Source organism: Zea mays, chromosome 3 (assembly GCF_902167145.1).
Source record: "Zea mays cultivar B73 chromosome 3, Zm-B73-REFERENCE-NAM-5.0, whole genome shotgun sequence".
NCBI lineage: Eukaryota > Viridiplantae > Streptophyta > Magnoliopsida > Poales > Poaceae > Zea > Zea mays.
The window spans coordinates 230944822-231016910 of NC_050098.1; the positions used below are offsets into that span (position 1 = coordinate 230944822).

A 72089-nucleotide genomic window follows, 5' to 3' on the forward strand; every position below is an offset into this window, starting at 1 on the left:
AGATTGTACCAAATGTGGAGAGACGGCGGAATACCGGCAAAGAGTGGATAATGCCAATGGAGTTGAGTGGAAGCGATGTCTTTGCCGAATACTCCATTTCCCTTTCAATCTAAGACTTAATACATGAGATGCTCATGAAAACATATTAGTATTAGCCTTGGCACAAATAGAGATAAGAAATATGCAGATGTACCAAGGGAAACAGACATGATTAAAAGGATATGTCAATTAAGCTTAAACAATTCTATATAATATAGATTTCTCCCCCTAAATATGTGCTTTTGAGAGGAATACAAAACTTTTTTTTGGTCTTAAATGCCAAGTGCACATAATTAGGTTAATGAGATCATGTCTATATTATAGAGAATGTGAAGTGCATTGTGTCATAGTATAAGTGTGATCCTCATGACAGTTTAAGCACTTATGAAAGCATGTTATAAATATCTCAAGCATTCACCCTTAAGGATTTCAAGGAGGCTTAAGGACCATCCACCTTTTGAACAAAGGCAGCTTATCCTCGTTACAAGGTTAAGCTTTAAGCTCCTTGACAATAGAATTACTTCACCCAGTTTAAACAAAGATGTAAAAATGAATGTTTGAGAAGTTAAACTAGGTATGAAGCAGGGTTAATGCATGAACATGCTTTCTCTTCCTTTTAAACATGATATGCAATTAATGTAGGAAGATTTTAGGTACATGTATGAATGGGATGGAGTAGTTTTACCCTTTTGTACCTTCACATAGAGATGCTCTCTTCATTGTGCTTGTCCTTAGTCTTATTGAATTTGCCTAAGACCTGTACTCAAGACAATGTATGGAAATATTTTGCACAAGAGAGAGTTCTACAACTAGTGATCCTTTTCTAAGTCATTGTTTTGCATGTATCAAAATGGATCACAAATTGCATAAATGTAACATGAATTCTCTTTTTAACTTAGTGCATATCAAGAGAGATGTCAATTGAAATTAATTGAATTAAATTTAAATTACATGAGGCACTAAGAAGTATAAGTGATAACTGAAGTTATTCAATGATCAAACAACAGATGTGATCAAAAGAACAACATAGGCATTGGATTTTCAATCACGCTCAAAAATGGGAGAATCCAATAAACATGCTACTTTAACAGTGAAAGCTACAATCTTTGATAAAGGAGACATTATTTTACCAAGTTGAATTGAAGTGTAGTAGCATGCCTTATGAGAAACTTGTTCCCATATACGAGACTATATGAGATTACTAAGATAACTTGCTAGTCTCAATATAATCAAGATATAGAAATAGGCTCCCCCTAGATATGCATCAAGAATGAAAGAAATGGGTGAATGCACCCACTAATAAAGGCAAATAGGGAGAAGCACTATTTATCTTGATCAAGGCTTAAAAGATTCGCAATACACAATTTATGCCTGGTATTCTCACAATGAAAAAGATTTAGAATACTCACAACCACACCATTGATGTTTTGAAAATCTCATTGTCCAAGTAGGTGTTGTTGCACTTGATGTCTTTCTCTTTCATGTTAGTGTCCTCCTTTTGTAGTTGTTTCTTTTTCCTTCCACACTTATTGAAAATACTTAAGAGAGATGTTAATAGCACAAGGGAGTATATGATGAATGATGATTTCTTTTAGATAGGAAATAAAAACAATTCAACATCCATGAGTCATGTGGACATGAAGTAAACTTCTTAACATTAGTGCACATCAAAAGAAATATGCACTCTTTAATCATTTTGATTAATCACAGGAAATTTACTTCTTCATATTGAATTTATTAATCATTACTCGGAAGCAAATCAATATGAGAACAAATATAGCAAAGGCATGAAATAGATTCTAATGGACAAGCGCATTTTATTAGAATGAGATTGAATGCACATCTATCCGAGTTTGGTCCAATAAAGAATCTATTCTTTACATAGGTAGAATATGATATATTAGAGTAAACAACCATTGATGGGAACTATATTTGATTGAGAGGATGAGTTCCCATACCTTTGCTTTTACCTTTCTTCGTTTGGGTGAAGAGCAACCCTTTGAGGCTTGTGGCTTTAAACTTGCACTTACTCTCTTATAGATTTTCATAAGTGAGCTCAAGAGAAATGTTAATAGCAACACAAGCACTAGTTTCCCTTTTGTAATCAATTTTGATGAGGAATGAAAAGCGGATTACCAAAGCATGGAAACTTTATAATATGAACTAGATTATTCCTTAAAGTATGCTTTAGTTTTAAACTTATGGAACAAGCATAGTTAGTTCTTTAAGATTACGGGAATAAATCTAATTCATAACATGGAGAGCGATAAAAGTAGAAGAATCACATCCAATATAAGAAAGAAGCAAAACAACATAAATTATTGGATTGACTTTTCTTTTTATGTTAGATTACGCATCTCCATAGAGAAACATATTAGTGAGACTACATGGGTTACTTAGATACAAGCATTAGTCTCACTATTCTAGTTATAGAGAGAATGTTCCTTTTGTAGATGTCGTAGGGATTTGAATTCCTTACATGACATCTTATTCTTTTTAGGAACATGGAACATCTCTCTATATCTAGAGTCATGGCAATAACAAGATAATAAGCGGAAAATCATGCCATGAGTTGCTCAATAATTTAAAACATGTAGATTGCCATAGTATAGGAATGATGAATATACAATCTACCATATGAGAGGAATTCCTTCAAAGAATGGTGACATAATTTAAGATATTTGTACTTAAAAGCATAAATGTTACCATCCTTTGACTTTCCTCCATGTTGTAGGTCTTGACTTTTCGGCATAGGATTAATTCTTTATTTCCTACAACATCAAGATCTTCCCGAGATGATATGAGTTTTTAGACATAATAATTTGAAATAACCTTGGGTCAATTTTGGATATGTAGATCATTGTAGATTGATAGCTTGAGTTAATAAGAATTGAATTGACTCTTTCAAGCACCCCAAGGCTTCATATCATCTCTTTTTCCTGCAAAGCTTGTCAAGCATATTTTGGTACCCATCTCTTGATGGGTCCATCAAGGTTAGTTAACAAAGATCTAGGAACCCAAGAGTCCTTTGTGTTAGCACTAGGTAAACTCATTACCTTTCTAGCACAAGTTGCAATTTTGGGTTGCCTAGTTACATGAGAATTAATTGACAAGCTAGGAGTGGGATTGTTACCAATAGAACAATCCTTGCATTGATGTCCCTTCTTTCGGCATATGTAGCAAAGGCGATCTTCAAGTCTTGAAGATTTCTTCCTTCCTTGTTTCTTGCTTGCTACATGGTTAGTAAACATTTTCTTTTCTAGCCCTATGCCTTTTTGTTTCAAATGAGGACAAGATTTAATAAAGTGTCCCTTCTTTGAACATTTAAAACAAAGTTTATCATCCTTGTTAATAATCAAGCCATTTTTAATATAGGGACATGATCTAATCAAATGCCCCTTTTCAAAGCATTCACTACACTTCTTATTTCTATTTGCATGAAGTGTGACTTGATTATTACCTTGGATGTTACCTTTTATGGAGGCATGGTTGAGGCTTTTGGAGGCGGTATTGATTTTCTTCTTTTGCTTTCTCCTCTTGGCAATCCTCAAGTCCTTGACATTTTCTTCAATGGATTTAGTGCATGCCACGGTTGTTCCCGTCTCAAGCTTCTTCACCATGTGATCACAGTTATCTTGAGAAGGTTGAACAATGCATTTCCCTTTTAGTTGTGTCAAGCTCCTTATTAGCCTCTCATTTTCTTCTTTGAGCTTTTGATATGTATCATCTTTTGTTCCTGCAAATTCTAGCTCAAAGGAAGATTTGCTTGTCGACGGACAACAAGCATTAGCACATGGTAATGTAGTTTCAATTTGAATACATGTGCATGAGTGAGGTTGTTGAGATTTTAAGTTTTCTATCACAACCTCATGAGCTACATTTAATATGATATGATCATCCATAAGATTTTCATGAGAGCTTATAAGCATATCATATTTATCTTGAAAAGCTAGATTTTCAACTTTTAGCTTTTCTACTTGGTCCTTAAGCAAGGTATTCCTATTTACTAATTGAGCGATACAATGTAAAGCGTTATCTTGCTCAATTGAAACAGTTTCATACCTTTGGACCAAATCAACATGAGAGCATTTTAGCTCCTCATGTTCTTTAGTCAACTCGTCAAAGTATCACATTTTGATGGAGAGAATATCTTCTAGCATTTGACGAGCTTTGCTTTCCTCTTTCGCTCTTTCTAGAAGTTTGAGCATGACCGCCTTATCTTCTTGGCTTAGGCGAGCGTAGAGTTGCACGGAGCTTCCTTCTTCCTCCTCACCCTCATTTGTGCTTCCGCTATCATTTTCATTAGCCACACAACACATGTGGGAATTGAAATGGGAAGGCAAACCTTTTGGAGAGGTGGATTCATCGTTTGGTCTCCATCAGTCATTTTCTTCTTCCTTGCAAGGGTTAGTATCACAAATACTAAAGGAAGTAGAAGTACAAAATGAACTATCATATTTGGACTCATCAAATTTATTTTTAATTCTAGTCCAAATATCATGCGCATTAGGAATGTGTTCATCATAATTTGTAATGAAGGCATGATAATCTTCTTTGCTAAGAGAATTACCTAAGATGTCAATAGCTAGATGATTTAAGCGTATACATATTTGATCTTCCTCGGAAGCATCATAATCAGAGGGAATGATGCTCTTGTCTATAATTTGTTCTAATCGAGGATCTAGAGTTCTAAAAGCATTTAGTACACTAGATGACCATGAATCATAGTTAGAACAATCGGAAAATAATATCTCAAGAGTTACCTCCTTCCGAGTTGTGTTCTTGTTCTTTTGGGATCTTCGTTGAGCCATCACTTCAAGTTGTTAGACTCAATATGAAGTGCCTAGCTCCGATACCAATTGAAAGTCGCCTAGAGGGGGGTGAATAGGCGGAACCTAAAAATTAAAACTTTATCCCCCAACTAGATCCCTTGATTAGTGGTTAGAACAAGATATATAATAATCAGAGTATAAAAACTAAGTCCTTGCTTGTAAAGAGTATTGCTTTCAAATAATGCAAAATTGATAAATCAATACTAATAATAAGTCTATGAGAATAAAGCAAGAAGGCTTAGATGAGAAGAGAAATGCCACAAGTTCTTTCTTGCAATGTGTTGCTTCACTAAATGAGAATTTAACTTAAAGCAACACCAAATGAGGTTAGCAAAGAACAGTGCAAGAAAAACTTAGAGTGAGGGAAAACAAACAAATCTCAAGCAATAAACACAATGGACACAGGTGATTTGTTTTACCGAGGTTCAACCCTCGAAGGCCTAGTCCCCGTTGAGGAGTCCACTAAGGACGGGTCTTTTTCAACCCTTTCCTTCTCTCCACCGATCACTCAAGATCGGCGAGCTCTTCTTCTTCTCAAGGATCACTCTCGGTCCCACAAGGACCACCACACTCTTTGGTGTCTCTTGCTAGCTTTTACAAGCCTCCAACACTTTGGAAGAAGTTCAATGGGAGTCAAAACTCCACACACAAATGAACACAAAGATGTAGTACACACTATCTCTCAATGAATCTCACAAGGCACTAGTGCTAAACTCAAATGAGTAGCTCTCTTTTGCTTACTCTCTCTTTTGTGGCACTTGCGTTGGTTGTAGTGGTCTAAATCTTGTGTATAGGATGGATCAATGAATATATGTGGTTGGGAGGGCTTGAGTATGTCAACTAGATGACTTGGAATGTTGCTTGGGCTCCCACACTTTGAAGTGGCCGGTTGGGGTGGTATTTATAGCCACCAACCAAAATCTAGCCGTTGGTGAAGTGTGCTGGCGAAGGGCGCACCGGACAGTTCGGTGCGCCACCGGACAGTGTCCGGTGCGCCGCCACGTCATCCTGCCGTTAGGTCTTGAAGCTGGTCGACCGTTGGAGGCTCTGTCCTCATGTGGCACCGGACAGTCCGGTGTCGCACCGGACAGTCCGGTGCCCCTCTGACCGTTGCTCTGACTTCTGCCGCATTACTGTTTACTTTGCAGAGTCGACCGTTACGCGCAGATAGCCGTTGCTCCGCTGGTGCACCGGACAGTCCGGTGGCACACCGGACAGTTCGGTGAATTATAGCGGAGATGCGCCTGGAAAACCCGAAGGTGAAGAGTTTGAGCTGAAGCACCCTGGTGCACCGGACACTGTCCGGTGCGCCAGACCAGGGCAGCCTTTGGTTCCCCTTTTTGCTCCTTCCTCTTGAGACCTAACTTGTTCTTTTGATTGGTTTGTGTTGAACCTTTGGCACCTGTAGAATATATAATCTTGAACAAATTAGTTAGTCCAATTATTTGTGTTGGTCAATTCAACCACCAAAATCAATTAGGAAAATGTTTGACCCTATTTTCCTTTCAGGTACCCCTAATTATGGTCCCCGACAATCTTTAAGTCGGTTCGATCCTTCATCTTCGGGTACGCTATAACACCGAAGCTTCATGAGTGGTAGCTTCGGCATCACGTATAAGCAGCTTTTGCCGAAGCTGTTTCTCCTTGCAGAACCTTCGGCGATGAAGCATGGTCCCAACACTTCCCCTCCTGCTCTACGAAACATTGGAAGTGGAGGAGTCGAGGGATGAGGGTATCTGATTTGCTGCCTATGGTACCCGTGCGTTTATAAAAAATATTATGCGAAGGCAGGAGACAATCAATAAAAAATATTAAGAATGTTTTTGCTGGATAATTTACGTGGGTATTACTGTGATCCGTCGCAACATACAGATAACCGACTAGTAATTTTTATTGTGCAACTCATGAGTCCAGTCGAGCCGGCTCACAAGCCGGTATAAGCGGGTATCGAGCGGAACCAAGGCTCCTTGAGGCCTTGTTCGTTTGTGTCGAATTGCCCCCGGAATTATTCCAGCTAATCAAAGTTTATATAAATTAGAGAAACAATACAGTTAGAAATCATTCTAACCCACCAATTCGGAATAAACGAACAAAGCTTGAGTAGGCGAGCGGAGTTTGGTCATTTAGCGAGCCGTCGGCTCGGCTCGTTTCGTCTCTTCTGGTGCGACGACCTGATTCACTACTCCGCTACGCCGCATTCGGATCCGGCCCTGAGCCTTTCCCGATCCCGCCCGCTTCCCTGCACCGCTCGGCACGATCCGCCCCCGCTCCCCGCTCCCGGCTCCACGACCGGTCCGCCGTCGAGCTCCCGGCGCTTCTGCGGCCGGCGCCATGGCGACCGGCGGCGGCAACGAGCAGCCGCCAGCGGAGGCCGAGCCGCTGGAGCTCGTGCTGTTCCAGGTCGCCGAGTGCTACGTCTACCTGGTTCGCCCCCCTTGCCTTGCATCCGACACTTCGTGTTCTTTTCTTTCTGTTTCACAAATAGTTGTAGTTGTAGTGTAGTAGTATCCTGTGCTCTGCCCATGCCAGCACTCTGCAGGTTTGGGCGACAAAGTTCTCTGAAGCGTGCTAATTAGGTTGTGGGTTTATGCGCAGATACCACCGAGGAAAACGTCTGCCTCCTACAGGTGCACTTCTTGTCTCACAAAGGATGTGGTAGTCGATTCCCTAGGATATGTAATGCAATTTTTTATGCCTAGATCGGTAGATCCTGGGTGGATAAAGCTGACACAGTTAGGAGTGGCTGTCAGTGCTATGAGCTAATCGATCTTTTCACATATGCTTAGTTGCTTCCCCACATTTGCTCAGAGACCATTGGAGTGGTTCATTTCATGATTGCACTCATTCCCTCCTGATTCAGTACAAGTTGGGATTAATTTGTTCCTTGAAAATAAGTCAGTAACCGATTAAACTCGTGGTAAAATCCAGGGCGGATGAGTGGAACGTCAACAAATGGGCATGGGAAGGGGCGCTTAAGGTTGTCAGCAAGGGAGAGGAATGCATCATTAAACTGGAAGATAAAAAAACAGGTATTATAGCCATTTTAGTGCTTTTGGTCAATTTCCTTTTTATTCATCACAATATTGAATTATTGATTCAGTGGATGTGTTTTAGGGGAGCTTTATGCTAGGGCATTTCTCAGAGAGGGTGAACCACATCCGGTGGAACCTGTAATTGACAGTAGCAGGTCTGTATCTAGGGCTGCCATAAAATATAATCTGGTCCTACAATTATATATGTGCCTTTGTATTTTTCACTATCCATTAGAAAACTACTCGAAGATTATAAGAGCCTGACATGATTCTTGCTGTTTGAATATTTTTCTTGCAGATATTTTGTACTACGTGTTGAAGAGAATATAGGTGATGACTGTCTTTCTATCGTTTTCTCGAACGCAGAGAGAGCTGTGCCATTTCATTAATATAGAAGAAAAAAGTTTGTTAGTTCACAGGCCCTAAGCCCATTAATATTAACAATACATCATATGCACCACAGGCATAGCATAAACGACCCACTTAGGTACTACCCAAAGAAAACTATGTACAATTGATAGGATCTAGGATCCTACCATGACTGCGTAGGTTGTACGGGTAGAATTTTGATGGTTGGGTTTGTACCCCTGGTGGAGCATAGGAGCCATGGTCGTGCACAGGAAGTAGGCGAGCAAGAGAGATATGGGAGATGGTCTTTGAGGCCAGACAAGATAATTGCGTTGCTTGATTAGATTGATAAATCTCCTATCTTTATATTGAGAGGCTTATTTAATCGCGAAGCCAACAATGCTTATATTTTTATAAAAATCTCCTAACAAGAATCAATCATGATCCTATTTTTATATTTATGGTAACAATACAAAATATCTAAAGAAAGAAAATTCTAGGCATTTTGCCCCTAACTCCCCGTGTGGCCTAGCCACTAGCACAACCCCGACCCCTATAGGTGATGTTGGTCATAACATCTTTCCCTGCCTCTTTAAACATCTCGTACTCGAGTTGGATGTCGAGGTAAAGGTCCTTGAATTGTTGAAGCGACTCCCAAATGGTGCCGTTGCAGGGCAGGTCACACCACTAAACGCAGACGTTCAAGCGCCAAGGCGTAGTTGGGCGTGCAACACACGCTTTGGCGCATACAATAGTCGATCGTTTTGTACGGGCGACATGTGCGGTGGATTCATCTGAGGTTCCCTGCGGAATGGCTTGAGCAGCCCACATGTAACGTGTTGTGGAGACAAGCACCCTCTAGAAGCTAAAGGTGATAGGTTACCCACTCAACACGCTCCAGCACCTGGAAGGGGCTGACATAGCGTGGCACGAGCTTGCCCTTGCCCTTCATGAAGTGTTTCCACTTCTTGCTATTCTTCTAGACCATCATCACATGATTAGAGTTCTTTCTATTGCTCTTCTCAGCTGTCTTAAACATCCTATGCAACTCGTGAAGGTCTTCACCATGCTATTCACGTGAAAGTTCAAAATGAATGCCTTATATAGCGTGAAGGGAGAGACCGAAGGATCACATCCGTAGCTAGCTCATCAATAAGAGCGAAATCAAGCTGTCAAGGAACGTAACCCATCATCCCGATTACATGAGGGCTGACTGGACTTCCTTTCAGTTAGCTTGCATGTAAATAAAAAAAACTCAACCTATTGGAGGTAAGACAACCATCGGACATTCTATTAAGAAGAAGACTTCACACAGGTCGAGAAAAACCCTGAACCCCTGCCTCACCCATACACAACGACATCGTAGCCCATGTGAGAACGACCACGATCGGGACCAGGCTTTAGACCTGTGCTTTGGCGTGGGACAGACGAGGGGATTTTTTTAACCACATCCTGAAATTTGCTCCCACAGGGAGTAGAACCTAGGATCTGAGGGGTGCTACTCAGACCGCCTAACCAACTCAGCTAGAGGCCCTTTCGCCTTGCATGAAAATAGGGACATGGATATCTCATATCTTTCCACCCTTGCTTGGTTCATGAACATACCATGTGACCACGTGGGCATTCGCATACTCATATTGCTTGTGAAGCTCAGAGGACATGGTTGTAAGCATGAGACAACTAACATCCAGGGAGTCATTCGTGTGCTACTCATAAGCACTTCAGCCATCATAACTTTTATTCTCCTTTGACTCATTAGGATAGGGAGTCTCAAGAATATATTTCTTTTTCCCTTATTTGAAAACAACTCTCAAGTTACGGTACCAATCAATAAAATTTGTTCTAGTGATTTTTTTGTCAACGATCGATCACAAATTTAAACCGGTAAAGCATTAGGTGCCATCACTATAATAAATAAAAAGCAAAGTTTAGCACTATGTTTACTTCAACCTCTTATTAAACAATTTAATAAAATATTCCTCCCACTATATGTTTTGCAATTGTCTTTCCTTTGACGACATATAGTGGACAAGATCTGTGTTCACTAAGTTCTAGTGAGCTTTGACATCATGACTAGAAACATAATGACATAGGTAAGCAACATTTGCTAATCACATCCTATGTGACTTTTGTTTGTTGGGTGGCATCCAATACCCTGGGTCCCAACATTATGTCAAAGGCTCAAATCTGATTTGATAGCCTCGTTAAGCAAACCAACACTATATATACAGATACCCGACATCCACCCTACTAGATCAAAACAATTGATGGCACTCTGATTTGGCAGACCTACCAAACATTGATTAGAATTTAGAATCTTTATAGGCGCACCGATTGGAAGGGCATCAAAGTGAACTCTTAATTTTTTCTGAGAGAAGCTATTCTATCACATTTAATACATGGACAAATAGTACGACATGAAAATAAAACATTACATATAGTCATTAAATACGAGATAATGTGGCCCTTTGTCATGGTGTTCTTCATCACCAAGTCCCATTCGTGGTTGTTATATTTTGGTCGCAACACCTACAATGTAGGGCGCCCGCGCAGATGAGAAAGGTGCCCCCTCTGAAAACTTTGGCAACGAGGATGGTGAGGGAGGGAAGCTGATTTGGTGGATGGGAAGAGGGCGGATGGGGCAACAGTGGTTTTTGTGGTGTGCAGGAGAGTGACAGGCAGCACGACATGCAGGGTGGAGGGTGGCATAGCAGTGGTGGTGAAGGACAGGAACGTCGTCGCCCCGTACTTTGGCATCCCATAGGGGAAACCCTTGTGCAAACGCCTGCTGGTGCTCTTGGGATGACATGCGGGTGGTGAAATTGGCTAGCTACGTGGCGATGTCCTCCAAGACTTTCATCGTGGCGTCGACGACCGACGATGGTGGGGTCGGTGGCTACTTCTTGGAGCCATCGTCACCCGACATTTCTAATACCAGATTGATAGGATCTAGGATTATACCGTGACTGTAGGTTGTACGGGTAGGAGATTGATGGTCGGGACGTGTTCATGTGTACCCCTAGCAGTGGATAGGAGCTGTGGTCGCGCACAGGGAGCAAGCGAGCGGGGGAGATAGACGTGGGAGATTACCCTTTAGGTCAGGCAAGATAATTGTTTTGATTAGATTGATACACCTTCTCTCCTTATAGAGAGAGGCTTACTTGATCCCTAAGCAAGCAATCTTTAATTTAATGGAAACCTCCTAACAAGAATCAATCATGATTCTATTTTTTATGAAAACAATGCAAAATATCTAAGGAAAATCTTGAGTATTTCGCCCCTAACTGCACGCGTGGCCTAGCCATTGACGCGGCTCCAGTGCCTATAGGTGACGCCGGTCATAACAACAATACTCAAGAGATTCATTGCTTCAGCTGCACACCATATGGATCCTTCATTCCCTGCAGCTTGTAAAACCTTGTTTAGTTTAGGAAACACTCCATTGATAAAACTAGACCAATCCTAAAAGGAATAGGTGGCTTTATTATATCAGTATTAAGAAGAAAATAAGCACTCAAATTCACCTCTAGGACTTGAACCTAAGTGTTGTGGGCGTTCACACCCTCAACCAGCTAGGCTCAGCTTCCTTGTCTCTTTCGTGGGCTCTATGATATTACTTATTCCATAATATTGTGCTCAGTGGTTAGCGTTGAGTCATGGCACTTGGCACTTAATTTGAATTGGTGTGGCCACTTCAGTCTCATGCTGGGTAATATATTAGCATAACAAATCTTACCATGAACTTCAGATGGGCGTCAGCGCCATGCTTTCATAGGTTTAGGCTTCCGGGAAAGACCTGAAGCATATGACTTCCAAGCTGCCCTACATGATCATATGAAGTATCCTTCTGTTCATCAAACATGTTATGAATCTCATAATTTGCAAAATTACGTGTTTTTCCGTGTGTGATTCCTCAATGACTAGTTCTATATGTGGAATTCTATTTGATATGGCCATTTGCTATTGATTTTCGATTAGCAATGGTGGTAGTACATAGTAGAATGTAGATTGTTGTCTGGGACCTTTCAACATCTGATTATTTGATCCTCTACCCATGCCAGATCTTAGTTTATTTGGCAAGTGTGTTTTAACGTGAGTTCTATGAAATATTTCTAAGTTTTTCGATAAGGAATCCAATTCATTTCCTGCGATCATCATTTTTGTGATTATCCTTCCAATATCTTCTTTACATGATGCACTGGTTTTCCTCTATGATTGTTTTTCTCTTACATTAGCAAAGATATTTAAACAAGAAGAAGGCGGCTGAAGAGATGATTCAGCATTATGAGAAGCAATCTTCAGTGGATTACAGCCTCAAAGAAGGGGAGACATTGGTTCTTCAGCTTAAAAATGTAAGTTTTCATCTAAATATTTTCTGGAAGGGAATGAAATCAGAGAGCCTGTTGATGAGAGATTGTCTTCTAAGATCTGCAGAACAAGAATAATGCATTTTGCTCCATAGTACCCTGGGTTGCTCAAGCAATGGCATGTGGTGCCCCATTAGGTGGATATGCTCATTGCATAGATAAACGGTTGGGTCATTGGATTCTTACCAATCTTTAAGTTTCTAGAAAAACATGGTCAATCTGTTCTGTGTTTATCTTGAATATTTTCATGTAAATGCACAGCTACTCCTAAACTGAACCTCATTTCCGTTTACACGTAGTTCCCATCTAGATTTCTCTTATGACATTTGAGCACCACATCCTTGCATCTCCATAGATATATTTGATTGCATAGGAACCTGAAAAAAATTGAGCGCTCCTGTACTGCACTGAAGGATATTTGCAGTGATGTGCCAGATTTTGCATAAATAAAGCGTTTGTTCATATTTGTTTTTGTGTAACATGTGCAGGCATCCCTCTCATTCAATTTTTATAGCTACATTTGTCTTTATGTAATGTTTCCTGAGTGTTTGACTTTGCTTTTATTCTGCGCAGAAGGAAACAGGCACCAAGACAAAATCGACATTTTTTGAGCAAGGCCTAAACAAGCTCTCCGTTAACGAAAAGACAAGCGCCAAGGAGGCCCCCGTCTCCCTTAAACTCCCACCACCACCACCTTCGCCTGTCTCACCGACGGATTCTGGAGTCGCTGCCTCGCCTTTCAAAGCAGAATTTCCTTCCCAAGAGCAACCACCTGCTGAACCCGTCAGCAGAACCAGCGCTCTCCCCTCCAAAGGCGAACCTGCTCCAGAGCTACCGGCTGCTGCAGAGAAGATGAAGGAGCAAGAATCCGTGGATGAAGACTTCGGGGACTTCCAGGCTGCCGGGTGATATCATGTATCTTGTACATACATCATGTTACCGAGACTTTTTTTCTTTCTTTCTTTCTATTTTTGGTTTTCAATCAGCTGTGGCTTCTGCCGGCACTCTGTTCCTGTATAGAGAGCTTCCATCTCATAACCTACATACAAATACATGGACAAACGTTGTACCCTTTTCTTCGAGTTTCCATCTCATAAGTCAACCTACGAGGGAGGAGGAAGAATGAAAGCAAGAGGAGCTACCTCCTCCATCCTTTGGGGGTGTTTGGTCCCTGATTAAAGTTAAGTTCATATCACATCAAATATATATTTAACTTCACGTGTAGCTAGTTTTATAACTAGACTATATTTAATGTCATATCATATTTAATATATATAATTATCATTCAAATATTTGATATGATATAAACAAGGTGAACGCTATAGATTCAGTTATCGACACAACTATCAGAAACAAACGTCGGACCAAAAAAATAAGCAATAATTAGATCTCCGTGTATTGTTATGGTTTCTATATATATCATATAGGTAGATCTTTTTAATGAAATAATTGTTCAAACACGTTTTAAACCTTTACAATGAGTAAATCTCTACTACTTATTAAGAGTGTTTGTAAGCAAAGTATTTTTTAAGTTTTAAGGTAAAACCATGGTATTGTAGAATACCATAGTATTTTTGATAAAATGTGTTTGGCTACATGATACAAAACTCTGTTTTGAATACTATGGTTTTGTAGATACTACGGTATTTTTAGAGTATCTAAAATTCCACTTCAACCCAAAGTTTTTGTCTATGACTAGCCTTGCACATGTACACTCGTTACCATAATTTGAGATACTTTGTCTCTAAACACGTAGTGCTAAAAGTGATGTAAAAATACTATGATTGTGTCATGACAAATTAAAACCGTAGTATTCCAAACCATGGTTTTGAAACACTTTACTTCCAAACACAAAACTTTTCCAGTTTTTTTTTTGTCAACGGCACTGAGGAGGTACATGCTTTGTTTCATGTTCCCTGCTGTTAGTATGTACCATTTCCCCTTAATCCATTGTATTGTTGCTACGTGATGTGCCTATTGCCCTGGTTCTTAGCTTCCACTGATGTTGTATAGTGTTGCCTTCTACCTTCCTTATGTTCCAACTCGGCGATTACATGTTAACTGCTTGTTTGAACTAATGTAACAAACAGGTAAAAGCACATTGCTAAGAAAGCATCCATTCTTCTGAACGCTAGTGCTTAATCATTTATTGAAACTAATTTGGAGTTGAAAATATTCAATCAATTTTTATAAACTTGATCGAGGCTTGAGAAAAGTTTGGCTTAGGAATATTGAAACTAATTTGGAGTTGAAAATACTCAATCAATTTTTATAAACTTGATCAAGGCTAGAGAAGTTTGGCTTAGGACCAAACTAGAATGACTTACGTATTGAAACAGAGATAGTATTTTCAGTGAGCAACAAAATGGAACCAACTTCAAAGGTCTGTGTGGTGGAGCAACATGCCTTCCTTTTTCTTTATCTTTTATTACATATTGTAGTAGTTTATTTTCAGAAGTTTCTGGGGTTCCACACAACGAACCTATCTATGTCACATGTTAATTCCGTCCTGGAGTTTTATCTTTTTTTATCCTGTATGTATTGATACCTACCTAATAATCGAATTGATTTAACAATTGCTTGCAGGTTGTGAGGTCCTCGATTGGTTGAGCGATTACAAGAACTGTTGCTGCAATGATCGCCAATATGTTGCCACCACCGTGATCTCGGCGTTGGTGCTCCTTCTCAACCACCCACCGCTCCTCACCCCGTCCCCGTTGGCAACCAACCCGCTCGGGATGCGCCCGCCGCGGATCAGTCGCAGCAACTAGCCCGCCTCGCGAGAATGGATCACGCACCCTGCTTTCTTCCTCGCCCCGCGCGAGTGTAAATGGCACCACCCATTGCCGAGTTAAAAATAAATTTAATATCAAAGTGAACATATAATTATATATCAAATATTAAATCGATAAGAACAAATATAACACTTTATCTTAACCAAAAGGCTGAGAAAGATATGGGTTGAAAATGCGTTCGGCTCTCTTCTTTATAGCTTGCTCGATCGCTCGTCCTTATTTAGCTAGCAAGCCAGATGTTACTATGTGGGAACGGTGTGCTACGTGTAGCTTCATATTATTTTAGGCTTGGGTGGTTTCACATAGCCCATTTATAAGGCTCATTTGTCCACGACTCCGCGCGACGACTGCGTGACCTTAACAACCCTGCCGCCCCGCTCGACTGTGCAGATCCTCAACAACTCTGCCGCTCACTTTTCATTTGCCCTATATTGCTTTATTAGAGCGGAGCGTCGGCCATGGCATGGTGAGCAGCGACCTCGCCTTCCCCCTCCTCCAGACAGCCATAGCAGGATTGAGCATTGGAGACCAGAGTCCTCTACTGTGGCTCTGGGCATGACCACGTTGTGTACCAGGAACACGTCCTCTATTGTGGCTCCACCCTCCTCGTAGACGAAGAATGATATCTATGTTTCAAACTACTTTTTTACTCCCGTGGCAACGTACGGGCACAGACCTAGTGAAAGCTATAAACCGCTTGCGACGATCGTGGCGACGTCATGCTCGTGTTCTCACGACTTTAGGCCTCACAAGCGTAGCGTGTGGCGGCGCCACGATGGGTGCCTACACCGTCGTCCCCCTTCTCAATCAAACAACTACAATCTCGAATAGAACCTAACTAATTCTAAATTTACCAAATCGAAAACCCATGCATCCTAATCGATGACTTGATAGCTCTGCTGCACTGGCACCTAGTAGCACTATTTACACAAGTTATCATCATGATTGCAACGCTGATCGCCTGCGTGGGCGTATCATTGGTGTATGGGTATACATACTAAATGGGTCAGGTATGTTGGGCGGCTTGTGGGCCTGCATGGTTTATCCAGTTGTCCATTGGGCCGGTGTTGCCCTGGTCCGATTACCGTGCTATCTCCGGGCTTTAGGTGCAGCACGTCGGGTTAGGTCTAGTATACATTTTTTTTCTTCATAAAACTATCTATATTATGCTTGGTTTAAACCCCAATTTTTGCATAATTTTATGAGCTTTTGTTGGATGTCAGAAATGTTTAGGACTAGTTTGGTACGACTTGTGTGTTACAAGTATATAAAGGTGGCAGTGTGGCTGGATGTCAGAAATGTTTAGGGCTACTCTGGCAGTCGTGATTATTTTAGTAGAGATTTGGCTAGACTTGTGGTAGCAGTGTAACTGTATGTTAGAAATGTTTAGAGCTAGCTTAGCAGCCGTGATTATTTTAGTAGAGATTTGGCTAGACTTGTGCGTTACAAGTACTAGAAAAAAGGCGCCCTATCGGGCGCTCTACCATGCAAATGTATATCAGACAAACGTATATCAGACGTTGCAAAATCACGTGTGAGTTTATATCAAAAAACACTTACCTCAATTTCTTTCCTTCACATTAAGATAATGTTTGTACAAAGGACTTCAGCCACCTCAATTTTTGAGAACCAAGCAGCTATAACCTGTAGTGCATCTAGTTGTGTGATAAAATGTTTTAACTACAATTACATATAGTCAGAACGACCTGAAGCTCTATTTACGGAAAATCCTTTCAGCTACACAAGTGCTCCTTGTGCTACTAAACATAATTTTCTACTGTCGACTTGAAGGACTTGAAGGCATGGTCTTTCAACCTGGAAAAGATTACGCATAATATATGGGCTTTGGTAGCTTTACAAAAAACAACGACATGTCCTTTCTTTTTCAAAAGATAACAATACATGATTGAAGAATGGTAGCAACAAATCTTTAGATATCATTATCCATGAATGGGACAATAACAATGTCACCAAAAAACTCAGCCTCTTTTTTCAGCTCCACATTAACCTCATTTCTGCCATGCTGCAGAAAAGAAAAATAATCAGCACAAGTCCAACAAAAATAAAAGTACTCAAGTTTGGTCTTGAAGATGTACCAGGGCAACAAAAAACGGGCCACAACATTCGACGACCTCTGAGCAGCAGACATCCATGTCTTTCTCGCAGCCATACGCTCAGCAAAATGGTTGCCTGCTGACAGGATACCGATGAAAATCTCAACTGGTTCGTCTGGAAGGGGATGGGCCTGCCAACTGGGTAACAACTCTAGATGTTTCTGTGGAGAAAAGCTAGGATGTGTAGTTGGCAGAGTCCCCGCGAACACTGATTGCACATCCAGGACCAGGTCCCCATTCAATGATAAGCCAGTAGCATCCTCAAGAACAAATCCCTAACAACATCACAAGATACAAAAGTTAACATAAGTGCCAAACACAGACGCCAGTGCACCAATATTAATATTGCATTGCATTCCCCATCCATTCATGTACAAGCGAGAGCCACTTACAGTGCGGTATGGAAATGATGTCACATGCTGTCCATCAACATTCACATGGTAACCTTCCAATCCAGCAGTGAGAGTTAGAACAAACAGGTAATCAACATTCACATGGTAACCTTTCGACGAAGGAAATACTGAATTAATAGTGCACTATTTCTTTAAACTACGAATAAATTAACGAAACTAAAACCTCTTTCTGCTCTTTTTGGCGTCCCGCCTTCACCTTCTTCTCAGTTTCCCATTCGGCTATGGTCTCCATCATCTTCTCATACCTAAATTTGAAGTCCATAACTCCATATTAGCATAGCTTCAATCGAGTGACCTTCAGAATAATAAAAAAAACAGATCGTACTCACTCCTCTGTAACTCTTCCAAGCTTTGCCTTCTCCCATTCATCAGCCTTAGATTTCGTGCCGCCAGTAGCAGCCAGTCCTGCTGCGCCTTCTCCATTCCGTCCAGAGTGGTATGACGTGGCTGGCCTCACGACCGAGGGCGCTTTCTGAACAGGCTGTTCTTGCTCGAACTCCTTGCTCCCTTTCCTGTCTGCCGACCTGCTGGAAGATCCTGAACCTTTCCTCACAGCCAGAGAAGTCTCAAGCATCCTGGGTGCCACCTTGTGATGATCTGCAAGCACGTCCTCATGCTTTCGAGGTGCTGGTTTCAGTGGCCTCCTTACGGATATGTTAACTGCCAATGTCTATAAGTGAAATGCCACAAATAGTACAGTCTTTAACTCTTTATAAACCAAGAAAAGTATATCCCATGAAAACATAACAAGCAGGATACATGATCCGCTAACCTTTCACCCTCACAATGTTTCTGCAAGAACCTGTGCAGACCCTTGCTAGGCCTGCTATCAATAATAAGGGTTGCCGCAGATTGAGCATCAGATGTGTTCTCAAACCTATCGAAAGCCTTCAACTGAACAACCTACAAGAAGGTATATAAGCAGATCAGGAAATATACTGCGAAATATTAGGCATATATGCACAAATAGATCATAAAATAAAATGTATACAGTAAGAAAAAGAAACGACAAAATTCAGACTTACGAATCGATCAATGACATGTTGATTGCTCGATGGCGAGGATCTAGACAGTACGAAATATAGTACATGTTATGGTGATCAAAGACATAGTATGTAATACATCATATATAAACACAGTGTAGGAACACAAACGCGTTGTAGGAACACAAACATATTGTAGGATACAATACGACAATACAATACATACAGTGCAGACGTAGGTTCCACAACTGTCTCTAAAAGACAGTGTACATGCAGTTGCGAAACGGTGATCAGTACAACAATACATAACCCTAACAGTTGCAGCTACATAGACTATACATGTACGATGCAACAAGCAGACGATCATTGTACACAAAAGCACGCTGTAAGCGCTGGTTAGTTGCGCAGTTCTTAAAAAGTCATTGGCACAAGCACATCAAGCTGCTTAGGCTTAAACATGAAGGGAGCGAAGCACGTTCACGTCAACAAGCATAGAAATCCAGCGTGGCCGGTTCACAGCATTGATGGCGAACCATGATCTAGTAGTAACCTGAAACACAGTTGTGATAAACATTCAGAACACTTAATTTTTTTTTTGGAGTAAGCCATCAATACAAAAAAACGTAGCAATAGAACAGTGACAAGGCAAGACGAATTGAGAATAGAAGTGTACAACAACGTTAGTAGAAATGTCTAACAGTTATTACATGTAACAAAATGTGCAGACACAGTTGATTCATCATGTAAAGTCTAAGTTGTGGAACTACGATTGTGTGGCGCATAAAATGTGCAGATCTAGACGAAGTATGTAGCATAAGATCAAACCAACATACCTTGTTAAGTCTGCTCTAGACCAATCTGTATCGAGCTTGTGGACATGAACATGTATCATATATCCTTCTGAAAGCAGCTGTACACAACAGCTTGGATACAAAAGCAGTAGACAACGATCATCCAAAAGAGCAAACAGCTGCAACTGTGAGACCAAAAGACCCGTGTCCCTCTGTGACTAAGCATCTTTGGTAGGGCTGAAAAGGGGACAGAGTTACAATTAGATAGTCTAGGACATATTAGTCTAGGACAGGAATCGAAACCAAAATATTTTGTTGCCTAGGCGTTCATGGACAACCTAGAGGTTCAAGGGAAAAGGTACCTAGGGGCAGCAGCGCTATCCGCGGCATCCTCGGAGCCAGTGTTTCCTCCATCTACGTCGGTGAACAACCTCTTTGTAACTGTCTTTGCAGGCGAAGACCTCGTCCTAGAACGAAAAGCTTGGTTAGCAACAATTTCAAAAGCTAATGTTCAATTTTGTCTTCTATCCAAAGTACTAATATGACAGATGAGGCTTTGTTTTAGAAACAACAGCAACAGAATCGACGGCGGCATTGATAGACACCTTGCATATGCACGAAGTACGAACAAGCATTAAAGGTGCAGGAAACAGATTCGTGGATAGAAAACAAACTTGTTTAAAAAGTCATAAGTTTTACATCTAGTGGGGGGGGGGGGGTAACTACTAAAATCATTGGTCGTGTATCATCCAACCTTCTATGCCATCCATTTCGAATTGTAGCTAAGTTTGCCTTTGTGAATTTGTCCTGAGTCAAACTTTATCCTTTGGCAAGTATGCATAAATTCCAAGAACATATATCTTTCTAAAACTTGCACATGTTTCAGGTAAGAGCAAATTTTGACCAAAAAGAAATTGATAGCATACGACACTACCTGCATAGTGTATTGAAGTATTCAAACTATAAATGGTAGCACCATGTCCAAATGAAATCAGGACATGGTTGGATGCATATGGCTAGTTGGTAGTTTGGCAAAAAATATTCTCAAATTAGGCATGGCTAGCTAACAACCGGTTGGGGACTTGGCTAAAAAAATTAGGCCACCTATTAGACGTAGCTAAAATTAGGTAGCTAATAATGAACCCAACATGGCCTCGGATTATGTCCAGGTAGCTAATAACGAACCCAACATGGCCTCAGATCTATGTGAAGCACACATTTCAGGTACGAGCAAACTTTGACCAAAAAATTGGTAGAATTACGACACTACTTGCATAGTGTATTGAAGTATGCAAACTATAAATTGGCAGAACTCAGATGTGTTTACCTATCTATGAACATGTCTGTTTGAACCTTGGTAAACTGTGTGATAGACTCAGATCTAAATGAAATGTATGTGAATCTTTGTGTGCCTGAGAACCTCGAAAACTGTGTAAATCTGATGGACTGCCAAAACTATGAAAACTGTGTAAACAGTGAACACAACGTAAATCTGATGGAGACTAAACCTAACTGAAGGTAACAGATACCTCTATCCCATGAGAGGCATGATCTTGAGGAATGTGTGGGTGATGCAACAAAATGGTTTCTATTTGCATTTTTTTATTTAAAATTGAGCATATGCACACTAATCATTATCAGTTACATTTTTTGTTTGTACGAAGCATGAAGGCCTGTAATAAAGCTGTCTTGGAGTGCGATGAAGCGGAATTTACCTCTTCCTAGGCGTGGTTGTCGGTTCCTTTGTTATAGCGGGAGTAGCACCTGGAACCACAGTGCCGCTGCCAATACCAATAGTCTGCATATAAGGGGTCAGTCACACAGCGCGGACTGTTTGTTACATAAATATGAAAGTCTATGGGATGCACACCTTATCTTGCACACTGGTTGCGGAACTTTGTGGTTTGAGTAAGGTTGAAGACATGACCAAGTTAGAGCCTTTGGTAGGAGTGTCTTCAATGCCACTGGGTGCGCCTTGCAATAGCACAGTTTCTGACTGTTTTGTCCCCGATGAAGATGCTTGTATGGAGTCCTTTGCAGTATTTATCTCTGCCACGACTGCGTTGACCTGGAAACAAATATTTCCAGTATTGATTGTGTGGTCAGAGAAACTCACATTCCATATATACGTCTTCTCGAGCAGATCTGTGATTGGATCAGGAATAAAGCCGATCGGATTGTTGGCAATGAGCATATCGCACGACTTCTTGATGATGCGTTGCGCCATCCGACCAAAGAGGATGAAGTCTGTGTCACCTGTCTCGTCCCCTGCAGTGAGAAGCAGTTTGTACCTAAAACACATGGCGATACCGAGTCAGCTTAGTGAAAATGGGTAGGCCGTGTGTATAGGAAATGGAAACGTTCACTCAGGGTGATGCATAGAAAAGTAGCCGCTGTATATTAGATGTGAGTGGGAGTCAAAACAGCGAGAACTATTGGGAGGCAAAGGTAGAATGGAGGCAATTGAAGCGAAGAGATGTTGCCTAACCTTTGGTTGGGCGTGCCAATGGTAGCGCAAACTTGATCGTTGCACTTGTAGGAATCCCCATGAGCCACAGTTGTGCGGGTGCATTTTTTGCATGCATTGTACCACCACCTATCACCAATCTTTTTTATAGTGACCGTCACCAAGAATTCCCTATCATGCTTGAACATGTAAATGTACGCTCATGCTATATTCCCAGATCCAATCAACTATGACACGACTGTAGGAAAACAATAACCGAAGGCCAGGGCAGTTGGTAAGGCAACAATGACTAAGGGACTGAAACATGGAACATACCTTATTCTCAAATGGGTGCAGATCTCTAATGTAAGCGATTTTCTGTTCCTCAGGAACACGAGGCATAGGCTGATTCGAAGATAGAACCTCGTTCCACTTAATGGGACTATGCACTTTCCTCGCACTGGTTTATACATACAACGAGTCAAGCTCAATTTAGAACAGAGCGAAGACAAACAACAGTCTTATACGTGCAGCAGGCATAGCAGAATATTACCTAGCCATGAGGGCACCTGCCTCAGGAACATCAGGATTAATGTACCACTTGCAGGGTGAGCCTCCAGACAAGCACAATCCATCTAAAACAAAGGGCATTAGGTCCCAACTATAAAAAAGCACTAAACGCTGTGGAAGTAGGGTGCCAATCTTATGGTGCACCACCCCATTAATTTTGAAAACGTAGGGTGCATTGCCGTTATTTATCGTTTTGTCGATAGCTGCACCGAAAGAGGTGAACGCAAACAATGAATTGTAGGACCGGATAAGCCTCAAGAAACGTCTCGAGCGAGTACCTCCATCAAATCTCAAAAGATTAGCAAGCAAAGGCGGCGGACGCTCAAATGGTTTTAGGTTCACTTTCCCTCCTCTGCAGCAAAGGTTGTACACAATTTTCCTTTGGGTGGAGCAGGAATCATTTTTAACACGCTCTTGGAACCAGAAAACAGCATGGCAGTATGGGCATACATGTTCGGGGCCACCGTAGTATGACCTTTCAGGGTAGGCATCTACAGAGGAAGAAGAGAAAGGGTAGCACCAAAGCAAAGCAGGAAGAATGTTACCAGGAATGTTGGGCATAATACACACCTTTTAGAGCATCTACGTATGACCTGTCCAAAGGAAGCGTGGTTGACAATGGCTCGCCAGGTACCATGTGATGTAATCTACTGCGCCGGCGTCGCCTATTGGATGCGGCAAGCGCTGAAGGGAATGACATTATAGATCTACTACCTGCGCCGACATAAGCATCACTAACACCATATTGTTTTTTGCTGAAGTAATGGCTGAACAAACATGTTTGTACGCACGTGTTCCCTGTAGCACAAGTATTGGCTGGTTAGAGGTCCCCGAAAGGTTAGATGGGTCTACTTCGTCTTCACCATGAAAAATGCGATGAGCATCAGTTGTCTCAAAGATTGGGCAATCTAAAGAGGTTGCGTATTTTTTGGCGCGCAAGCGAAGTATCGCAAATTAGGATGGGTACGGGCCATCGCATGCATAAACACAGTTGCGAACTTGTGAGGACTAACCATGTGCAACTGCACCGTGCCTCGGGCGCTTCGCTTCGTGGCATCGGGCAACACGCACACATGGAGAATCAGGCATAGCTCTATATATCACATAGTATGGAAGAACGTCACATAACATTGGTGAACAAAATGGGCCGTAACAAACAACACATTATAAAACAGATCAGGGGTATAGGCACACAAACTCACTGACGATCGAAAACGCAAAATGGTGTTATGTCTCCTCGAAGCTGCGACAAAATTCCCCCAAGCAGCAAGTACCCAGATCACTGGAAAAAAACAGCCCATAAGAATTAGCCAACCAGTAAAGATATATCTCTGTACATAGGTAGAGGCTAGTGCCTCTTTTCCAGACTGGTATGGCGAATATCAATTCTAAAGAACCTAGATCGTAGTAAAAATTGGTAAGCTCTAAACAGGCTGGGCAGCAGGCAGGAAACCTAGACCACCCAGCATCTAACTGCACATAAGCATAAAAAAATTGGAAATGCTAAAACATCCATGTAGGAGGCCACATCAATGTGATCGCTAGCTACATGTTCCTTGAGCGTGGAACTTTTTCTTATTGTTGGGCATTAGAAAATATAGTGTAGGTAAAAGGAGAATGATGTGCATAGGTGCACAGACTAACCGCTGATCGAAAAGGCAAACTGGTGAGTGTCTCGTTCACGCTGCGCCACAATTCACCTAGGCAGCAAGCACTCACAGCACTGAAAAAACAACCAAAAAAGAATTAGCTAACCAGCAAGGACATATGTACACAGATAAGCACACAAATATACATATGTATGCAGATTCTTTGCTGCATTGGCCATATTTTGTTGTCACTTTACCAACCAACAATGGTAGTATGTGTGTATGCATGTATGATATTACTATCGAAAAAACATGAATCTAGATTAGATATGGATAACTGAATGGTTTTGTCAGGCCTAAAACAGAAATCAAGCGGTAAGTACTGATTTTGCACCATCTAAGTCTAGCCTCTAATTATGTCTGAGAAGCAGCCCAGTCATCCACATTATTAACAAATAAAAAAAATCAACGCAAACAATGGATGATATGAATGTAGAAGACCACGATGAAGCATCCTATAAGATCATGTCTTTAGTCTGTTTATCCTCTTCCAAACTTTTTCATTGTAACACAGAGACCAGACAGTTATCAGACACCTGAGTACCACTGAGTTACCGAAAATAAATGTTACTATTGGAAAACAAATCTGCGTATGTATACAGTATGTACACAGATAAGCACGCAAACATACATATCTATACAGTGTACTGGAAAAGCACAAACAGGCAAGCATTAAATAATGTAGATAACAGACAAAACATATTTATAGATATCAGAACGCTGACTCACTGAGACAGTAGATGTTCACAGGGTGCAGCGAATTCTGTTTACACCAGGGTGAGGATCGAATGAATGACAAACCAGGACATACTGAATTCCATCTAAAATCTATCAAACCCCATATGCAGGTATTGTAAAGAGGCATATTCCAGTATATGTCCATCTATGCCAGTCCTCATAAAGAGCATCGCAATCAAGAAGAATGTGAAATTCATATTCACAAAAAAGTTATGAGTAATCTTTGTTGAATACGAACTTAGGAAAAAGATTAAGTAAAAATACTATTTGGTTGACTTGATGGAACTCTGAGTGAATGAGGGGAAATGTTTTTTAACGAATCTAAGATATCATTTGTGTTACATATGACCATTTGAGATATCAAGATTGTTATTGATCATACATATTCTTCACAGAAGTTATTGTTTTCTTCTAGGAAAGGGACTCAAAAATCTCATCTTAAAACAGTAGTCCAGTGCAACAGCAGCGGGCAGAAATATGAGAATGTTCTCAACCACACTGACTGCAGCATCAAGAGTAACTGATATAACTGATATTAAGGTATCAATACTCAGCACGAGGGTTCTACCAGATTCTAGCAGAGCAAGGACTGCAGATAGTTTAGTTCCAGAAAATAAAATATAATTCTCAGGAATATGAGCTTTAACAAACCATGTTGCCTGGTTTTACCTCTAACAAAAGCAAACGTTGCAGGAGGCCCAGTTTCTAGTTGGATATTATCCAGATCTCTTCTAACAGCGTACCGGCACGTGAATCCAAACAAAGCACAACCTATGAAAACAATTGATGACCGAAGGAATAGTTGTGGAAGATCTTCAACTTGATAGAAAGATATGGGACCGATGGTAACACGGTTCTTGCAAAAAACAAACACCCTAATGCAGCAAGCACCAACGGAGCCGACCCTAATGCAGATGCAGACGGCATGAGGGGGTGTAGCAGAGGAAACGTGGACTTACGGAGTCACAGACAATGTCTACGGGGCGGCGGGCAGCAGGAGCAGAGCACACGCTCCCATGACGACGGTGGGTGCCCAAACCAAAGTGGCGAACAACGACAAAGACGGCTGGAGAGGCTATCGGTTCCAGGACCTAATAAGGCGAACATGAATTGAGGAGAGAGGGAAGAAAATATTAAAGGGGAGGAAAGTACTTACCGTCGTGCAGCACAGAGCGCGGTGCTGTTCAGCCATGTTTGTCACTGTTGAGGCATAGGAGCGAGGGAGATGACAACCGGTATGACGACGACGGCTACGCGCCCACCCGTTCTTTCCCTACAGGCTGCACGTGGACCCGCACGGCGTCACGGACCACATAAGCAGCGTCATCCGACGACGAGGCGATGACGACCGCGCATGGGAACTAGGCCACATAAGCAGCGTCAATCAACAGAAGGGAAGCCGGCGTACACTGTGGAGCAGTGGCCGATGCGGGGCCCGCCCGGCACCCGGAGGCGGTCGCATCTGCGGTGGAGCAGTGGCCGATGCGGGGCCCGCCCGGCACCCGGAGGCGGTGGCATCTGCTCGCACCCCCGCGGCGTACTGGATCTTGACCACGGGTCATCCTAGGGGGTGGGTTGCACACGTCGTCCGCTCTGCGCGCCGGAAGCGGAGAGGCGAGGGGACGGGTCGTCCGCTCTGCGCGCCGGAAGCGGAGAGGCGAGGGGACGGGCCGGTACGGAGACGACGGCGAGGGAAGAGGCCGGATCGCGAGGAGCGGCGCCAACGATGCGCTGGAGGGGTGGAGTGACTGGGGCGGGATGGCGTGGCGAGGAGCAGGAGACGGATAGCGAAGGAGCTGCGGCTAGCTGGTAGGCCGAGCCATGAAGAGCGGCGCCAACAATGCGGCAGATGGCGGTGGGCAGCGAGCGTTGGGCAGTGATGGACAGCGAGAGGAGGAGGAGGATCTGCTGGCCTTCGCTGGGACCCACAGAAGAGTGTGAACCCGCCGAATGCGGGGAGGCGTCTAAAAGGGTTGACGTTTTAATAACTTAGATACAGAAGGTAGCAGCGTGGCTGGATGTCAAAAATGTTTAGGATTAGTTTGGAAGCCGTGATTATTTTAGCACAAGGAAGAAACTCTAGTAAGGGTTTTATTCGCGCATTCATTTTTCAAGGCTAGTTTGGCAACCGCATTTTTCCATGGAATTTCCAATTTTCCAAAGGAAAATGAACTAATTTCCTTGGAAAAACGAAAAATCCTTGGAAAAATAGGGTTCCCAAACTAGCCCTCAGTGGGTAAATCGCTCCACAGAAGAACTTACCTGTAACCGTTTGGAAACACATGAATTGTAAAAATAGTCACCATGGTTTCCATGCACAAAGGGCTTATTTGGTTTGCTCGCCCACACACTTGCCTGGGCTAGGCAATATTTCTAGGCGTTGGATTCTGGCCTGGGGCTAAGATTTGTTGTCTAGCAGGCGAGGGCACAAACCAAACAAACCAAAAATCTTTGGAACTTTGGCTGAACCGCTGAATCATACTTCCTTCGTTTTTCTGTCACGTTTTAGTTTACAATAGAACTAATGGGTGACAAACATTCGAAAACGGAGATAGTACAAAACATGAATGCTTAGAATACAATGACAAAAAAGGCCTCATAAAAGCTCAAATAAGACATGTAAAATTTGAAAAATAATAATGTCGTATTTAAGTAAAAATTGAAATTCATATACATCTACACATCCAGGTAGATATCATGCTAAAATAAATTAGAATACAAACGTTTTTCACATGCTTCGCATAGGACCTTCAATGGGGAGAAGATGGAATATAAATCTTTTTGGTATTAGAATAAATTATGACTTTAACTCCTTTTGCAAGATTCACATAGTTTCCAATTGTGAGCTCACATATAGCTTTATTTTTAAACCATGTATTGCTTTCACTGAGTACTCTCCATGTAATAAAAAAGAAATAGTGAACACATGAAAGTCTGCAAGTGGCAGATGGTATCCAAAGCAACATAAACTAACTAATTTAGTACTAATCTTGCTGCCAAGGGTTTAGTGAACAAATAGAAAGGCAAAAATAGACAACAAAATAAATAGAAATCACATTCCATAGTATGAAATAACCATGGCCTTTCTAGTAAATATACATGCCCTGCCTCTTGAAATACAAGATGTCCTAAATACTGACTAGAGAGATCTTTAATATGTTCTAGACTTAGTCAACAGACTAGCTTCAGAGTTCAGACATATATGTACAGATCAATCTATGCAAGTGCAAAGGAAACCCCAAATTCCGAATACAAATAATGATACACAACTCTCCCTCTCTACAAATCATCAAATTGCAATTATAACACCGCACAATTATCAAGCCATGAACAACTGCTGATAGTGGGGGAGAGGGAAAATGACATCTATCTGTAGCTGTACTTGAAAAAAAGAAACTGTTGCAGAAAAAAAACAGTTAACCATGTTTATTGTACATGCTCACTATTTGAACATGCTTAGTTATGCTTCGATTATCAGTTGCTATGACTAATATCTATTCGGCCAAGAAGGCCAATATTATTGTGAGAAAAGATTATTTGTGCTGTTTAAATTAATATATTTTAGACTAAGCACACACACAAAGCTACATCACAATAAAAGCAATATTAGGCATGAGCGGTAACATGAAACCTGGGATCTAAATACTAAACATGAGTAGTAATCTATCAGTGGCTGGATATAGAAAATACCGAATATATCAATAACATGAAAATTGTGATTTAAGGAAGTGTTTGGCATGTTGCTCTAAAACTTCAGGAAGGAGCAACTCTACTCTAGAGTTTTTAGACGTTTGCCAAGTTGATCGCATTCGGCTCCAAAAATAAGTGTTTTGTGTAAGAAGATATTTTTACCCTTGGTTTGGGTGTTTATTTGTTTACTGTGGACAACAAGTTGCATGCAATTATTTTTTGACAATACAAATTCTCAAACATAACAATGCCTCAAGAATCATCGTAATCACTACAAAGAAAGTCTTTATCTCAAAAATATTACATGATCATTATATTCTAGTTCCATGCAAGAGAGAAAGATGTTGCCACACAATAACGAAATGTGTCCATTGTAACAAAACTTGCTTCAGAAGTTGACTTGCTTCATACTAAAGCGATTTAGTTTAGTCCCTCCTAATTTTTTCTAGCTTCGTCCCTGTGTAGTGGTGTGCTTCTACACTTTTCTAAGCATATAGGCGAATTTTGATGACTTTCTTAAGAAAAACCTATGATGATCTCCTAAGGTCATCGATAGAGGTGTCAATGGGGACCCGATACCGGTTAATGAAAGGGAAATGTGCCCTTGGGCCATTTCTAAGTATTTTGGTGATTAAGTGCCAACACGAGTGCTTAAATGTGAATCTATGCCTATGGATGAACAAAGTACAAATCACAAGTAAAGGTATGTTTCTAAGCCTTAGTACATTGGTTTTGTGTACTAATATATTTGTCTAAGTGTTAGAAACAGAAAGAAGAAGAGAAGAGAAGACTTGGCTGTGTGCAGCCAAGGGGCTGTTTCGGTCTGAGGCACCGGACTGTCCGGTGGTGCACCGGACAGTGTCCGGTGGCGCACCGGACAGTGTCCGGTGGCGCACCGGACAGTGTCCGGTGCGCCAGGCTGCCTCGGCCGAAGAGGCCGCTCTCGGGTTTTTCTCCGGCGACTTCGGCTATAATTCACCGGACTGTCCGGTGTGCACCGGACTGTCCGGTGAGCCAACGGTCGGCCGGGCCAACGGTCGGCCGCGCGATCGGCGCGCGACACGTGGCCGAGCCAACGGTCGGAAAGATACACCGGACTGTCCGGTGTGCACCGGACATGTCCGGTGCGCCAACGGTGCGCAGATCTGACTCTGACAGCAACGGTCGGATGCGCTGTTTAAGGAAACAAATCGGGCACCGGACAGTGTCCGGTGTGCACCGGACTGTCCGGTGCGCCCGACGACAGAAGGCAAGGATAGCCTTCCAGATGTGTTCTCAACGGCTCCTAGCTGCCTTGGGGCTATAAAAGGGACCCCTAGGCGCATGGAGGAGTACACCAAGCATCCCTACAACTCTTCTAAGCACCAAGACATCAATCTCACGCATTCGTTTCATTGTGATAGCATATAGAGCTCTTGTGGAGTTGTGAACTCTTTGTGTTGCATTGCGAGCTCTTGTTGCGACTTGTGTGCGTGTTGTTGCTCTGATTTTTGAGTCTTGTGTGCGTTGCTCATTCCCACCTTACTCCGTATTTCTTTGTGAACTCAATTGTAAGGGCGAGAGACTCCAAGTTGTGGAGATTCCTCGCAAACGGGAAAAGATCAAAGGAAAGAAAAACACCGTGGTATTCAAGTTGATCATTGGATCACTTGAGAGGAGTTGAGTGCAACTCTCGTCCGTTGGGACGCCACAACGTGGAGTAGGCAAGTTTTGTACTTGGCCGAACCACGGGATAACCACCGTGTCAACTCTGTGATTGCTTTCTTGTGGTTATTGTGTTTTGTCTCCTCTCTAGCCACTTGGCCATACTTGTGCTAACACTTAACAAGTTTTTGTGGCTTAAGTTTTGAAGTTTTACAGGATCACCTATTCACCCCCCCCTCTAGGTGCTCTCAATTGGTATCAGAGCCGTTCTCTTCAAGAAAGGGACTAACCGCCCGAAGAGATGGATCCTAAGGGGAAGGGAATTGTGATCAACGACAAGGAGAAGGAGTCCTTCGTCAACGAGCCAAGGGATGACAAGTCCAATGACTCGGGCTCGGGCCACAAGCGAAAAGAAGGGAAGAAGAAGAAGACAAGACGCATCAAGGAGATCGTCTACTACGACAGCGATGAGTCCTCTTCTTCCCAAAAGGACGACGACCACGACAAACAAAAGACGGTTAACTCAAACTTTTCTTTTGATTATTCGCGTATTCCGCAAAGTTCAAATTCACATTTGCTTTCCATTCCACTCGGCAAGCCCCCACACTTTGATGGAGAGGACTACGGATTTTGGAGCCACAAAATGCGTAGTCACCTATTTTCTCTCCATCCTAGTATATGGGAGATTGTAGATAGTGGAATGCACTTTAATAGTTCGGATAGTCCTGTATTCATTAATGAGCAAATCCATAAGAATGCACAAGCTACTACTGTTCTTCTAGCTTCATTGTGCAGGGATGAATATAACAAAGTGAGTGGCTTGGATAACGCCAAGCAAATCTGGGATACCCTCAAGATCTCTCATGAGGGAAATGACGCTACCTTGCTCACCAAAATGGAGTTGGTGGAGGGCGAACTTGGAAGATTTGCTATGATAAGGGGGGAGGAGCCAACCCAAACATACAACCGGCTCAAAACCCTTGTCAACAAGATAAGGAGCTATGGAAGCACGCGATGGACGGACCACGACGTCGTCCGCCTAATGCTAAGGTCCTTTACCGTTCTTGATCCTCATTTGGTGAATAATATTCGTGAGAATCCCAGGTACACCAAAATGTCGCCCGAAGAAGTCCTAGGAAAATTCGTCAGCGGGCGAATGATGATCAAGGAGGCAAGGTATGTGGACGACGCCTTGAATGGACCGATCAACGAGCCGCAACCTTTTGCTCTCAAAGCCACAGGGAACAAGGAGGCACTACCCAGCAAGGTGGCGCAAATTGAGGCGGCCGGTCTTAATGAAGAAGAAATGGCCCTCATTATCAAGAGATTCAAGACGGTGCTAAAGGGTCGCAATGGACAGCCGAGCAAGACTAAGACCAAGGGGAAGCGATCATGCTTCAAATGCGGTAAGCTTGGTCATTTTATTGCTAACTGTCCCGATAATGATAGTGACCAGGAAAAGGGAAACAAGAGGGAAAAGAAGAAGCATTACAAGAAGGCAAAGGGCGAGGCGCATCTAGGCAAGGAGTGGGACTCGGATTGCTCCTCGTCCGACTCCGACAATGAAGGACTCGCCGCCACCGCCTTCAACAAATCAACCCTCTTCCCCAACGAGCGTCACACATGCCTTATGGCAAAGGAGAAGAAGGTATGTACTCGCAACTCTACCTATGCTTCTTCAAGTGAGGACGAATCTAGTGATGAGGATGAAGTAGATTATTCATGTTTGTTCAAGGGCTTAGATAGATCTAAGATAGACAAAATTAATGAATTAATTGATGCCTTGAATGAAAAGAATATACTTTTAGAAAAGCAAGAGGATTTGTTGTATGAAGAGCATGATAAATTTGTTGAGGCACAAAAATCCTATGCTTTAGAAGTTAAGAGAAATGAAATGCTTTCTTTTGAACTATCTACTTGTCATGAAACCATTTCTACTTTGAAAGGTGTCAACAATGATTTAAATGCTAAATTAGAAGTAGCAAATAAATCCAATTCTTGTGTAGAACATGTTGAAATTTGTACTAGGTGTAAAGATTTTGACATTAATGCTTGTAGTGAACACCTAGTTTCAATTTCCAAGCTTAATGATGAACTGGCTAGTCTTAATGCTCAACTTAAGACTAGCAAGAATGATTTCGATAAGCTAAAATTTGCAAGGGATGCCTACACAATTGGTAGACACCCCTCAATTAAGGATGGACTTGGCTTCAAGAGAGAAGCTAAGAACTTAACAAGCCATAAGGCTCCCATTCTCGCCAAGGAGAAAGGGAAGGCCCCTATGGCTAATAATGTGCAAAAGAACCATGCTTTTATGTATTATGATAGGAGACAAACTAGAAATACTTATAGGAGTTATAATGCTTGTGATGATTTTGACTCTCATGCCATGTTTGCTCCTAGTTCCTCTTATGTGTATGATAGAAATGTTACTAGGGGAAATGTTGTTCCTAAAAGAAATGCTATTCATCATGTGCCTAGAAGGAATGTTATTCATGCTCCTAGGAAAATAGCCAATGAACCTTCTACAATTTATTGTGCTTTGAATGCTTCATTTGCAATTTGTAGAAAGGATAGAAAAGTAATTGCTAGGAAGTTAGGGGCAAAATGCAAAGGTGATAAAACTTGCATTTGGGTCCCTAAGGATATATGTGCTAACCTTGTAGGACCCAACATGAGTTGGGTACCTAAGACCCAAGCCTAAATTTGCCTTGCAGGTTTATGCATCCGGGGGTTCAAGCTGGATTATCGACAGCGGATGCACAAACCATATGACGGGGGAGAAGAAGATGTTCACCTCCTACGTCAAGAATAAAGATTCCCAAGATTCAATTGTATTCGGTGATGGGAATCAAGGCAAGGTAAAAGGTTTAGGTAAAATTGCAATTTCTAATGAGCACTCCATATCTAATGTGTTTTTAGTAGAGTATCTTGGATATAATCTGTTATCTGTTAGTCAATTATGTCATATGGGGTATAACTGTCTATTTACAAATGTAGATGTGTCTGTCTTTAGAAGAAGTGATGGTTCACTAGCTTTTAAGGGTGTATTAGACGGCAAACTTTATTTAGTTGATTTTGCAAAAGAAGAGGCCGGTCTAGATGCATGCTTAATAGCTAAGACTAGCATGGGCTGGCTGTGGCATCGCCGCTTAGCACATGTGGGGATGAAGAACCTTCACAAGCTTCTAAAGGGAGAACACGTGATAGGTCTAACTAATGTTCAATTCGAAAAAGATAGACCTTGTGCAGCTTGTCAAGCAGGGAAACAGGTGGGAGGCTCTCATCACACCAAAAATGTGATGACGACATCAAGACCCTTGGAGATGCTGCATACGGACCTCTTCGGACCCGTCGCCTATCTGAGCATAGGAGGAAGTAAGTATGGTCTAGTTATTGTAGATGATTTTTCCCGCTTCACTTGGGTGTTCTTTTTGCAGGAAAAGTCCGAAACCCAAGGGACCCTCAAACGCTTCCTCAGGAGAGCTCAAAATGAGTTTGAGCTCAAAGTGAAGAAGATAAGGAGCGACAACGGGTCCGAGTTCAAGAACCTTCAAGTGGAGGAATTCCTTGAGGAGGAAGGGATCAAGCACGAGTTCTCCGCTCCCTACACACCACAGCAAAATGGTGTGGTAGAGAGGAAGAACAGGACGCTCATCGACATGGCAAGGACAATGCTAGGAGAGTTCAAGACCCCCGAGTACTTTTGGACGGAAGCCGTAAGCACGGCTTGCCACGCCATCAACAGGGTCTACCTTCATCGCCTCCTCAAGAAGACGTCGCATGAGCTACTAACCGGTAACAAACCCAATGTATCCTACTTTTGTGTATTTGGGAGCAAGTGCTACATTCTAGTGAAGAAGGGTAGAAATTCTAAATTTGCTCCCAAAGCTGCAGAAGGGTTTTTGTTAGGTTATGACTCAAATACAAAGGCGTATAGAGTCTTCAACAAATCATCGGGTTTGGTTGAAGTCTCTAGCGACGTTGTATTTGATGAGACTAATGGCTCTCCAAGAGAGCAAGTTGTTGATTGTGATGATGTAGATGAAGAAGATGTTCCGACGGCCGCTATACGAACCATGGCGGTTGGAGAAGTGCGGCCACAGGAACATGATGAACAAGATCAAACATTTTCCTCAACTATGGTGCTACCCCCAACTCAAGACGATGAACAGGTTCATCAACAGGAGGCGTGTGATCAAGGGGGAGCACAAGATGATCATGTGATGGAGGAAGATGCGCAACCGGCACCTCCAACCCAAGTTCGAGCGATGATTCAAAGGGATCATCCCGTCGACCAAATTCTGGGTGACATTAGCAAGGGAGTAACTACTCGATCTAGATTAGTTAATTTTTGTGAGCATTACTCCTTTGTCTCTTCTATTGAGCCTTTCAGGGTAGAGGAGGCCTTGCTAGATCCGGACTGGGTGTTGGCCATGCAGGAGGAGCTCAACAATTTCAAGAGAAATGAAGTTTGGACGCTGGTGCCTCGTCCGAAGCAAAATGTTGTGGGAACCAAGTGGGTGTTCCGCAACAAACAGGACGAGCACGGGGTGGTGACGAGAAACAAGGCTCGACTTGTGGCAAAAGGTTATGCCCAAGTCGCAGGTTTGGATTTCGAGGAGACTTTTGCTCCTGTGGCTAGGCTAGAGTCAATTCGAATCTTGCTAGCATATGCCGCTCACCATTCTTTCAGGTTGTACCAAATGGATGTGAAGAGCGCTTTCCTCAACGGGCCAATCAAGGAGGAGGTGTACGTAGAGCAACCCCCTGGCTTTGAGGATGAACGGTACCCCGACCATGTGTGTAAGCTCTCTAAGGCGCTCTATGGACTTAAGCAAGCCCCAAGAGCATGGTATGAATGCCTTAGAGATTTCTTAATTGTTAATGCTTTCAAGGTTGGGAAAGCCGATCCAACTCTTTTTACAAAGACATGTGATGGTGATTTGTTTGTGTGCCAAATTTATGTCGACGACATAATATTTGGTTCAACTAACCAAAAGTCTTGTGAAGAGTTTAGCAGGGTGATGACGCAGAAATTCGAGATGTCGATGATGGGCGAGTTGAACTACTTCCTTGGGTTCCAAGTGAAGCAACTCAAGGACGGCACCTTCATATCCCAAACAAAGTACACGCAAGATCTGCTAAAGCGGTTTGGGATGAAGGACGCCAAGCCCGCCAAGACTCCGATGGGGACCGACGGACACACCGACCTCAACAAAGGAGGTAAGTCCGTTGATCAAAAAGCATACCGGTCAATGATAGGTTCTTTGCTTTATTTATGTGCTAGTAGACCGGATATTATGCTTAGCGTATGCATGTGTGCTAGATTTTAATCCGATCCTAAGGAGTGTCACTTAGTGGCGGTGAAGCGAATTCTTAGATATTTGGTTGCTACGCCTTGCTTCGGGCTCTGGTATCCAAAGGGGTCTACCTTTGACTTAGTTGGATACTCAGACTCCGACTATGCTGGATGTAAGGTCGATAGGAAGAGTACATCGGGGACGTGCCAATTCTTAGGAAGGTCCCTGGTGTCATGGAACTCTAAGAAACAAACCTCCGTTGCCCTATCCACCGCTGAGGCCGAGTACGTTGCCGCAGGTCAGTGTTGCGCGCAACTACTTTGGATGAGGCAAACCCTCCGGGACTTTGGCTACAATCTGAGCAAAGTCCCACTCCTATGTGATAATGAGAGTGCTATCCGCATGGCGGAAAATCCTGTTGAACACAGCCGCACAAAGCACATAGACATCCGGCATCACTTTTTGAGAGACCACCAGCAAAAGGGAGATATCAAAGTGTTTCATGTTAGCACCGAGAACCAGCTAGCCGATATCTTTACCAAGCCTCTAGATGAGAAGACCTTTTGCAGGCTGCGTAGTGAGCTAAATGTCTTAGATTCGCGGAACTTGGATTGAATTGTAGCATACATGTGTTTATGCCTTTGATCAGGTTCATTCTGCATTTTGTTGCTTATTGTGGTGCTCAAGTTGTACAAACACTCCCTGGACCTCACAAGTCCTTTGCAAAGTGATGCACATGTTTAGGGGGAGATGTGTTACAACTTGACCCTTTGAGACTAACCTTTTGCTTGAGTTTGCTTGATTTAGTCTCGAAGGAGAATTGAAAGGGAAAAGGTGGACTTGGACCATGAAAGACTTCCACTGCACTCCGATGAGAGGGTAACTAATTCCAAGTTCATCTCATGAACTCTTATTGCCATTTGCTCTTAATTGAAGATTTTGGTGAGGCAATGGGGTTATAAGGCCAAGATTAATCCCGTTTTGGTGCTTGATGCCAAAGGGGGAGAAAATAAAGGCCAAAGTGATAAATGGATCAGCTACCACTTGAGAGATTTTGAAAATAGTAGAATAGAGTCTTTTGTTTTGTCAAAAGCTTTTATTGTCTCTTGGTGTCACTATTGTCAAAAGTTGGTTTCTTGTGGGGAGAAGTGTTGATTATGGGAAATAGGGGGAGTTTTTGAAATCTTTGATCAATCTCTTTTGGAATGACTCTCTTTATGCTTCAACATGTGTGTTTGACATAGAGATAGAGATTTGAGTTTGATTTGCAAAAACAAACCAAGTGGTGGCAAAGGATGATCCATATATGCCAAAATTGAATCAAAACCAATTTGAGTTTTTATTTGAAGTGATTGTGCACTTGTTCTAGTTGCTTTATGTGGTGTTGGCATAAATCACCAAAAAGGGGGAGATTGAAAGGGAAATGTGCCCTTGGGCCATTTCTAAGTATTTTGGTGATTAAGTGCCAACACGAGTGCTTAAATGTGAATCTATGCCTATGGATGAACAAAGTACAAATCACAAGTAAAGGTATGTTTCTAAGCCTTAGTACATTGGTTTTGTGTACTAATATATTTGTCTAAGTGTTAGAAACAGAAAGAAGAAGAGAAGAGAAGACTTGGCTGTGTGCAGCCAAGGGGCTGTTTCGGTCTGAGGCACCGGACTGTCCGGTGGTGCACCGGACAGTGTCCGGTGGCGCACCGGACAGTGTCCAGTGCGCCAGGCTGCCTCGGCCGAAGAGGCCGCTCTCGGGTTTTTCTCCGGCGACTTCGGCTATAATTCACCGGACTGTCCGGTGTGCACCGGACTGTCCGGTGAGCCAACGGTCGGCCGCGCGATCGGCGCGCGACACGTGGCCGAGCCAACGGTCGGAAAGATACACCGGACTGTCCGGTGTGCACCGGACATGTCCGGTGCGCCAACGGTGCGCAGATCTGACTCTGACAGCAACGGTCGGATGCGCTGTTTAAGGAAACAAATCGGGCACCGGACAGTGTCCGGTGTGCACCGGACTGTCCGGTGCGCCCGACGACAGAAGGCAAGGATAGCCTTCCAGATGTGTTCTCAACGGCTCCTAGCTGCCTTGGGGCTATAAAAGGGACCCCTAGGCGCATGGAGGAGTACACCAAGCATCCCTACAACTCTTCTAAGCACCAAGACATCAATCTCACGCATTCGTTTCATTGTGATAGCATATAGAGCTCTTGTGGAGTTGTGAACTCTTTGTGTTGCATTGCGAGCTCTTGTTGCGACTTGTGTGCGTGTTGTTGCTCTGATTTTTGAGTCTTGTGTGCGTTGCTCATTCCCACCTTACTCCGTATTTCTTTGTGAACTCAATTGTAAGGGCGAGAGACTCCAAGTTGTGGAGATTCCTCGCAAACGGGAAAAGATCAAAGGAAAGAAAAACACCGTGGTATTCAAGTTGATCATTGGATCACTTGAGAGGAGTTGAGTGCAACTCTCGTCCGTTGGGACGCCACAACGTGGAGTAGGCAAGTTTTGTACTTGGCCGAACCACGGGATAACCACCGTGTCAACTCTGTGATTGCTTTCTTGTGGTTATTGTGTTTTGTCTCCTCTCTAGCCACTTGGCCATACTTGTGCTAACACTTAACAAGTTTTTGTGGCTTAAGTTTTGAAGTTTTACAGGATCACCTATTCACCCCCCCTCTAGGTGCTCTCAGTTAACTCATGGGGAGTTCCTCTATTAGGAAAAGGGTATATGGGCAGATTTTAATCCTCATGGGTAGAGGTTTAGGAGAAAATTTTCCTTGATTGGATATGTGGGTATAGGTATGGGAAAGCAGAATCCAAACGTGATTTAGATATGCATCCCAATCGGCAATAAGCCTAACAACTAACCCTAGCTCTCCTAACCCTTTTAAGCACCCATCCACCCAACCCAGACAGATAGCTGCCAATCGCCCCATCCCACCATCCCACGTGTCACTTTGTTTTTGTTGTTTTGCATGGTTGAGCAATATTTTTTTGCTACATGTCAAATTTATTTGTGATGTATTGTTGTTGGGTGTGATGTGACTATTAAGTAATGTTATATAGAATATATTATGACCATGCTTTTCTTGTCGGGACGAACATCTATTAGGGACCCGATACCAGAATGAGGATGAGTATGAGATGAATCTCGTACCCATGACATATTGGCATGGACAAAAAAATCAAAATGCACGCGTCTTTTAGTTGTATAATGTTGGCATGCATGGATGATGGACGTACAGGTACAGAACATTTGGTTAGCCGAATCCACTGTTTATAGCAAAGAAATACGAGAGAATATGCTGGGCGCATCATTTTTCAGGCGATGAAACTATTGCACTACTTCTCGATCTAGTGGAGACCTTTTCCCAGAAATCTTTGTGCGCTTCTGTTGACCTTAGTTTTCTCAAGAAAATTACTACAAGCTAACAAGTTTGGCCCACATGCTTAACTAGAAAAAAGTGCAAAAAAAAGCGAGAAAAAGTACGCCACATGGATGTGAGACGAAGTTAGGCATGCGGCACGAGTGTACTTTCAGTACAAGTTCATCCATCTATTTTAATTTTGAGGGCCAGGAAAAAAGTGCAAAAGTTCACCACCTGAAAACGATGGCGAAGAACGACTGAAAGTTCGCTCTCGTATTCGTACTACATGCTAGCTCAGCAGTCAGCAGCAGTGATTTCCCATGCATTCTTCGTTGCCATCTCCTTTAGCTCTATTGGCTCCGGCCGCCGCCAGCGGACTGAGGACGACGAGGACGACAATCGATATGATTAGTTAGCCGCATTGTTTCATCCTGAATCACGAGATGCGTTGACTTCGTTTAAGTGTATGTTTGGTTGGCTGCACTTTAAAGACATGTTCTGCACGAGTAGATACAAAACAAGACATTTGGACACTAATTACCTACATCCACTCATACGGTCGAAACGACCACAGCCAGCTTCGCGAGCGTGGCTGCATAGGTGCGAGAAATCAATCAGCCAAAATGAGACTAGCTAGCTAGTATCATGACACCCACCATGCGTCATAAAGTGTTTCTGATTCCTACGAGAATCGATCTAAGCCAGAAACGTTTCACTCTAATTAAACATGTCTCTTTTTATACACACCGCATGATCATGCATGTCTCGCTATTTTTGAGGTACCAGAACTTTTAGGCGACAATCTACTAGTATAACAAATTCTTCCATCTGTCCCAATTTATAATTCGTTCAATTTTTTTTAAAAAATATTTGACTGACTTGTCTTATTTATTTTTTAAATGAATTGAAAAATTCAAAACCACACTTAAAGTATTATATGACGATAGATCATATCTCCTAGTAAATAATAATAATAAATTATGAATTTGTCTCAATAAGACGAGTCAAGCGAGTAGTATATAATTTAAACGACAACTCACAAGAAATACTTTAGTTTTTTATATAGTGGAACAGTGACACACTTATTACATGATATTACGAAAAACAATAAAAAACAAGAGTAAAGTGCACTAGCAGTCTATGAACTTGGCACGCTGTGTCACTTAGCCACCAAACTTAAAAAACCAAAAAATCAGGTCCTCGAACTTTGTCGGCTCATGCAAAACCGTCCAAAGCCGGGTTTGCAAAATTGGATGTCGAAGTGACATATGCCAGCCACGTCAGAGCCATTTGGGGTCCCCAACTTGACATGTTGTATCACTTGGGTCCCTAAACTCACTTGAGTCCTAAAACTTTTATTAGTGTGCTCTAACGTGACACGACACGTTAACATTCAGTTTATATGTTACAAAGGTACAACTTTATCTTGTATACCTTAGCATCATTTAGTATTGACAATCTTCCAACATCATATTTACATGGCTAAAGTTGTTCATCCTAGTGTACTTGTGTACTGTATCTCAACATAAAACATGTTAATCCACCTAAGTTGTCATCACATTCACCAAAATAAAGCAACAACCTTTCAATCTCCCTCTTCTTAGTATTGATGATAATTCTACAAACAAATGCAAACTAAGCATAATCTAAATAATCTAAGATAGCACTTCACACTAGTGTAAGTTGTTAACTTGGTTTGGATTTTATATCGTTTATCCATCTTTTAAGCTTTGTCATTATGATATGAATAAGCACCATAAAACTTGATTTAGTAGTAATAATTTTCCCTACATGTGTGCTCAAATGATTTAGATTCAAGCTTACACACATACATGAGTATGAAATTTGTGAAAAGATTGTCAATGATATGCTAAGATATACAGGATAAAGATGTACCTTTGTAACATGTATTCCACTCATTAAAAACATAATAATAGCGTGTTGTGTCACGTTAGAGTATACTAATAAAAGTTAGGATTCAAGTGACACAACATTCAAGTTCGGAGACCCAAGTGACAAAATACGTACATGTTGTTCGCTTTGGATCAAAGCCAGCTATTTGGACTGATGCAGCTGTAATGCATAGAGACAAAACATTGTAGAAACATAGTACAAGCCATTTTGGATTAAAGCCAAGCCAACAACTTGGTCAAATTGGAGACCACAAGTTGCTCCAACGTGACATACTACGTCGGCATCCAGTTTTACAAACTCGACTTTGAATGGTTTTGCATGGATCGACAAAGTTTGAGAACCCGTTTTCTTGGTTTTTTGTGTTTGAGGGTTAAGTGGCACCGCGTAGCAAGTTTGTGGACCCCCTAGTGTACTTTACTTGAAAAAACAATTTATGCACTCGCTGCCGGGAGGATAGGTGAATGAGTAACACTTGCATGGTGTGGTTATTGATATGAAGAGATGGTAGCGCTTAATTAGTTGGTCGAGCGGCCCCTCGCGAACATCTCGTCGAGGGCGACGACGAGGCCCATGGCCAGCGTGGCGCCGAGGCGCGGGTCCGCCACCAAGCGGAACACGTCGTCCCCCACCGCGGCCTCCTTCCGGCTGACCTCGGCCACCACGGCATCCCCGTGCGCGCGGTCCCGCACAACGCAGGCCCGCCGCCCGTACGACCCCTCCATCACGTACGACGCCTCGGCGGAGGCGCGGTGATAGCCTGATAAAGACGAAGAGGAGGCTGGCAGGGGCGTCACGTGGGCTAGCGCCTTGGCCTTCGCCTTTGACGCCGACGCCGACGCCCTGTGGCGGCGCACGGAGAGCAGAGGCCTGCTGATGCGGCTGCTGGGCGTCTCCTTCGCCTCCGCTGCGGCGTCGCCGTCGTAGATGACCCAGTGCTCGGCCAGCACTCCAAGCCTCCTCTTGCGGCGCACGGTCAGGAGCGGGGTGCCCGCGCCGTCCATCAGCACCACCTCGGCGCGCCGCCGGCCCGTGGCGTCGTAGGAGTCGACGCGGAAGGCGAGGTCGCCCCTGGCGTCGTACACGGTGAAGCCGTCGCAGTTGAAGAGCAGCGACTTGCGCCACACCGTCAGCACCGTGGGCGGCTCCTCCTCGCCGGGGTCTGCACGCGCGCAGGCGGTGCTCACCGTGAGCACTGGCTCGGCGGCGGCGGCGTTGGGGTGCACCTTCGTCTTGGGCATTTTTATTTCTTGTCCGCCGGCTGCCTGCAGGCCTCGTCGGTCTTGTGGTAGCCTAGCCTGGTAGGGGTCGGGACGTCGGGTAGAGTTTCTCCCTGGGAACCAGTGCGTGCTTGTTGTTGTGCGGAGGGAGCCTAGCTGACCGAGTGGTTGTCTTGCCTGTGTGCGGAGGTAGAAGAAGCGGAGTTGGGAATTTATAAAGGATCATCGCGCGGATGAGCTGCTACCTGCTAGCCTGCTAGCTCAGGCGGCTGTCTCTGGCGGCGTGGGAAAAACCAAGCGCAGGGTCTACGTGGATTATTTTTGGATGGCTGCTATTTGAAAAAAAAACATAGTGTTTTATTAAAATAAGAATTCATCAAGTATATAACGAAAAATATATATAATCCAAAGAAAATAAATAAATTGTAAAATGTTTAAAAGAACTACATAGTTTGTAAAAAACGATACAATGCTATTCCCCTTCGTCATTATTCTCTTATATTTCACTTCAAAAAAATTATTCTCTTATATTTCTTCCATATTTTCTTCCCATCTAATTTAAATTGTTTGCATAGTGAATTTTTTTACCACAAGCTCTTTTCATGTCATCGTTCATGTCGACAGTTGAGTGACTTGATGAATTGCTCAAATAATTTTGATTTGGTCATCCTCCAGTCGGCCTTAGGTGGGGACTCATCGTTACTCGTTGCTGACCATTCCCTTTGTTGCGCTCTTGCCCTATCTTGGTCACTAGCGGGGTTGGTCCAACAATATCCGGTAATGCAGAGCTATAATTGTCGTCTAACCTAAGTTGAGATCTTTTTCATTCATCGCTGGAGTCGTCGTCACCATACCACACACACCATTTTTGCTGATGGCGAAGAACGCGACATATGTGCTTCGGCTTGAAGTCTAATTCATTGGGCTTGTTGTGGAAGCTCTTCCTTATTACCACCTCAAAGATCATATAATTATCTATTGCACTCAGCCGGGCCACAAACTAACGATTGTAGATGCCAGTGAAAAGGGTGGCCTTAAGGTTGCTTGTTAACCATGCTGCTTGAGAAATACATTTTTTAGCGACTCCACTTGGAAAAGAAGTTTTGACGAACTCTACTATTATTAGTGCTATGAGGAGATTATCGTCAATGATTTGCGACATAATTACCAATTTAATTATGTAGATGTGAATAATTTATATGTTAATGTTGCTAGATTTTTTATAAGCATAATGTATCGGCTAACATTAGAAATTTTGGTTATACATGTGATTACACACAAAAGCTGATGCAAAATAATTTACATATTTGAAATTATTATGATACTAGCAGCAAACTAACATATGTCTATCGGCGGCATCGTAGGCGAGGAGGAGGTGACAACGTGAGGTGAGTAGGCATGTGTGGGTGCGAACGGGTGCAACACGCCCTCATTTATTCTAGTTGGTCTGACAGTAGCCGTAAAAAATAATTTTATTCTCGTTAGCTAGTGAACGCTGCCGAAAATAAGAGATTTATTTTCAGTTACTTATGAATGTTCATCTTTGTTTTTCAATAGGAGCTAGAAGATATGTGCCGGTGAATGGATGCATGCATGGGAACCACGGCTAGCTCTTGCATCGAAGGATGGGTTGGGCGGCTACACATTTTCAAGTTATATATAGTCTCCATGGATCGGTACACATCTACACATGCGTATGCATGCATCTATCACTTGCATGCAAAAATATTTTGGAATGCATGCACACGCGAGCTTTGTTGTATTTGTCGTTACCCCGGCGGCCCGGCCCGGCCTTCCAATGCAAGGAAACATATATATAGGAGTCCACATGCATGCATGCTGCACGGTCAGCCATGTTAATTAACAAAGCTTCCAGCTACACACAAGCAAGTTCATGTCCATGCATCGTCCCTGATCTGATCCGTGCGTTGGCTAACGTTACACGACTACATATGATGTCTTTAGGGCATACACAACCCTAATAATTAGGAGGTCTCTCGATGGGTCTATAAGGATGGGTCTATAAGAAGTAAGTGAAAAATAGAAGATGGTACATGACTCTCTATGCATATAGACCTTGTTTGGGAGAGCTCACTTTCAAGAATTTTAAGTTTATTTTAGCTTCTTTTATCCCAACAGGTCTAGCTCCACAAGCTCTAGCTTTTAAAAAAACTAAAATAAAGATCAGTTTATTGAAATTTTCGAAGCTTCTCAGAGGATGCTTCACAAACACTATTTTATACCTTCTCATGAAGTTGCACTAAAATTATCCACCATACCATTGGTTACATGACCTACCGATTCATGTCCCTTTCTCCACCGGCTAATCATCAAAGGTAATTAATAACTCACACAAATTAATTGTATTATAGAAGTTGTAGTGTACGTGCAAGCCAAACACTCTTGAGTCACTCCTTACCAATCTGTTGAAGCTGTTTTATGGTGAAGCTGGAAAATCGAAACTATAAATTTTGAAGTGAAGCTCTCCTAAACAGAACCATAGCCTTTTAACTATAATTTATAATTTGGAGGCTTAGAGTTGTAGTATCAATGCAGTCTCTTGCATGGTTACCTCTTATAATTAAAAAACCGATTCAAGGGTTCAGACTTGTATGCGCTTAATTAGTTTGCCATTTGTGTGGTGTGTGCCTTTTTTTTATCGCTTGCATTGCACAAATGACCTATCACCTATGATGCAGACTTCTTTTCACACGAGTTAATTTGTTTGACCAAACAAATCCCCCGGCCGTAGCAACATGCACACGAAGAGATGGTGCGAGTTCAATTTTGCATTGTGCTCTCCCAGTACTGAGTAACTGGCTAGCAATAGTAGCTTACGATTTATGTAGACGCACAAGACATGCAGCAGGTACTGCGACTAATTTCTCTGGTGCACTTTGTCTACCCGAATTTGTAGAAAAGTTCAAGAATCCAGTACTATGTGTTGTCGTGCAAGCGGAAAAAGTGCATGCCAGGTACTGCTCTGCCGATGTGCCAAGTCAGCTACGACGGCGACGACGTTCTATCGCCAGAAGGAAAACGTGGTCACACAACGAATACTACGACGCAGCAGCAGCGCAACACCATATGCTAATAATGGTTGCACTTTTTCAGCAACGAGTCCTCTCTGTATGTTCATTTTTTTCCCAGTTGAAAAGATGGTCATTAGGCCGCAGAAGGTACTTGGTGGCCATAGACGCTTGTAGGTTGTTCATATGCTTTTGAAGATGATGCATGGTCTGTTAAGAGTTTATAACTTTTGGTGGCACTTATGTTGTCGTTGTAGATCTATTTCTCTTACATGGCACAGTAAACACTCATGCTGAAATGGAGAAGGCACACTAGGGTACCTATTTCGGCCCCCTCCTGTCTGCCCTTTGTTCTTCCAGTTGTCTTCACTAATTAAATCTCATTTGTTTTTAGTACCACTCACCTATGCATGTCGTAATATATTTACTGTCAATTGTAGCTTCATAATTGAATAATCTCATGGCCCACTTCTTTAAATGCGTTATTTTAATTGACCTAATCTGATTATGCAGAGAGGCATTGAACTCCTTGAAGCTATCTCGTGCCACAACAAATTAAAGCTCTCAGAATTGTCCCTTGCCCAGAAGAATATTATGCAAGACAAGGTCTGCCTGTCGTCCAGCCCAGCATACAATAAAATAACCACAAATTTCACTGCATCATCAGCTGTGCTCTGAACATTATTACTACCAAGTTTCTTCTTTGTATTTTTTTTTTTGATAATGGATTGATTTCATTAAGGTTATTATGAAATGACCCGGTCTCTACAAAGTATTTGACCCATAACAGACAACCATTCAGATAAACACCAAAGCTAGAGAACAGAATAGACTCATAGTTCTAGCCTATTGCTAAACTTCCAGCCATTTTTTGGCAAACACCTCCATTGCAATAATCTCCGGTCTTGAGCATACAGCCTTTAGCCGCCTTTGGTTCTCCTCTGTCTGAAGGGCAGCCCAGTTCCTGATTCAGAAGGTACTCCTGAAAATTACCTGCAGAGGAGATTGGATTGTAACATTATTAAAAACCATATCATTTCTACACAGCCACATAGACCAAGCCACAGCAGCAGCACCCACACAAATCAATCTTTTTAAATCTGGTTTGAAAGCATTGAGCCACTGCCCAAAGAACTGTACTAAACCAAATGGGGCTTGCAGTCCAGTTGCTATTTCTATAATTCTCCAAATAAATTTTGCAAACCCACAATTAAAGAACAAGTGATCAACGGTTTTAGCACAGTTAAAAATAGCAGCACTTATCACTTCCCTTCAAGTTTTTCCTTTTTAAATTACTTTTGGTGAGTGTAACTCCTTTCTGTAGGAACCATAGAAAGACCATGATTTTAGAGACAGATTTATTTTCCATACCTTATTAAAGACTGGAATAAAAGCAGAATTCAAAAGATCAGATAATATGATAACTTTAATAGTCTAGAGAAATATATTATAAATTTTCAAAATTATTTTGATAAGTTAAAGATCAGATAATATGATAACTTTAATAGTACAAAACTAAATATGAAATAATGATAACAATTCTTAATACGTTTTCTAATATAAGATATGATGTCATTAATTATCTTAGAAAATATAAACTTAAAATTCAACGTTTATATGGAGAAACAAAAGAAGTCAAATTTTATTAGGGGAAGATTCATTTTTTTTGTTTGTTCACATAAAAGTTGAATTTTGAGTTCATATTTTCTGTGATGATTGAGGACGTCATAAATTATATTAAAAACATGTTGAATTTTTTAGCATTGTTTCATATTTTGTTTTGTACCATTAAAATTATTATATGATCCTTAACCCATCAAAATAATTTTGAAAAATCATAATATATTTATTTAGGCTAGGTTGTGACATTATCTACTAACCAACAAATTTTAAATAGAAAACTTAGTTTGTACATAAATAAATAAATAAATAAAAAGAAAAATATTGTTAAGTGATAGATTGAATCAACTCAAACATACGGAAGGTAATTTGAACGAAAAATAGTTTAGGAGGTTATACGAACATCGTCCATAGGTGAGAGGGGTAATTTATACCTTTTTCTAAGGAATTTGATAAATAAATTTTACCTATAAATGATGATCACCATCTCACCAACTCCAAAGGTCCCATTTGGAACGAAGGAAAAATTTCTGAATCCTGTGTTTCCAAAGGTTGCTATGTTTATTTCGAATGGTGAAGTCCTTCGGTTAGTAGGTGGACACCATATACATCTAAATTTGAGACACGTCTAACTTGTCACACTTTGTTTAATTTTTCTAACTAAGGTTAGTTCTTCAATTCAGTCGACTAATCTCAAGCAACATGTGACGTAGTTAGCCGCGAACCAAACAGACCCTAAATCTTTAGATTTAGTTACAATATATTTCTCTTTGGTATGTTTTCTTTGTGGCGGATGGATTGATGTCAGCGGAGGTGAAAATTATGTTGTCTGGCTTAACAAGCTACGAAGCCGATTTCATTAAGGTGTTGGGCGGCGACAGACATGACAGCGTCGGCTGGTGGAGCGGAGCGGTGGGTGCGAGTAGAGATGGCAATGAGGATTCAATCCAAGATTTCTAGAGGACAATTTCTCGGTTAGAGGACGAGGATAAGGGTAATTTAGTCCAAAGGGTGAATGTAACAAAAAAAATTTAGTCCTCCTTGGATTCGTCCCCGTTTTTCGCGTATCCGCCCCACAAGTTTCTCTTTACCTAAATTAGTTCATTGACATGTTAAAATTATACTAAAAACTCAATACATAAACTATTATAAAATAGTAAATTAAAATCTAAAGTAGATCTCTCTTGTTATTTTAAATTTTGTTTGTTCAGTTTATATTGATTTGATATACTCAATTTGATTTTGCCTCTAAGTGTTGCATTTTCTGAAGATGATAGATTTCCCACGAGAATAAATTTCCTACGAGATCGGAGTGAGAGAAAAAACTCATATATGAGTGTTTGGGAGCCATTCCCTGATAAAGAATTCCCCGTTACCATTATTAATCGTGGGTTTCCCTAATTTGACACCAAACTTACAAATTATTGACACGTACGGACTCACGGATCATAAATATGGATGGCATAAGGCTATCTCCACTGTCTCTTCTCCTATCTTCATCTATTTTAAAATTTACTATATAAACGGTGTCAAACAATGTCATCTATAGTTACATGTCTCTTATTTTATCGTGATTACTAGAGACAGTCTAATATCGAAGAGACAACACTACGAGTGGCAAAATTGCAACAACAAAAAAAACTCGGGTGCGAGAAGCGGAGGTGCTCACCGGAAGTAATAAGAGGAGCGGAGATTGCTGTCGGCTGCGGCCTCGTTTGAGTTGTTTGGACGAGCTCAACGCTGGATTGGAATTTGGGAGTCACCGGGTTATCTGTTAGGCTATCTCTAACGGCTTAATTATTTTGATCTTCTATTTGTAAACTATATACAATGGGTTTTACACAATCATATGCACCATGCTAATCTAAAACCTAAAGGCACAAGGGTTGGTGGCTTTGCGGTTGTGGAATAGTGGACCTTGCATGACCAGTTGTTTTCTATAGATAATTTCTGAACTTTGCAGATCTCAAATGTGACACTCCAGCTCATTTTCTTCGCTAAGTGCTTGTCTGGTCACGTCTGTTTTCTTTATAGTTCAGACATTGGTCGCACAAGAAGCTTCTTTCTGCCGTTGATCAATCATCAAACACTGTCAGAGTTATACTTATACATAACACAGTTACACACGTTAAAACTCGAGACACCAGGAACCTACAGCAGGCCAACGAATCTGAAATAATTTGTTCCAAATGGGAACATTATTATTCTTTCGTCACTGTCAATATTCATCACATGTATAATGTAACGTGCTGATAATGGTACAAAGTATAAACACGACCAATCTGCCTTATTGCAAGCAAATTCCGGGAGCAGCAATTTGACACAACAAATAAAATACAACAGATTCCCACTGTAGAATACACTCACTCTATGCATGCTTCTGCAACTCCTCGCCGAACACGGCAGAGTGATGGCCTTCCACGCACTGCAGGACCAGCCTGATGCCCTGCTTCGGCTTGGGCGGCTTCAGGTACACAACGGAGGGGACGATGTTCACGTCGTCGTTCAGGGTGAACACGTAGCTCGGCTCACCGAACCCGTAGTCCACCTCGTTGAAGCCCACATGGCTCCAGTCAGTCACGACGAGGGTGCCATAGTCTAGCGACACGTTGTAGTGGTTCTCCTTGGCGCCGCCGCTCAACCAGTCAAGGAACCTCGATGACAGAGCTTCCTTGGCTTCCCTGATCACGGTCACGATCTCCACAAGCGAAGCTTCCTTCACCTCCTGGCTGGTCTTGGTGAGACCACCTGGGTACACACAGTTCCCGTAGTAGCCTTCGACCGAGGGCAGCACATTGCTCAGCAGGTGGCGAGTGCTGGCTGCGAAGCCCAAGCGGACCTCAGCGTCGGGCGCGAAGTCGACTGCCAAGGCGCGGCATTTGAAGATTATGGCAGTGACCACGTCGAAAGTGGAACACTTCTGGTTGGTTTCACTTGCAACCTGATCCTTCACGTTCTTGATGCTGTCCGGAGAGATCTCAAGAACCGATTTCTCAAAGTTGAATGCGGTGAATGACGGCGGCGGACCTAGGGGTGGCTTAGGTGGGTTGGGGATGGCATCACGAGCCCAGATTGGCTTGATCGATGGCTCAGGGAGGCCCCTAGCCATCTCACCCACCGCTTTCAGAAATTGTGCAGCACCCTGCCCATCGAACACCAAGTGACTGAAGCAAATGCCCACAGCAAATCCACCACATGTGAACTTTGTAACCTGAACACAGAGAAAATAAAAGTGGGTTCATCAACTAAATAAAATGTAATTTGGCAACTAATAGTTGCAGAGGTAATGTAGCAGATACATATACGTAACTTAAACACTAGGTGGTGAAGAGAAGAGTAAATACTAAATGCTCAAACTAAGGATGTGCGACCTGATATTTTGAGCAATGATCTGATCAAATAATGTACTTGACCAAAATGACATTTACTTTGTGTGTATGTGGCTTCCAATAGTGTATCTAAGAACATCCACATAGCATGGTAGTAAGACCTCTAGGTGCGTGTCTGCTAACCAGGACTCAAACCCTGGTCATCACAATGAAAGCCCCCCCCCCCCCCTCACTGTATGCTCCCAGTGGTCATGGGGTAGACTCTAAAGCAAAAACATGCGTGTGGTTGCCAGCTTTTAGAGGCATTTCTCGACCTTGCAAATGCCTTCAGGATGTCTGTCTCCTTGGATCAAGTTTTTTCCTGAGCAAAATTCTGCTCTGATGTCCGAGTATAGGACATGACGCACGCCAAAAACCTATTTTTCTTAAGCATATAAGCTCCAACAATAACAGGTACTTCCCTTCCAATAGTGTATGCTTTGGGACTACATAATTGGAAAATAAATATTCAAAGCGGTTAGATCAACATAAATGTTCCTACATTCAGGGATCATCATCCAACTTTTAGATGCCCGAATACAGGTTTTGCTCTAGTGCAAAACGAAACAGCAGTTGTTTCATCATTTTATTATGTGGTTTGCTACCAACAAGGCAACAATCTGTAGTGAATTCCAAAAAAAATGTGGCTGCATGCATTGCTAGCCAACAAGGTAGGCAGCAACAGCAAATATAAACACACCAATCAAAACTTGGCTTCCATACTTGGAAGAACCATCCTTGCCTACTGATGATGAAACCATTAGCACTACCACTAGCATATTCGGTAGTGCTAAAATGAGGTGTTGCGGCTGCAACTGCAACCCCTTCAACACATCCCTGTATCCGCAGCAGCAGCTGGCTGCAGCAGCAACACCCACTTACGCTCAAGTGGACGCATCCAAAAGCATGCTAATGTTTTCTGAGATGGTTGCTATCGATGGCAGTTAGCTTAGATCACTAGATCAGCTCAAACAATTTGTGGCCAATTGTCCATGATACAGTCACTCACAGTTGGATCGATCTATTTTGAGGCAGACGTGGATGACACATTGTGCTTCACATCTTCTATTTACAGTTGTAAGCCATTCACAGATTTACTAGTCAACGTTAGTCAACACCTTGCTTCTGCCTCAGATCCAGACCGAACATTGAACCCTCTCTCAGATCCTGACCAAAACTTGCGTCCCAAATTTACTAACTGAGATGATCGGAAGGGAGGGGACTACAGCAGCAGGCAATGGGAATCGGACTGACCTGAGCGAGCAGCAGGGTGTCCTCCACGCGCACCCCGGCCGGCGGACGAGGAAGCAGCTCCTCCTTGGGGATGCACAGCGGGCGCTCGAGGTTCCGCGCCTCCTCGAGGGAGCAGCTGGCCTCGGCCTCCACGAACCACACCCCTTCCCCTGTGCACTCAATCTCAGGCTCCCCCGGAACGGGCTCGGCGATGCGGCCGGCGACGGGGTAGTACGGCACGAGCGCCTTGGCAAAGCCCTCGCGCATAGCCGCGATCGTGGAGGAGGGGCTCCGGTCCTCCTTCCCCGACGTAGGGGCGGGGAAGACCTGGATGAAGTCGACGGAGACGCGGACGGCGGCAGTCTTGTCGATGGAGGAGAGCGGGAGGGAACCGCCTGGCGTGGGCCCCGCCGGCGGGACCAGGGACGGCGGGGACTTGGTTACGGTGGTCGGAGCGGCGGCCATTGCCGAGGCACGCGGTGGTGGGTCGGGGTGGATCTCCGGAGGTACGCCGGGGGAGGAGGTCGCGGGAAGAGGTAATTAGTTTGGTTTGGTGCGGGAGCGGTGTCCAGCTTAATTTCAGACTTTGACGAATCGAGACGTTCGCTTAGCTGACAACAACCGGCGACTTTCGGTAGTTGGGCTTTGCCGCTTTGTGTTTGGATTAGATCGGAGTGCAGCGGTTTCAGGTCAGGCTCTATCAAATTTAGATTTTTTTATGGTTTTCAAGTTTGGGGATCAGAAACTTATTAGGTTCAGATCTCCTATACTAATTCTCTATCTCATCCTCTCATATACAGCTTCGCGTCCTATGTTTTACACTACTCGCTGGTGAGAGTGTTAGCTTTGGATTTTGGTATCCACGCATGGATGTCCCGCGTTGCAATAGTTCAATTTAATAAAACCTCATATATTTCATTAATAAATTGTTTATGTAAGTTACTAAGATTATTCCTAGTTGAGCCATGAACTCATATTATGTTTTTTATTGCCTATTGCTTAAATGTGTGACTATATATTATGGGAATAATAAATGTCTCGAGCAAAAACTAAGTACAATGTTCTATTTTGAGATTAGAACATTTTTTTTAAAAAAAAAAGGAAATTGGTTCATGTTTTGATCTCGTTCCATTGCATTAACTGCAAATAATATCAATGTTCTAAATGAATTTTAAAGCTTTGAAAGAAAAATAGTCTATACAAGTTCCAAAATGTCACGATGGAGATTTAGGCCCATGTGGGACAACTCTCTTGGTGGAGCTAGAGTCATTTTGATATTGTGTTCGGCAAAGCAGCTTATCATGGTTGGCAAAAGAGATTAGAAGACTATAATACCCTTCTCTTTTTTCTCCTCTCCTGTTTCTTCTTTTTATATGCTTATTCCTTTACGGTCGCTTGGCAGATGCCCTTCTAGCCTTTCTACCTTGTACATCGCAGACGCCCTCCCCGCCCTTGCGCTCGGCACCCATGGCCTCCGCGACATGTCTATAGTCGTGTACCCCTCCCTAGAGGCCCCACCCTGGTGGCTACACCCTGATAGTCGCACGGCGAGATGATTGTGTCCTGTTAATCATGTGCCCTCAGCTAGGGACAAACACAAACCTGACATCTTGGTGTACCATGGGTGTGGGTTGAAGTTAGGTGAAGCCATTATTTTTGGCTCCATCTTATACCTAACCTTTGTGAGAGCAAGTTTGAAAGGGCTTCACTAGTAAAGCCATTTTTATTTTACCCTATTGACGGATCAAGATCCTAAGATTTTCCGTATAGGAAATATACATCAAGGAGACGGGTCGGTCCACGTCCTGCTAGGAATACACGGAACAAGGTGGTGCAGTCTCCAAGGTAAGTAATGCAACATAGTCGATTAAAGGAGGAAATGTCTTTATAGTAGGATAAGCACTCTCATGTCTTAACTTATTAGGACTAGAATCGTGCACCTACCCTCTAGACTATATAAATAGATCCAAGAGTACTCTCCTTGTAACATATCATATAATCTAACCACTACATAATCCACCAGATTAAACTTTGCAAAACCCACGCAACGAAATCACCCCACACCCATAACCTCCACTAAATCCACCAAATAAATTGTACCCAGACTTAACACAACATCAAAACTAATGCTTGATATCACTAGATAACCCCCTCTTTTACTCACTCAAATCTAGAGATGGCAATGGATGTGATTTATCCACGATTTCGCGGATAAAAACCCGTTGGGCACGATTTTGGGTACGAGCCTGTACCCGTGGATACGGATACGGGTAACATTTGATATCCGTGGATATTTTTAAAACGGGTACGAAAAATCAGTATCCATACCCGAATATCCGTTAAAGTAACCTGACATGTGGGGTCCAGCTCGCTCAGCAGTCCGCTTTCTTTGTAGATTCTTGTAGTTTTTCAGATTCTTGTAGGCTTTTTAGATTGGAAATACTCTGATCCTAGTTACTTGTGGCTTGTGTGTTTGTAATTTTATCAATTTGAACAATTCAGATTTGATTTTGCTAGTCAATTTTATATTGCTCGTTGTATGCCTTAATACATGTATCAGATTTGATTTGCTGGACAAATTATGTATGGTTTAAATGTTTTTATCATATTTAAATTTGTTGGACAGATATATTATCATATTTGAATTTGCTGGATTTAAATATGTTGTATGTGTAGTGGGCAAATGGATTTATCCACGGATATCTGTTACCCGCGGGTAACGGATGTGGATACTATTTTTTATTCGTAGCGGGTAACGGGTACGTGTTCAGATATCAGATATAAGTCGCGGATATGGATGTCCAGAGACAGTATCCGCGGATAATTTATTCGTTGCCATCCCTACTCAAATCCAATGGGCATTATTATATGGATCATCCCTTCCCCTCCCTCCTGACCCCGCCGCCTCCAGCCTCCCCCTCCCCTCACTCGTGTCGCCGCTACTGTCGACCCCTCCCCTCCCCTGAAATCTCAAGACCAGCCCTAGATGGCATGGAACCTACAGGATCAGGACCTAAAGCATGGCCCGGGAAATAAGACTATCCGCAACGGTTTCTCCTAAATTTTCTGCTCTATATCCCAAATTTTTTTGTCATGTCACCAAAATTCTATCACCTTCTCTTCTTCCTCCCACAATGGTTTCCTCTAAATTCTCCTCATATACCATACTACAACCATAAAATATTCTTCACCATTTATCTATTTTTCCCCAACTAAAAAATACTGACAGGCACGTAACTCTAGGCAAGAGTGTCGACTGTCGTTCCTCTGAATCCAGTGGACCAACTCTAGGCAAGAGTGTCGACTGTCGTTCCTCTGAATCCAGCGGTCCACTAATTTTGCCCCTTTCACTTTAGTGCGTAGGGGGGCCGTTTTGCGCAAGCCGTTTAAGGTCAAGTGTCGCCCTAAATCACTACAGGGACAAGAAGGGAGGGTGAGTGTGGTGGACGCCGCTGCAGCTAGCCTTAGGCTATCCGCAGTTGTTCACATTATTTCTCCGTCTATATCACTTTTTTGTGTCACATCATCAAATTCCATCCTTTTTTTATCTCCCGCAACGGTTTCCTCTAAATTCTCCCTCTATACCCTACTACAAACATAAAAATATAATTATCCAATCCTATTCATCATCTATTATTATTTTTTCTTCAACTATCAAATACTAACTAGCACGTAACTCGAGACAAGGGGGCGCAACAGCTGACGCTCAATATGCCGAAGTCCTGGTCACTTCTACTGGTCGTGGGGGCCTCGCAGGGCGGTCGCTGCGGCTGTAGGGCTGCCTGTTGCCCTACAGGAGGGGAGGGGGAGCGACTGTGGGAACCGTGGGGACAGTCTAAAGGTTTTACTCCAACTCTAGAGAATTGGCAGTCCCTACAAGAGGGGAGGGGGAGCGACCGCGGGAACCGTGAGGAGAGTCTAAGGGTTTTACTCCAACTCTAGAGAATTGAGTGTCAGCCTCTTTGAAATAAGGATCCATTTGAGATCTTCAGCATTGGATCTCAAAACCGGCTTCTCTTGTGCATGCGCACTGTCAGTAGTGCGCTCTCCATTACGCTGGCCGCGCAAACCGCGACACAGCTTTTGACCTCCATGATATCTGCACTCATTGGACCGGACGTGATCGAACGGAGGAATGGAGGATATATTTGGCCAATCAAATTAGCAGATGGAGTGACGCGGACACGGACCATGGGTGTCGTGATCAAAAGAAGGACCTTGCATTGGCCGCGCGCGGCGGCGGCTGCACTTCCAGTCCCATTATTAATTCGAGCCTAGAAAAGATAAGATACGCACCGCAGCCGGCATGCAGATGCAGGTTCAGCCGCCAGCCACCACGAAAAGCTAGGTCGACGTACACTATGACAGTAACTACGAATTAGTATATGGATGGATAAATAGGTCACACATGATCGGCCAGCACTAGTCTGACTACAAAATGGCATTGCCCTAACACGGTACAACATGATGGCTATGCTTGCTAAGGGTGACTTTTGTTCAGCTTTTTGAACCTGCTTGAAGCTGAACCAAAGACTTCCAACTTTTGGAACCTGTTTGAAGTTGAACCAAAAGAGTTTGGTTTTTTTGGCACTACTATTTTTGTATACACAAGTTTAAAACCAGCTTGAACCCTTGCTTTTGCTGTTTATTATCCATGTTAGTTGTTAGAAATTTAGCCATTTTCAGTTTTAATTTAATCTAGAAATACAATGTAATATATGTGATGACAAATAGGAAGAACAGAATGTACCCATGCGGAGGGGCCGATGATCAAGGCATAAGTGGCTCCATGTTTTTACATGCGGATTCGGTTATCAACCGCCTGTGCTAATTTTAATGTGATTTTCTTAAGGAACCGCCACTAGAAACCATTTTTATCCTTAATTATTCGAGTTTTTCAAACGACCTCGCATGATGAAACCACCAAAATAAGAGTTGTAGATGTGTACAAGTTATGAAACTTTGTAGTTGATAAATTTTTTATCTGAAATCATTTCGACTCTAAAAAATTGCATCTAAATTTGTCAAATTTAAAATTCAAATTTTGCAAACAGCCTCAGATGAAAAAAGTGTCAAAATGAAAGTTGTAGAACTTTAAAAGTTATTCAACTTTGTATTTGACAATTTTTTTTATTTGAATTCGTTTACGGTCTCAAATAAGCAATTTATATTCTGTTGGTTGAAAAATGTCGCGATTTCGACGGAGACGGGCGGGTGGGGTGGGCCCGAGGACTCTCCTTAAATAAAATATTTTTTGTTGTTTTTAAAACATGTTTGATGTTTTTGAAAATAATTTTTCGTAGCGTTTTATTATGCCCACCGCTAGTAGAAATCAACAGTTTTCTTAGCTCAACCGCTAGTGGAAATCAACGGTACTCAGTTACCCGCCTATAAAAATAATGATTTATACTGGCCTCTAGCACTGGTGGTTCTAAAAAAACTATATTAAATAGATTCACAACCGTTACTATAGATCTTCCGTGTACTAGTGATTTTGTAAAAATTATTTTATTTTGAACTATAATGATTATGTATGTGTGTACTACTGTAGAGAATGGCAGTATTGTGCACATATATTTAACTGGGCATAGGGTTGTTACTGGTCCGAGATCTTGACATGACGGTACGGTACACATAGACATAGGGTTTGTCTGGTTCATAAATAAATGTGACAAATTATCTAAGGTTAGTCGGTCAAATCAAACAGACTTTAAACTTAGGAAGAAAAAGTTAGATAAACTATGGTAATTTAGTGTGTGTTTAGTTGGACGTATAAAAAGGGATGGAAGTGGACGACCAAATTTGCTATAGTGTTTGGATGAGAGTCACGCAAAGATGAGGTGAACATCGGAACAATTTTTTGGTGACGACGTGATCCAAAAAAATCGAGCGGACGGTCTCGCTTCACCTCATTCTATTTTAACCTCAAACTAAACACATGGTTAGACAATGAAACTAAACAGACCTTTGTGTTTAATAATATCGTGCCTGCCAGAGATAGGCCAGGATCAGACCGCCAGTTTGGCCACATATAGGTATATCGCTGCTCAGTCCTCGCTGGCGAGCCTCCGTCGCGTACTTCCCACTCCGATCCCGCGTTCCCAGTCCCAGTCCCAGTCCCAGCCCCGCGAGGCGCGAGCACGCCGGTCGTGCCGAGCAGCCTGCACGCATGGCGACCGAATTGACCTGACGTCCTGCGCCTAACGCAGGCGCGGCAGCACCAGCATGCGACAGTATATAGTGGCGGACACGTACGGGAGGCGGGCGGGGCACCGCCGCAAAGCCAAAGCGTCTCCCTTCTCTTTTTATCCCTTTTTCCACTGTCCAGATCGCCGACTAGGAAATATCTCCCGATGCGAGCTATCCGTCCGTCCGGATGGGTGGGTGGGTGCCGTATCCATGCACGAGCGACCCCGTTCTTGCCGGCGACGGCGACCGGTGGAGATGGAGTGGAGCGTCGCGTCCGCGCGCCTGCGGCCGACGGCGCGACGGCCTCCGCGTTCCATAGAGTGGAGCTGGCCAATCATCAGCTCAGCTGATCCCATGGACGAACCGGGCCATCTGCCGACTTGGGTTGGCAGGTTTTTATTTGCACCAAAAGCGACAGGCGCTTGCGGTGATTGTGCCGCTTTGGGAGGCACGCGCAGAGGCTGCCCAATCCGGCAATCGTGCCGGTGCCGGACTAGATAGGACTGAGGCTACTCCAGTATCATTTCGTTTACATGCCATATACATAGGATAAAAAGCTAAACTGATGTGACATGAGTACAGATGAAAGAAAATAGAACAGTATACTGAGAGCAAGTATAATAAGATGATACAGATAGGCCGTAAGAGATAGCACATCAGATTCATGGTGTTATAGAAGAACGAGAAGTTAAGAGCTGCAAGAGATGTCACATCGGATTTATGGTGATGTGGAAGAAGGAAAGTGAAGAGAGAAAAGCAGACGGGCTACTCACTAGTAGCCAGCTGAGAGTGAGCTGCACACGGACTCCAAGACTCTCTGAGTGAGAAAGAGATAGACCAATTATTAAATGTACAACTTATATTGGGAGAAAGTTATGATATGAGTAGGTTTTTAACTGACTATATATAACATGGCAACATAATAAAGCCCGTTATGTGCTATATTATTAAATTTGCTCTGATGGAAGTACTACTCTGGCACAAGATCAAGATCATAGGCTACCACTCTCTCTCTTTCCTTGCTCACCCGTATACAGCCGTCGTCGCCACTGTCTCCTCGCCTAGCGCCGTTGTCGCGCTCGCCCACCCGCATGCACGCCTACCCACCGTCACACGCGCTTGTCCCACCGCCTATCAAACATCTCTTGTGGCCTTTCACCATCCATGATTACGATTTGATTGAGCTTTGCCATCAATGAATTAATTTTTAATTGGCTCATGCATGTTGTCAACTCTTTCGTAAGCAATGTCAAAAGTGTCCCGTATTTCCTTGGCAACCTCCAAACTCATCACTTTATTGTGTTCTTTCCCACTCAAGGCACTCGACGAGATTAATGGCTTGAGCATTAAGATGAATATAGCAATACTCAAGTGTTGTTGGATTTCTAGGATCAAGTGGCTCATCCACACTATTCTTGGCAACTTCCAAAAGCTCTAGATAAAGACCTACAGGTTAAACTTTTATCATGTGCTTCCACTTGGCAAAGATAGTCCCATTAAAATAAGGTAACTTGTTTACATGTGCATTGACAAGGGTTCCAGAATCAAGGTTAGGCATAGAGTTATAATTCAAGGATACGAATTCATGTCTTCTTGCTATTGCCATATATTGCCTTGCTTGTTTTCTTTTCAATCTTGGTGATTTGATAATATTTATCATCATCTCCATCTTTGGTGCTACTTGATTCTTCTTCACTTGTAGCACTCTTGCTCTTCTTATTTTATTGTTTCTTCTTCTCCTCTTATTATGTGTTCTCTTCTCAGCCTTCTCTTCTTTTTTCATATTTTCTTCTTCATATTTTCTTTCTTTCCTCTCTTTCTAGTCTTGCTAGTTATAGATACACTTTCAATTTTGCTATCATCATGCAAATCCACCTCTTTTGGTGCCACACTTTGCATACCACCATCATATCCCCTTGGTGTAGCCATTTCTCAAGTGGTTAAGCGTCCACGAGAAAACATAGCTTTGGTACCACTTGTAAGGATTTGCTATGCCTAGAGGGCGATGAATAGACAAATTAAAAACAACATTCACAACTGTGTTAGCAATAGGTGTGGTACTGTCGCTTGGGGCCTAGCACTGTCATGTCATGGCACTAACAGCCTTAGAGCAGCACTGCTGCACACACAGACTTACTCAATATCATAATTCAATATCTACCCAAACAATATTAGATCAAGTAATTTGCTTTCTAAACATCTATGATCATGCTCATATGTAGAGTGTTAGTTCAAAGTGTTGTGTTGAGCATTTAATCACCAAAACAACAAGAAACGACCCAAGGGCATATTTTCCTTTTAGGACTAGTTTGGCAACTTCAATTTCCCAAGGGAAAATGAACTAATTTTCCTTGGGAAATTGGAAGTCCCTTGGAAAAATAGGGTTGCCAAAGTAGCTCTTAAATAGCCAAATAAACAGTACACACATGAATGTTTTGTATGGTGGTAGACCAAAAATAATAATTACATTTAATGAAAGATGTTACAACAGTTAATGTTCGTAGAATAAAAATAGCAATGATAAGTGGATAACTATTAGTTGTAGAGGCTCCAAAACATGGCATGATAAGTGGATAGCTTGCATGTAGATAGGACTAGAAAATAAGCTCGTGAGACTACTTGAGCTTGAATTGGCTCGGCTCACCTCGCAAGCCTATATTTTGGGTTTGTTGGTGTAGCGAGCCGAGACAAACTGGCTCGCAACCTATGCCAAAGTGCTCGTTTATTAGCCTTTGATGATGTATATATGACAATTTATAATTTATATTACTCATGATGTTGAATGGTGATTTTATATTATACATTTATATATTATTAATTCACTATATAATATAATAAAATTTATTAAGGTGCAACTCGCAAGCTAAATCGAGTCGAGCATTATTCTTCGTCTCGTCGAGTGGACAAGCTAAACCGAGCTCGATGAGCCATCAAATCACACCAAGTCGAACTCGACTCGTCTTTTTTTCTGCCCTACATACGTATTATTTATGTAAAGTTATATATATCTAAAAAAATAAAATATTTTATAATTAGAACGAAAAGATTAATAAAAGTCAGGTCAATGCAGAGCATAGACAACCAATTAGGAGTGCTTGAACAGATGTTTCGCTTGGTTTCCAGATTAATTATCGAAGCAAACGGTTTGATTACTCAACCTTTTAATGGTCTTGACCATTGTCTTGATCTGTTGAACTAACGGTCCTGTACCAACGAACAACTTGAAAAAATTATGAAAAGGAGGTGGTGTCACTTAACAGTTGAATTTGTGAGGAAAACTAGTTTTTTTTTCTCGCCTAAACTGGTGCCGATTAGGCAAGTTTCCGAGCTGCTGCTTGTGCCTCATCGCTTTTTGTCTCACCTCAGACCTGTCTTTCTCAACTACCCTCTTTCCCACATTGGCGAGGGCTACCAAAGATCAAATCCAACACGAATGTGACACTTTCCCTGGAACTGGGAAAGGAGCAGAAACACCCAAATCTTTATTCTCCCATTAGCATCATGCCATGAACCCCACTATTGATACACAGGAACATCATCCACTGACCACTACAATCAGTAGTATCTCCCAAACATATACATATATATATTCGTATCCAACCTAATTCGAATCGATGTTTCGTGGAGAAAATCACGAAAAGGAAGGAGGAGAATGAGGTGAAATTCAAACGAGCGGAGTACTATTTGCAGTTTGCTTGCATGCCAATGGCCGCCACTGGCATGGTTTCCCGCCTTTCTCCCGTACTCACCTCCCCGTGCGGTGGCACCTGAAGGAGAGGATGACGAAGCAGAGCACCCTGTACCCGACCACGAAGCCGAGCATGACGCCCAGGTTGCTCCACCGCATGCCCTCCCTCATCCCCTGCTGCCGCAGCAGCCCCGCGCCGTCGAGCACGCACAGTCCCCCCGCGCCGCCGGCCGAGGCGAGGCACTCCCTGGCTCCGCGCGCGCCGCCGTACTCGTTCACCACCAGGGCCTCGAACGGGTACTTGAACAGGCTGGCGTAGTGCATGAACACCCAGTAGCGCGGGATGTTCTTGCTCGCCACGAAGTATCCGGAGAAGAGGAAGAAGCAGCCGATGAGCCCCGCGACGATGGAGTTCCCCACGATGTAGTTGGGCGCCAGCGCGCTGAGGCAGGCGACGAAGGAGTTGGCGGTGAGCATGACGAGCCAGACGACGAGCGCGAAGTAGGCGAAGGCGGCGGGCTCGCGCGCCAGGCCCACGAGCCAGTACACGGGCGCCGCGTACAGCACCGCCGCGGCGAGGAGGAACGGCAGGAAGACGGCGGCGTTGGAGGCGACGTACGAGGACACGCGGTAGGCGCCGCGGGAGGTCTCCCGCTCCAGGATGCGGCGCTCGTGGAGGAACACGGGCAGGGCCTCGGTGGTGGAGGTGAGCAGGTAGGTGAGGTTGAAGGCGAAGAAGCCGAGGCGGGACTGCAGGTCGGTGGTGCCCAGGAAGATGCTGCCGAGGAACGCGCCGACCAGCACCGACTGCGCCATCCGCGCCGCGAACAGCTGCGGCGTCCGCAGCACCGTCTTCACGAACCGCCCCGCCAGGATGCGCACCTCCGCCGCCGGCGAGTTGGCGTACCCCGCGCGCGGCCCGTCTTGTCGGTTCGCTGGAGTGGCGGCGGTGATCGTGGTGACCGCCGTGGCTACGGCGACGTCGGGCTTGAGGGAGTCGATGGTCTCCATGGCGTACTCGAGCACGTTGACGTGGGCGGGGATGGCGTGGCCGGTGGCGATGAGGCGCGACTGGAGGAAGTCGAGGGAGCCGTGGTGGCGGACGGCTCCGTCGGCGAGGAGCACGACGCGGTCGATGAGCTCGAGGATGCGGAACCCCGGCTGGTGGATGGTGAGCACGACGGTCTTGGCGTGCGCGGCGGCCATGTCCCTGAGCATCTTGACGATGTGGAGCGCGGAGCCGGAGTCGAGCCCCGACGTGGGCTCGTCCAGCAGCAGCACGGCCGGGTCGTGCACGAGGTCCATCCCGATGGACACCCGCCTCCGCTCGCCGCCGGACACGTCGGCGACCCTGGACGCGGCGACGTGGGCGAGGCCGAGCTCCGCCATGAGCTCCCGCGCCCGGTGCTCCGCGCCGGACGGCGTCCCGCCCCCGCCCCCGCCGCGCAGGCGCAGGCGCAGGCGCGCGCTGTACACGAGCGACTCCTCGACGGTGAGCGCCGGGAACAGCGCGTCGTCCTGCGGCACGTAGCCGGACACGCGGCGGAACCCGGCGGCGTCCATGGGCACCCCGTTCACCAGCACCTCCCCGGCCACCACCCGCGCCGGGTCCGCCGAGCCGGCCAGCACCGAGAGCAGCGTGGTCTTGCCCGCCCCGCTGGGCCCCACGACCGCCAGCAGCTCCCCCGGCGGCGCCTCGCAGGTGACGCCGCGCAGCAGCAGCCTCTCCTCCTTCCCCTTGGTGGCGGACGACCACGGGACGAGAAGCGCGCGCGGCGGGAGCACGTAGGACAGCGCCCTGGTCTCGATGCGGTACCGCTGCCTCCGGCGGCCGCCGCCGCTGTCCTTGCTGCGGCCCAGCTGCGACATCACCGTCGCCTCCTCCATCGTCGGAGACGGCGAAAGGTATAACAGGTGGTGGTACGTGGTGGTCGGGGAGAAAGAGCAGGCGACGTGCGGTGCTCGGCGCTCGCAGAGGGTGAGTGAGGTGAGGAGTGTTGAGCTACCGGCACCAACCTCGCGTCGGCTTATGTACTCGCGCGGCTGTGTGCTGTTGGCGGGCGCGCGAGCACGCTCTTAACACCGGGCGGGGGCGTGCGGCGTGGTGCGACGCTGTCGCCCGTCCGTCGGGTGCCACCGCACGGGCATTGTTTTTAGGGTTGCTTGTGTCCCGGGTGGACGTGCCGGTCTGGTGCTAGTGCTAGCTGAATGAACCAAACGGAACGACCATGCTTGTGAGATGGGTGTACCGGGACCTCTTCAACTCGCGTGAGTTTTCGTTACAGAGATGATGGTTGTTCGCCTGGCTTACGAAACTGGCTGAGCTGGACTGGACACATGATCTTCAAGTCTGTTAAGGCTGGAGACTCACTTGTTTATATTCTCTTGTTACCATACCAATCAACATATAACTATCTAGTATCTATATAAATTGGAGTGGTAATAACTATAAGGGGAAGAAACATAGGATTCATGATCAATCCTTTTTATTTATTTGTTTGTTTTTTCTTGTCATCAATAGAATTTTTTGGGTTAATTAGTTGTGTGCCACTATACTTTTTCTGGTTTTGATTTATACCATTGAACTTTTTTGGTCGATAATGTTGCCAGTAAACTTATTCTTAGATTTGGAATACGTCATCTTATACTGATTTCACTGAATCACGTCCATCGACAGGTATGCGTAATTTTGTATTGTCCATCCTATCCAAGGAAAACAAAATCGACGGTTTTCGGAAACCGGTGATTTGTTTTTTAAAAAATAAATTTCGAACAAAATTTTTAAAAAACTAATAAAAACAAAAAAAAAATCGGCGAAAAATTCCGATTTACCGTCGAGAAATATCTGAAAACCGATTTATTTGAATTTGTGAATATAAACCGATTAAACATTTAAAACCGCCAAGAGGCATAAAAAACCGATCGAAAATAGCAGTTTACTGGTGGTTTGATTTTTTTTGAATTTCAAAAGACAAACTGATCGGTTTTTAGCGGTGTATGGCAGCCGGTGGGAAATGAACAGGCGTACAAAAATACATAGGCATAATTCAGTAAAAAACAGTACAAAATGACGTATTTTAAATCTAAGAAGAAGTTTAATGGCAATGTTACTAGCCAAAAAAGTTCGAAACCAGAAAAAGTATAATGGCACACAACTAAGGCCATGTTTATTTCGGATTATAATCTCTCTAGATTATATAATCCAGCAGCTAAACAAACACCTAAATTATGGGTTCAAATTATATAATCCAAAGCCTAGATTATGATAATCTCATAATCTTCTCAAGAGTAGCTTATTTAAGATTATTTTGGCAAAAAATCCACTATCCATGGTTATGTAAATAAAAATTACATGTCATAGTTCTTTTCTCACCTCAAATAAATAAACAACTACATATAGATTATATAATTTAGATTATATAATCTATGAGCTGAAACAAATATGCCCTAATTAACCCATATAAATTTCATTCATGTTGGATCCTTTCATGGCTAGTTTGCTCGGCGCGAACTTGCTGACCGTGGTCGTCATCCAGGGCGACTAGCAGACTGAGACTCGGCGAGGAGAGGAGGACCGGAGTACCGGACCCGGTGGATCCGCAGGTGACCTAACGCGAAGCAGTAACCTGTAGACCTTGGCTGCGTTTTTCCTAGCTAGGGCGGTTGGTGCCTTCTTGGCTTCCCTTGCGAGGCACGCTCGATCGGCAGCCAGCCGGGTGGTAACAGTAACAACCGCCAGCCAGGACCACGAGAGGAGAAGCCAACGAGCCGAGAAGGATCGCCTCGCCGGTGAAGTGAGGTGCGGTGAAGCAGGCGTTTCTGATGACCTGCACCATTGACCGGGCCGCCTCGTCGCGCCCGGTTGGTTGGGGTTGGCCTCACGGCTCACTACCCATGGGCCATGGTGCTGTCTTACGAGTTCAGAGCCAAACTCACCAGAAGGACGCGGAGTTGTAGAGCACAGCAAGTACACGCACACCATCATATGCGTATATCTTGTTTTGTTCGGAGCCAACAGATACTACGGAAGCCCCAGTATATATTACTCTACTTTAGAATCTTCTAGCATAATAGATATCTTACCATGTTCACAATCATCCTTACATAATTTAAGACCACAATAAATTAACTTGCCTTTAAAACCACTTTGGGTTGGATGGAATATGTGCATTTCATCATACTCATCAGACCCTTAAAATATCTTCTGCGGTTTTTGTCTTTTTTTTAGCAGCTTAGAAAATTGTTGACCAATGTTTTAATTCGAATGGGAACTAGTAGCTAAAAAGGACGTCTTCAACCTCTTTGGGTTGGACGGAATATGCGCTTTAGAAAAAGTCTTTATTAAATCAGTAGGAGTCGATGGGGGCAATATCAGGCATAACATAATTGAACACAAACAATTAAACCAGATCCTCCACAATTGGTTTTGTTCCTTCCTTCCTCCCTTCATTAAAAAATGGCAATTGCGAAGGGTCCTAAGGTAAAAAAAAAAATAGCTTTCAAATTATAATATGGATTGTTGGGGGCCTTCGTCCTCCGAAGGTCCTCAAAAACATAATTTGACAATATTTTCCGAGTGGATTATGTGAACAGGTATTTTCGGATCCATAATTATGAATATGGAGCACGGCCAGGACGAAGCCTGAACCAGACGAAGGTCGAGTGTAGCCGAAGCTGTGCGCAGGGAAGCTTCGGCGCGATGGCAGAAGGGGGAACCGACTTAAAGATGAAAAGACTTCGGGGGCCTCGACAGATTTCCATAAGCCGTTAGCAAATGTAATGGGCATGGATGTAATTTTACGTGGGCTGCGTCCCGCGTCTATAAATAGATGAACAGTACTCCCGTACTGTTCACGCTGACTTTACATTTGCTTTTGCGTCACGCCTGTACTTTTTACCTTCTCTCAAGACCGAAGGTACATTTGTAATTTGAAATCATTTCTATTTTCCCATGTTAATAAAATAGAAATGATTCCATGATGATGCTTATATTATATCTCATGCTTTATATGAGTCTTTCGTTATTATCTATTATATTTACGAAGGTATGTCTCTTATGACCTTCGTCCGAAACTCATTATTTCCCGAAGGGACATAATGCTTCGAAGGACGAAGGACTTTAACACTTAACATTTTTCATGTTGCCTTGTTCTTAACTCTTAGCATTTGAGAACAAGTCACCAACATTGGCGCCCACCTCCGGTGAACTCACTTCCACTTCTTGAGTTTTTCGGCACCTTCGGAAGGCATCAGCTTCGACATGCCGCCGAAGAAGGCTCCAGCACCAGGGGCTGGCACGCTGCAGCCGCTGGACCCCAATCAAGATGTCCTTTCTCTCAGAGAGGCACGAAGCCAGAAGAGGAAGGCTACCAGTCCAACACATCCGGAGGATGATCTAGATCAGGAAATTCAGAATCTGGAAATCCTTCAGCAACAGGTTCAACGCAGGAAGGAGAAGATGGCCAGGCTAGCTGAACTGCAGAGGCAGATAGATGAAGCCTCTGAAGAAGTTCGTCATCTTGCTCAGGATGAGCAACTCCGAAGGCCTCAGCATCAAGACCTTCATCAGGAGGGCTTTCACAACGAAGATGACTGGTATGACAATTTCCATCATGGGAATTTTGTTTTTGATGATGCTTCTCCCTTGTCCGCTGAGTTGCAGGCTACGCCTTGGCCTCCGTCCTACAAGCCGCCTCAGCTCCCCGTATTTGATGGCCATTCTGATCCGAAGCAGTTTTTGATGAGCTACGAAGCAACAGTGTCTTCGTACGGTGGCAATGCTTCAGTCATGGCCAAATCTTTCGTTATGGCTGTCAGAAGTGTTGCTCAAACCTGGTATTCCTCCCTTCGACCAGGAACGATCACTTCATGGCAGAAGCTGAAGGACTTGTTGTTAACCAGCTTTCAAGGATTTCAGACGAAGCCGGTCACTGCTCAGGCTCTGTTCCAGTGCACTCAGGACCCCGAAGAATACCTTCAGGCATATGTCCGAAGGTTTTTGCGTTTGAGGGCACAGGCACCAACGGTGCCCAATGAAATTGTCATTGAGGCCATGATCAAGGGGCTTCGGCCAGGTCCGTCAGCTCAGTACTTCGCCAGGAAGCCTCCGCAAACGCTGGAGAAGCTGCTCCAGAAGATGGATGAATATATTCGAGCTGACAATGATTTTTGCCAAAGAAGGGAGGAGGCCTTCAGATTTTCTGAGATGACCAGGGGCTTCGGAGGAAGATTCTATCCGAGGCATGTCAGATCAATTCATAATTCCAATCAAAATGATGATAAAGGGAGCCAGCAGCAAAGGCCACAGTACTCCTCACAGGCTTCGGGGCAACAGCAAAGCTCCTTCCGACCACCAGCTCCAAGAGGCAGAGGCGCCAGGGGCTTCGGCGGAAGATTCGGGGATCAACCCAGAAGAATATTTTGCTTATTCTGTGGTGAAAACAAAGGTCATACTACCAGGATGTGCCATGTTACCATTCAGAAGCAAAAAGAGATAGCCGAAGCTGCCGCGCAACAGGCTCAGCCGAAGCAGGTGATGCACACTGCTTCGTATCATTCGCCCTACATCCCAGAATATGTAGGAAATCACCCTGCAGCTTCTGTTGCTTCGGCGAGTCAGCCTCAGGCTTCCTGGCAACAACCTCCGCCTCCACCACCGTTGCAACAAGGCCAGCAGCCAGAAGGGAGCCAATATACTCCACATCAAAGGGACTTCAGAGAACAGTCCGAAGCTCGCACGGTCAACAGCACCGTGCCAGAGTCAAAGCACATCTATTGACAAATATCCTACCTTAATAGCAATCTTTTTCATTCAGTTTTATTCTCTGTAATAAAGGACATTGTTTAGGTTTCATGTAATTAGTTTCGTTGATTTCTACAAAGAAAAATATGTTTTCTTCACAGGTTTGTGACGATAAAAAGGGTCTTCGGACTATCCAAAATCCTTCGAAACAATAAAAAGTCGTTCTAAGGAACGCAGAGTAAGTTTGACGAAGTCACAAAAAGTCGTTCCAAGGAGCGCAGTGTAAGTTTTCTGCTCCAAAGTCGTTCCTAAGGGAATGCAGAGCTTATACCGCCTAAGTAAAAGGCGAAGAAGCTCCAAAGTCGTTCCTAAGGGAATGCAGAGCTTATACCGCCTAAGTAAAAGGCGAAGAAGCTCCAAAGACGTTCCTAAGGGAATGCAGAGCTTATACCGCCTAAGTAAAAGGCGAAGAAGTTCCAAAGACGTTCCTAAGGGGATGCAGAACTTACAGCGAAAAATAAACGCTGATTCCGCTGAAGTAAAAGGCGAAGAAGCTCCTAAGGGAGGCTTATGATGAAAAAGTCAGTATTGATACAAAAGATTATGCTCCATCGCAGGAATGTGTGTATCTTCGGCACAAAATGTCATTTTGCATAACATAACATCATCACATCATTCTGCATAGCATAATCATCATACATCATGCTGCATGAGGCACAAGAAGGGGACATGTTATCGATCTTCGGAAAATACTTTGAAAAAGGGCAAATCATGCCAAGTTACAGGGAGAAACAATACTGATCTTCGGAAGTATGATTTGAAAGAGTAAAAATCGTGGTCACGAGACACAATCTTCATCTTCGAAGTATAGCTTCGGATAATTTTTTCACGAAGCTTGGATATTCTTTACGAAGCATGAAAAGAAGGGAAGGTGTTTTTTCGTCAAAGACTCAAAAAAAAAAAGGTACGTATGTAAGGTTTCATCCATCGTAAAGAATTGAACCATAAAGGGAAATAAAACAAATATATTACATACAGGATTACAAGATATTACACATGGTACATTTAAAATGTTTTTACAAATAGCATCTAGTCTTCCCTAAGTACCACCTCTGCATATTCATTCAGAAGCCGATTGACGACTTCGTCCATAATATCTTCGGCCATCTTTTTAATTTCGTCGTCCCCCTTCGGCTGAGGGCCCGAAGGCGCTTTAGTCGGATCTGAAGCAGGACACGACTACATTACTATTACAAATCGCAAACAGATCTTAAAAGCCTAAAGATTACAACACGATAGAAGCTATTATTTAGTACCTAATTGACCTTCGGGCTCTGTGCTCTTTTCAGCAGCCTTAGCCACTTCTCTAGCATCATGGATGCCCTTTTCACTTCTCTGAATAATTTCTCTTGCCATTTCTCGGCCACCGTGGTCCCAGATGTTGGTGAAAAATTTTCCCCCAACCGCGCTAGCTTCGGCTGAAGGATCTTTTATATCTTCAGTCGACAAGGTGGCTTCGGACTGTGCTAAAATTTTCACATGTTCACAGCCTTTCTTCTCTAAAATGGAGGCAATCCCTCTGGCGCCAGAGAAGGCACATATATCTCCTCGGCTATTTAAAATTTCTTCGAAGGCTTCAGCTTCGTGGTCAATCCATTCAATGACACTTTCGGGATTGCCCCTCAAAAAATTTTCTTCACTTGAGAACGCGCCGACCTTGGCGAAGCTAGCCTTTAATTTTTTAACACAATCTACAGATCTATTGTAGCATTTCTTTTTGGACGAACGAAGCTCTTCAACAGTCACTTCCAGATGATCTGCCCATTGATCGCTGAGTTCACGCTTTGTTTCTTCAAGTATACGTTCTTCTTTGGCTCTGGCCAGTTGTTTCCGAAGGTCTTCAATTTCGCGTTTTTGAGCTTCAGCTTGACTTTTGAAAGCAGCTTCGTCCTCCTTTATTTTATCTATCAATGAGTACAATATTTTGTCTTTTTCGAGACCTTCGTTCCTCAGTTCAATTACTTCGGAACGAAGGTTGCTCAGGGCTATTGTACAACTTTCGTCTTCAGCATCTTTTTGTGCCCTGAGGGCATTGCTGAGTATCAGGCCCTGCAAATAGGAACATGTCTGTGTCAATAGTTTTAAACAAATGAAAAATTTTGAACTCGACGAAAAATACAAGAGTTCCACTTGTCGCACCTTTAAACTGTTGTAAGCCAGGCTGTCAGCCAGATCGTTCTTTGACAGCACCGAAAGTCCGTCTTCTAAAGTTGGGAATCCGAAGCTTCTACTCATCTCCCGACAGACAGAAATCTCCTTGTTGTCGGGGAGGCAGTACAAGAAGTCTTCTTCTCCACTGCCATTAAATATTAACGCCCCCTTCGGATATTTCAGTTTTTGGGCATAATGCTGGGCCTCTTGTTCTTCTTTTTCTGATAATTTTTTCCCCGAAGCATGACGAAAAATATAATCACGAATTTTGGGGGATGCTTCGGGGGCAGCAACACTAGATTCTTCAATAGTTAGCTTTGTTATTTTCTCTGCCTCACTTTTCAAAGTTTTTGCGGACTCTGAGGGTCCAGCTTCGGCTTCAATCTCTTGCTCTGGAGCTGTAGAACCAGAGATTTCAGCTTTTGTTTCAGGAGTAACAGCAGCTTTCTTCGGAGGTGTGCTCGAAGATTTGATCGTTTCCAATACGTCTAGCACATTAGCCATTCTCTTTCTCTTCGGAGTTGCAGCTGGCACTTTTTCATTTTTTGCTGTCCCAATGATTGCTGTAGGACTCAAAACTTCTGATGTTTTGAAGCCCTCAGTTGCTTCTCTTACTTTCTCAATTTTTTCTGTGAGCGGCGCTTCGGTTTTCTCTTTTGTTTCTGACAACAAAATGTTTGATTGTTCTGATTCTATCTTTGGTTGCACTTCGGCCGTTTCTGCGATCTCTGGCAACAAGGCCGGCTCGATTGGTTTTTCAGCTTCGGTGGCTGAAGAAGTTTTCCCGGTAAACTCCGGCACCGAAGCTGGTTCAATATGGCGTGGTCGGTGTGTGAAGACCTTCAACCTTTTTCCTTTTGGTTTTGGCTCGCTAGGAGCGGTTCCAGCTTCTTCTTTTTCAGAGGTTATGTTTTTCCTTTTTTGCCTTCGGATGGGATAACAATAATCAGGGTAGAAGAACCCGATTGCATCAAACACTCGGTTCAGTCTCTTCTTTTTTCGGCCTCCGAAGGCTGCTGATAGTGCAGTATTCTCAGCCTTCGAGAATGCCCCAAGTAATTCATCACTTAATATTTCAATGCTTTTCAGCCAGTCATCATCAGGTTCAATAAATTTATCTGCATATTTGAATGTGTATTTTAATCTGACTAGTCCGCCTTCGTCGGACTCTTTGATGGTTTCTTTCGGCATTTCCCACTTTTCTGCAAGTGGCCATATCCTGAAGGCAATATGCTCCTGGACCAAGTCCCTTGTCCCAATGAAAGAGCAGACTGCGCCGAAGGCTCTTTGGCATTCTTCGGCTGCCTCATCCATTTCAACCTTCGGCCTTCGAAGCCCGAAGCGTTGCCAAATTGGGTACATAATGATACTTTTGACATTATTTTGCGCTGTTAGATCATTTTTCACATAAAACCATTCAGACATCCAGGCTCCGGGCCACCTCTTCCGAAAGGTTGGCACAGGGTAGCTTGACCCGGAGCGGGCGCCGAAGCTGTAGCACCCAAAGTTGTTGTGGTATTGCTCCTTTCCCCAGGGCTTCGTCTCGTACAATAACTCGTGTATGTTGCAGAAGCTTTTAGCGTTTGGTTCCAAACCTTGGCTTCTCGCAGCCCAGACAAAAATCCCCATTCTTATAATAGCTTCGGGAGTGAGTTGATGAAGGTAGATTTGGAATGTTTTCAGTACCTCAACAACAAAATTGCTCAGGGGGAATCGAAGCCCAGCCTTGAGGAGGCTTCGGAAAATCACAACTTCATCTTCG

The 72089-nt window shown here is 43.4% G+C and overlaps 4 protein-coding genes and 1 pseudogene across 5 annotated transcripts; 1 reads left to right on the plus strand and 4 right to left on the minus strand.

The window, feature by feature from the left end:
- Nucleotides 1-6986: 6986 nt before the first annotated feature.
- LOC100272882 (uncharacterized) lies at nucleotides 6987-13795 on the plus strand. Of its 2 annotated transcripts, none has more exons than XM_008674159.4 (8): nucleotides 6987-7295; nucleotides 7467-7498; nucleotides 7800-7900; nucleotides 7986-8058; nucleotides 8202-8233; nucleotides 12000-12090; nucleotides 12492-12603; nucleotides 13195-13771. In XM_008674159.4, exons 1-8 carry the CDS (start codon nucleotides 7203-7205, stop codon nucleotides 13525-13527), a joined length of 867 nt encoding a protein of 288 aa, XP_008672381.1. In that variant the 5' UTR covers nucleotides 6987-7202; the 3' UTR covers nucleotides 13528-13771. The 2 variants fall into 2 exon arrangements, with proteins under 2 accessions (XP_008672381.1, NP_001140807.1); NM_001147335.1 differs by having other exon boundaries at nucleotides 7092-7295; nucleotides 13192-13795.
- Nucleotides 13796-15401: 1606 nt separating this feature from the next.
- On the minus strand, nucleotides 15402-15576 carry LOC111591239 (uncharacterized; annotated as a pseudogene).
- A 25785-nt stretch (nucleotides 15577-41361) lies between these two features.
- LOC103652625 (protein LURP-one-related 8) lies at nucleotides 41362-42474 on the minus strand. Its single transcript, XM_008678166.2, has one exon. It carries the CDS (start codon nucleotides 42266-42268, stop codon nucleotides 41546-41548), a length of 723 nt encoding a protein of 240 aa, XP_008676388.1. The 5' UTR covers nucleotides 42269-42474; the 3' UTR covers nucleotides 41362-41545.
- A 6601-nt stretch (nucleotides 42475-49075) lies between these two features.
- Nucleotides 49076-52113, minus strand: LOC100284721 (uncharacterized). The gene is made up of 2 exons (NM_001157616.2): nucleotides 51519-52113; nucleotides 49076-50107 (listed from the first exon to the last, which is right to left on the minus strand). The coding sequence occupies exons 1-2, from the start codon at nucleotides 51960-51962 to the stop codon at nucleotides 49265-49267; spliced, it is 1287 nt and encodes a 428-aa protein (NP_001151088.1). The 5' UTR covers nucleotides 51963-52113; the 3' UTR covers nucleotides 49076-49264.
- A 9009-nt stretch (nucleotides 52114-61122) lies between these two features.
- LOC103651606 (ABC transporter G family member 10) lies at nucleotides 61123-63487 on the minus strand. The gene has a single exon (XM_008677273.3). The coding sequence runs from the start codon at nucleotides 63259-63261 to the stop codon at nucleotides 61432-61434; it is 1830 nt and encodes a 609-aa protein (XP_008675495.1). The 5' UTR covers nucleotides 63262-63487; the 3' UTR covers nucleotides 61123-61431.
- Between the last annotated feature and the right edge of the window lie 8602 nt (nucleotides 63488-72089).

What these genes read in the sequence shown, in the direction of transcription:
- LOC100272882 (NM_001147335.1), top strand. Translation starts at nt 7,203, where the DNA reads ATGGCGACCGGCGGCGGCAACGAGCAGCCGCCAGCGGAGGCCGAGCCG. An exon ending in ACTGGAAGATAAAAAAACAG is followed by an intron (nt 7,901 to 7,985) that starts GTATTATAGCCA and finishes GATGTGTTTTAG; the next exon opens with GGGAGCTTTATGCTAGGGCA. An exon ending in TGGTTCTTCAGCTTAAAAAT is followed by an intron (nt 12,604 to 13,191) that starts GTAAGTTTTCAT and finishes TATTCTGCGCAG; the next exon opens with AAGGAAACAGGCACCAAGAC.
- LOC103652625 (XM_008678166.2), bottom strand. Translation starts at nt 42,268, where the DNA reads ATGCCCAAGACGAAGGTGCACCCCAACGCCGCCGCCGCCGAGCCAGTG.
- LOC100284721 (NM_001157616.2), bottom strand. Translation starts at nt 51,962, where the DNA reads ATGGCCGCCGCTCCGACCACCGTAACCAAGTCCCCGCCGTCCCTGGTC. An exon ending in ACACCCTGCTGCTCGCTCAG is followed by an intron (nt 50,108 to 51,518) that starts GTCAGTCCGATT and finishes CTCTGTGTTCAG; the next exon opens with GTTACAAAGTTCACATGTGG.
- LOC103651606 (XM_008677273.3), bottom strand. Translation starts at nt 63,261, where the DNA reads ATGGAGGAGGCGACGGTGATGTCGCAGCTGGGCCGCAGCAAGGACAGC.